At 35.9% G+C, this 64,439-nt stretch overlaps 2 protein-coding genes across 10 annotated transcripts; one reads left to right on the plus strand and one right to left on the minus strand.

The window, feature by feature from the left end:
- The first annotated feature begins 2,823 nt into the window (after positions 1-2,823).
- LOC136025039 (alpha-(1,3)-fucosyltransferase C-like) lies at positions 2,824-23,699 on the plus strand. 2 transcript variants are annotated; one of them, XM_065700700.1, is made up of 2 exons: positions 2,824-3,278; positions 22,509-23,699. In XM_065700700.1, the coding sequence occupies exons 1-2, from the start codon at positions 3,264-3,266 to the stop codon at positions 23,598-23,600; spliced, it is 1,107 nt and encodes a 368-aa protein (XP_065556772.1). In that variant the 5' UTR covers positions 2,824-3,263; the 3' UTR covers positions 23,601-23,699. The 2 variants fall into 2 exon arrangements, with proteins under 2 accessions (XP_065556772.1, XP_065556773.1); XM_065700701.1 differs by lacking the exon at positions 2,824-3,278 and adding an exon at positions 17,066-17,163.
- Positions 23,700-31,783: 8,084 nt separating this feature from the next.
- LOC136025040 (GPI mannosyltransferase 1-like) lies at positions 31,784-54,203 on the minus strand. 8 transcript variants are annotated; one of them, XM_065700706.1, is made up of 3 exons: positions 54,165-54,203; positions 35,449-35,519; positions 31,784-33,677 (listed from the first exon to the last, which is right to left on the minus strand). In XM_065700706.1, exon 3 carries the CDS (start codon positions 33,076-33,078, stop codon positions 31,903-31,905), a length of 1,176 nt encoding a protein of 391 aa, XP_065556778.1. In that variant the 5' UTR covers positions 33,079-33,677; positions 35,449-35,519; positions 54,165-54,203; the 3' UTR covers positions 31,784-31,902. The 8 variants fall into 8 exon arrangements, with proteins under 8 accessions (XP_065556778.1, XP_065556774.1, XP_065556776.1 ...); XM_065700702.1 differs by having other exon boundaries at positions 54,064-54,167; XM_065700704.1 differs by having other exon boundaries at positions 54,042-54,166.
- Positions 54,204-64,439: the final 10,236 nt, after the last annotated feature.

A 64,439-nucleotide genomic window follows, 5' to 3' on the forward strand; every position in this document is an offset into this window, starting at 1 on the left:
TTAAAAAAACTAAAAAAGAAAAAAAATAAAAAAAGGAAAAAAAATGAAAAATAAAGGAGAAAAACAAAACTAAAAAAAATAAAAGAAAAAAAAATAAAAAGAAAAAGAAAAAAAACTAAAAAAACTAAAAAAAAGTAAAAACCAAAAAAAAAAAAAAGAATAAAAGGGGAAAAATACAAAAATTTAATAAAAAAGCCGAAAAACTAAAAAAACTAAAGAAACTAAAAAAGGAAAAAAACTTAAAAAACTAAAAACTAAAAAAAAAAGAAAAAAAGGAAAAAACTGAAAAATAGAAGAGAAAAAGAAAACTAATAAAATTAAGAATAAAAATAAAAAAAAATAAAAAAGATAAAAACTAAAAAAAAGTAAAAAGAAAAAACGAAAAAAAACTAAAAAAGCTAAAAAAAAAAGGTAAAAACCAATAAAAAACTAAAAAGAAAAAAAGGTAAAAAACTAAAAAAAATTTTCATCTAAAAAACTAAAAAAAACTAAAAAAGGTAAAAACTAAAAGAACTAAAAAAGAGAAAAAAACTGAAAAAAGGAAAAAAACTGAAAAATAAAGGAGAAAAAGAAAACTAAAAAATATAAATAAAAATAAAAAAACTAAAAAGATAAAAACTTCAAAAAAAAACTAAAAAGAAAAAAGAAAAAAACTAAAAAACCTAAAAAAAGGTCAAAACCAATAAAAAAAAACTAAAAGGAAAAAAAGGGAAAAAATTAAAAATTTATTTCATCATATACCAATTCAAAAACGAATGTATACCGGGATGACGACCGGGACACAGGGAATATAAATGACACAACTACAACGGGGACGCCGGGGGCACAGGGGGATATAAATGACGACCGGACACCGGGACACAAGGAATATAAATGACGCCCGGGACGCTCAAAGAGAAATCACACACTGGGACACCGGGACACAAATGACGACCGGGACACAGGGAATATAAATGACGACCGGGACACAGGGACATAACTACAAAGGGGACGCCGGGGTGCACAGGGGGATATATAAATGACGATGGCGACTCAGGGAATGGTCGATTAGCAATCACCATCAACAAAGCTCAAGGGCAATCATTAGAATCATGAGGTATAGATCTGAATACGGATTGTTTTCCCATGGACCATTATATGTTGCATGTTCAAGAGTCGGTAAACCTGACAATCTATTTATATGCACAGACAATGGGACAGCAAAGAATGTTGTATATTCGCAAGTTTTACGTAGTTAAAAACATATATATATATATATATATATATATATATATATATATATATATATATATATATATATATATATATATATATATATATATATATATATATATATATATATATATATATATATATATATATATATCTATATTCACAAGTGGGACATAGGGACACAACTACAATGGCGCGTAACTAATATGGCGCGTAACGACTTACGCGCGCGGGGGGGCTTGGGGGGGGCACGAAGCGCCCCCACCAACTAGGTGTTGGGGTGGCGCGAAGCGCCACCCCAACAGCTAGTATATATATATATATATATATATATATATAATATATATATATATATATATATATATATATATATATATATATATATATATATATATATATATATATATATATATATATATATATATATATATATTCACAGGTGGGACACAGGGAGACAACTACAATGGCGCGTAACTATTATGGCCCGTAACGACTTACGCCCGCGGGGGGCATAGGGGGAAGCGAAGCGCCCCACCAACTAGGTGTTGGGGTGGCACGAAGCGCCACCCCAACAGCTAGTATAATTTTTAAAAATAATATATATATATATATATATATATAATATATATATATATATATATATAATATATATATATATATATATATATATATATATATATATATATATATATATATTTATTTATATATATATATATATATATATATATATATATATATATATATATATATATATATATATATATATATATATATATATATATATATATATATATATATATATATATATTGCATATAAATACAGGTCTGTAATTTCTATTCGAACAATTTCTGTGTCCCGGTCGTCATTCATATGTCCCGCCTGTGCCCCTGCGTCCCCGTTGTAGTTGTGTCCCTGTGTCCCGGTCGTCATTTATATTCCCTGAGTCCCGGTCGTGATTTGTGTCCGGGTGTCCCAGTCTGTAATTTCTCTGTGAGGTTCCCGGTCGTCATTTATATTCTCTGTGTCCCGGTCGTCATTTGTGTCCCGGTGTCCCGGTTTGTAATTTCATTAGTTGACAAACATGACGTCAGTCGACAAACAACTTCATGACGCATACAGCTCAATCCTTATAATGACGTCAGTCGACAAACATGACGTCAGTCGACACACAAACATGACGTCACTCGACACACACACACACACACAGACAACTAATTTTTATATATATAGATAGACTTGCTAATCCCATCTTAAGATTCTGTCCTCATATCAAGTATGCAAAATAAAAGTGTCTTTTTTTGAATTTACACGCTTTTAAGGCCCTTACCCAAAATATTTTCTGTGGGGCAGATAGAGTATTGTCAACACAGATAAAGAGAGACTATAAAAAACAATATTCGGTCACCAGGAAAACGTAGAAAGAAATCATAAAATACAATGAGGTTTTGTGGAAAATTGTATCCTAATGTATGAACCGAACCTTCTTTGGGAGTGATAATATATTGACGCAAGGTATTCATAGTCAATAGATTCATATGCACTAAATAAAAAAATATATTAATTAACGATGAAACTACTAATTTCACAAGAAATCCTAATTTTTACGCATATCTCAAGAGGTAGTACGTACGAAATTTTCTTGATTCAAGCATTTATGGATATCTGAATTTGAACAAGGCGCTTTTTATACATAAGCATAAGTGTAAAACTGAAATTATGGAATTGTCTACCTACATAATAGGTGAAGTCCCGATTCCAGTTACAAGAAAGAAAAGAATTTGAGGATCTTCTCCCCCTAAAGTGGTCGGATTACTTTCACACCGTTCGGTTAATTCCGCAATAATTCAAGTTTTGCAGGTTAAAGAAACCTAATTATAATGGTTCACAGACCAGTCTTCGGTACTTTTCGTGTAGTATAAAATTTGTTGAAAACCAGTTTCTATATATATAATCCAAAAAATAAAGTGTGTTAAGATATAAAAAGACGTAAGGTGTTTTAAGAAAACATCAGTTGAAGCTGAAAAATTTGAGTTTTTTTAAAAAATAGATCATGCGTTGTATTCTGGTAAGAATATTATTGTTATATTTCCTTCCGTTTTAGTTGAGCTTTCATTATTTTATATGACGACGAAATAATAACAAAAATAATGAGAGACATTCGGATCAAGATCGTACGTATCCAGTCCATGCCAACCCTCCTATCCTAAATATTTTTTATTTGTGCATAGCTTCTTTAAAACATGTGTTCTTGTGGTTTTGACGATCTTGCCCTCTCAGAATATTAAGACTTTGGATTGAGTTTAATTCTTTTTTGTATACCCATGACAATACGTACGTCTAGTTAGGAAAAAACCATAACTCCGCACTAAAGGAGTGCCGCTTACCTAAGAATCATTTGATCCATTAGGACCTCTTTCAACACAGAAAATAATTTGAAAAAAAATATGTCTCATCAAAAAATTTATTATGAATAATTTTAACAAACCGAGGGGAATTGGTAAATTCGTCTTAAAGCTATATTTAAAAAAAAAAATAGCTACGTTCTCCCTTCTCCAATAATATAAACACCTTGTAACAACTTGGTTGAATTGACAACTTGTATATCCTTAAAATAACTTAGTCCCCTTATAGCAGCTTGACAAGAGCATTGTTGTTAGACAATAATAAAACAAGATTTTTTTTTGTAACTGTTGTTTTTTTAAACTCACGGACATATACCATCTGTAAGCACAATTAGTCTGAGAGCATTGACCTGTCTTATGTGTTGGGGTTGAGGGAGAGGGGGGTCACTATGGCGATTAAGCACCCACTCTGCATTTTACTAGTGAAAACCTTGAATGAATGGTGACTAAATTTTCTGTATAGGGCGAAAAAATTGGTCTGCCTCTAGTTGCCTCTTCACTTATTAAAAATTTGTTTTTAAAAATCCTTGGCATTCTAACTCTCACGTATGCAATATATTTTGTTCACAACTTATCTTGTCAAGCCCTGTGGTTGCATAGTGGATTGATGCTCTATTTGGCAATAACGGGGCCTGGAATTATATTTGCGCTGCCGCAAGGCTGGGAGACAGGCTTGCTGCCTTTGTAACTGAGATGCTTGCCTGTTGCTGCCAGATTTTCCTTGCTGCCAGGCTTACTTATTTGCAACTGAAACAACTAGCAACTGAGAAGACGATTAGACGTTATATGTACCATCAAGACCTCTAGAGGATAAATAAGATATATATATATATATATATATATATATATATATATATATATATATATATATATATATATATATATATATATATATATATATATATATATATATACTAGCTGTTGGGGTGGCGCTTTGCGCCACCCCAACACCTAGTTAGTGGGGGCGATTCGCAACCCCCAAAAACCCTCGCGCGCGTAAGTCGTTACGCGCCATGTTAGTTACGCGCCATTGTATTTGTGTCCCTGTGTCCCACCTGTGAATAGAGATAGATATAAATATATGTTTTTAACTACGTAAAACATGCGAATATACAACATTCTTCGCTGTCCCATTGTCTGTGCATATAAATAGATTGTCACGTTTACTGACTCTTGAACATGCAACATATAATTGTCCATGGGAAAAACAATCCGTATTCAGATCTATACCTCATTATTCTAATGATGTGTCCCTGTGTCCCGGTCGTCATTTATATTCCCTGTGTCCCGGTCGTCATTTGTGTCCCCGGTGTCCCAGTTTGTAATTTCTCTTTGAGTGTCCCGGTCGTCATTTATATTCCCTGTTTCCCGGTGTCCCGGTCGTCATTTGTGTCCCGGTGTCCCGGTCTGTAATTTCTATTCGAACAATCCCTGTGTCCCCGCTCGTCATTTATATATCCCGCCTGTGCCCCCGGCGTCCCCGTTGTAGTTGTGTCCCTGTGTCCCGGTCGTCATTTATATTCCCTGTGTCCCGGTCTTGATTTGTGTCCGGGTGTCCCAGTCTGTAATTTCTCTTTGAGGTTCCCGGTCGTCACTTATATTCCCTCTGTCTCGGTCGTCATTTGTGTCCCGGTCTGTAATTTCTCTTTGAGTGTTTTTTCTTTTTAGTTTTTTTTTAGTTTTTTACCTTTTTTTCTTTTTTCAGTTTTCTTTTTCTTCTTTATTTTTCAGCGTCACTATGAAGTACATATCGACGAACCTTTGTTTTTTTAACTTAAATCTGGTAGGCATTGATGACCTTATCCAAGTCACAATCCCAAACCCAATCATCATCGCTATCATTTTCAGTTTTGATATGTTTTGACTCTCGCTGTCCAGGTGGATTTTCATCTAACTGCGCGGTTTTGCGTTCAAATACCGTTAATGACGTCACCGTCAAAGCAAAAATGACGACAACTAATTTCATGACGTCAGTCAACACAGAAACATGACGTCACCTGATCCACAGACAGACAGACAGACAACTTATTTTTATATATATAGAAGATATATATATACTAGCTGTTGGGGTGGCGCTTCGCGCCACCCCAACACCTAGTTGGTGGGGCGCTTCGCGCCCCCCCAAGCTCCCCCGCGCGCGTAAGTCGTTACGCGCCATATTAGTTACGCGCCATTGTAGTTGTGTCCCTGTGTCCCACCTGTGAATAGAGATAGATATAAATATATGTTTTTAACTACATAAAACATGCGAATATACAACATTTTTCGCTGTCCCATTGTCTGTGCATATAAATAGATTGTCAGGTTTACTGACTCTTTAACATGCAACATATAATTGTCCATGGGAAAAAACAATCCGTATTCAGATCTATACCTCATTATTCTAATGATGTGTCCCTGTGTCCCGGTCGTCATTTATATTCCCTGTGTCCGGTCGTCATTTGTGTCCCGGTGTCCCAGTTTGTAATTTCTCTTTGAGTGTCCCGGTCGTCATTTATATTCCCTGTGTCCCGGTGTCCCGGTCGTCATTTGTGTCCCGGTGTCCCGGTCTGTAATTTCTATTCGAACAATCCCTGTGTCCCGGTCGTCATTTATATATCCCGCCTGTGCCCCCGGCGTCCCCGTTGTAGTTGTGTCCCTGTGTCCCGGTCGTCATTTATATTCCCTGTGTCCCGGTCGTGATTTGTGTCCGGTGTCCCAGTCTGTAATTTCTCTTTGAGGTTCACGGTCGTCACTTATATTCCCTCTGTCTCGGTCGTCATTTGTGTCCCGGTCTGTAATTTCTCTTTGAGTGTTTTTTCTTTTTAGTTTTTTTTTTAGTTTTTTACCTTTTTTCTTTTTTCAGTTTTCTTTTTCTTCTTTATTTTTCAGCGTCACTATGAAGTAAATATCGACGAACCTTTGTTTTTTTAACTTAAATCTGGTAGGCATTGATGACCTTATCCAAGCCACAATCCCAAACCCAATCATCATCGCTATCATTTTCAGTTTTGATATGTTTTGACTCTCGCTGTCCAGGTGGATTTTCATCTAACTGCGCGGTTTTGCGTTCAAATACCGTTAATGACGTCACCGTCAAAGCAAAAATGACGACAACTAATTTCATGACGTCAGTCAACACAGAAACATGACGTCACCTGATCCACAGACAGACAGACAGACAACTTATTTTTATATATATAGAAGATATATATATATACTAGCTGTTGGGGTGGCGCTTCGCGCCACCCCAACACCTAGTTGGTGGGGCGCTTCGCGCCCCCCCAAGCCCCCCCGCGCGCGTAAGTCGTTACGCGCCATTGTAGTTGTGTCCCTGTGTCCCACCTGTGAATAGAGATAGATATAAATATATGTTTTTAACTACGTAAAACATGCGAATATACAACATTCTTCGCTGTCCCATTGTCTGTGCATATAAATAGATTGTCAGGTTTACTGACTCTTGAACATGCAACATATAATTGTCCATGGGAAAAACAATCCGTATTCAGATCTATACCTCATTATTCTAATGATGTGTCCCTGTGTCCCGGTCGTCATTTATATTCCCTGTGTCCCGGTCGTCATTTGTGTCCCGGTGTCCCAGTTTGTAATTTCTCTTTGAGTGTCCCGGTCGTCATTTATATTCCCTGTGTCCCGGTGTCCCGGTCGTCATTTGTGTCCCGGTGTCCCGGTCTGTAATTTCTATTCGAACAATCCCTGTGTCCCGGTCGTCATTTATATATCCCGCCTGTGCCCCCGGTGTCCCCGTTGTAGTTGTGTTCCTGTGTCCCGGTCGTCATTTATATTCCCTGTGTCCCGATCGTGATTTGTGTCCGGGTGTCTCAGTCTGTAATTTCTCTTTGAGGTTCCCGGTCGTCACATTTTTCCGTGAACAAATGTCTTAAATACCGTTAATGACGTCACCGTCAAAGCAAAAATGACGACAACTAATTTCATGACGTCAGCCGACACAGAAACATGACGTCACCTGATCCACAGACAGACAGACAGACAGACAACTTATTTTTATATATATAGATATATATATATATATATATATATATATATATATATATATATATATATATATATATATATATATATATATATATATATATATATATATATATATATATATATATATATATATATATATATATATATATATATATATCAAGGGTGTCATCTTGTGTAAGCTTGATCCCGACCATTGTCATTACATTTTGGTTAAGTTACCTTTTATAGTTGCAGTTAATCTGAACATTTCTAATTGTGTTATTAATAGAGCTAACATTAGAGCTAAGAGCTCATATGGCACTTTTGACGAGGTCAGAAAAGCCAAGAGCTCATATGGTATGAGCTCTGGCAAAATTCTAAGAATCAATAGATTGCTTTAAAAGGAAAATCAGAAGCTTAATGCCGGTCGGGATTTAAAATAAGAGCTCTGAGTCACGAGGTCCTTCTAAATATCAAAATTCATGAAGAACCGATCACCCACTCGTAAGTTAAAATACTTCAATTTTTCTAATTTTTCCTCTCCCTTCAGCTCCCCCCCCCCAGATGGTCAAATCGGGGAAAACGACTTTATCAAGTCAATTTGTGCAGCTCCTTAACACCCCTACCAATTTTCATCGTCCTAGCACGTCCAGAAGCACCAAACTCGCCAAAGCACTGAACCCCAGCCCCTAACTCCCAAAAAGAAAGTGGAGCCTGTCCGATTACGTCATTCACATATCTACGAGATTTATAAGCGTTTTCCAAAATTTCTTGTTTCCCCCTCCAACTCCCTCCAACGTCAACAGATCTGGCCGGGATTTGAAATAAAAGCTCTGAGACATGAATTCCTTCTAAATATCAAATTTCATTAAGATCCAGTCACCCGTTCTTAAGTTAAAATATCCCAGTTTTTGTAGTTTTTCCAAATTAACAGCCTCCAGCTCTCCTAAAGAAAATGGATCCGTTCCAGTTATGTCAATCACATATCTATAACATGTGCTTAGTCTTCCCATCAAGTTTCATCCGGATCTCTCCACGCTAAGCGTTTTCCAAGATTTCTAGTTTCCAAGATCTCCGGTTTCTCCCTCCAGCTCCCCCCAATATCACCAGATCTGGTCTAGAATTAAAATGAAAGTTCTAAAGCACAAGATCCTTCTAAAGGTCAAATTTCATTATGACCTGATGACCCGTTCTTAAGTTACAAATTCCTCATTTTTCTAATTTTTCGAATTACTCCCCCCTTTCAACTCCACCAAAGAGTGTGGATCTGGTCCGGTTATTTCCGTCACATATCTTGGACTTGTGCTTATTTTTCCCACCAAGTTTCATCTTGATCTGTCCACTTTAAGCGTTTTCCGAGATTTCCACCCCCCCCCCCCCCCTGCCCCCAAATGACACTGGATCCAGTCGGGATTTAAAATAAGAGATCTGACTCACGAGGTCCTTCTAAATACGAAATTTCATTCAGATCCGATCGCTTCTTCGTAAGTTAACCTTCCCCCCAACTCCCCCAAATAGAGCGGATCCGTTCTGTTTATGTCAATCACGTACCTAGGACTTGCACTTTTTCGAGATTTAAAATAAGAGCTCTGAGACATGGTATCCTTCCAAACATTAAATTTAATTAAGATCCGATCACTCCTTCGTAAGTTAAAAATGCCTCATTTTTCTAATTTTTCGGAATTAACACCCCCCCCCAGCTCCTCCAAAGAGATCGGATCCGTTCCAGTTATGTCAATCACGTACCCAGGACTTCTGCTTATTTTTTCCACCAATTTTCATCCCGATCCCTCCACTCTAAGCGTTTTCCAAGATTTTATGTTCCCCCTTCAATTCCCTACAAAGTCACTGGATCCAGTAGGAATTTAAAATAAGAGCTCTGAGTCCCCCCTCCAGCTCCCCCCCAATATCACCGAATCTGGTCGGGATCTAAAATAAGAGCTCTGAGACACGATATCCTTCCAAACATCAAATTTTATTAAGATCCCATCACCCGTTCATAAGTTAAAAATACTTCATTTTTTCCATTTTTCCCCAATTAAACTGCCTCCCACTCCTTTCAGATGGTCAAATCGGGAAAATGACTATTTTTAATTTAATCTGGTCCGGTCCATGATACGCCTGCAAAATTTCATCGTCCTAGCTTACCTGGAAGCGCCTAAAGTAACAAAACCGGGACAGACCGACAGACAGACAGACATTCAGACCGACAGAATTTGCGATCGCTATATGACACTTGGTTAATACCAAGTGCCATAAAAACGAGTTTTGAGAACAACGGGTAACAAGAGACTGTTGATTATAAGTGCTTCATGAATAGCAATGACCATTTAGATTAATCTTAAAAGTACAATTTTACTGCGAGAAACAGATTTCTGGAAATTTCAAAAAAGAGCCTGAAACCCCTCAAAAATGGCCGTAACAACGCTATTTAAATGAGCTAAAAATGAATTTATCCAAACATATTTGACAGATGCAACAAAATAAGACATGAATAAAAATACCCTCCACCCAAATCTTCAAAAAAAGCTTTTTCAAAAATTGTTGTAAAAACGGACTGATACGACATTTTTACTGAATATTCACATTTGCCAAAAATTTAACCAGCAAGGCAGCACTTTTTCGCAAAAAAAACTTAAGAAATTTAACAAATATACGCATAACAAGCCCATATCAATACTTTAAGTTGATAAAAAAAGAACAACAGTTAACTTTGAAAGGCGTTTTCCCTTAACGTTTTCCCTTTAACTTAAAATTAAAGAAAAAACAAGTTTAGTTTAAAAGGAACAGAAATGACCAGAAATGAGTTTAACAAATAAACTTTGTCAAAGTTTTTTTTTCGGCATCTAGTTCCTATTCTTTGGATTGAAATAGAATCAAATGGAAAATCAACGACAAAAAAGTATCCTATTTAAATAACAAAACTGAATTATAAGTCACGAATGTGCTTTACTTTTTGTTAGTCACATTGTGTGTGACTTGTTTAGCAAATGTGTTTGCTAAACACATTTATATATATACTAGCTGTTGGGGTGGCGCTTCGCGCCACCCCAACACCTAGTTGGTGGGGGCGCTTCGCACCCCCCCAAGCCCCCCCGCGCGCGTAAGTCGTTACGCGCCATATTAGTTACGCGCCATTGTAGTTGTGTCCCTATGTCCCACCTGTGAATATAGATAGATATATATATATATATATATATATATATATATATATATATATATATATATATATATATATATATATATATATATATATATATATATATATATATATGTTTTTAACTACGTAAAACTTGCGAATATACAACATTCTTTGCTGTCCCATTGTCTGTGCATATAAATAGATTGTCAGGTTTACCGACTCTTGAACATGCAACATATAATGGTCCATGGGAAAACAATCCGTATTCAGATCTATACCTCATGATTCTAATGATTGCCCTTGAGCTTTGTCGATGGTGATTGCTAATCGACCATTCCCTGAGTCGCCATCGTCATTTATATATCCCCCTGTGCACCCCCGGCGTCCCCTTTGTAGTTATGTCCCTGTGTCCCGGTCGTCATTTATATTCCCTGTGTCCCGGTCGTCATTTGTGTCCCGGTGTTCCAGTCTGTGATTTCTCTTTGAGTGTCCTGGGCGTCATTTATATTCCTTGTGTCCCGGTGTCCCGGTCGTCATTTATATCCCCCTGTGCCCCCGGCGTCCCCATTGATTGCTAATTTGTATTATATTTATATTTATATTTTTTATATTTATTAATATTTTTTTAGTTTTCTTTTTCTCTTATTTTTCAGTTTTTTCCTTTTTTTTAGTTTTTTCTTTTTTAGTTTTTAGTTTTTTTTGTTTTTTACCTTTTTTTAGTTTTTTTAGTTTTTTAGCTTTTTTAGTTTTTTTATTAGTTTTTAGTTTTTTTTTAGTTTTTGCCTTTTTTTAGTTTTTTCAGTTTTTTTTAGTTTTTCGTTTTTTACCTTTTTTTAGTTTTTTTTAGTTTTTTTTCTTTTTAGTTTTTTTTGTAGTTTTTACCTTTTTTAGTTTTTTTTCTTCTTTTGTATTAGTGTGAAATAATTCAGACGTCATATGCGGACAAACACGACGTCACTCGACAGACAGACAGACAGACATAACCCACAAACAACTTATTTTTATATATATTTATTCATATTTTTTTAGTTTTCTTTTTCTCTTTTATTTTTCAGTTTTTTCCTTTTTTTTAGTTTTTTTCTTTTTTAGTTTTTAGTTTTTTTTAGTTTTTTACCTTTTTTTAGTTTTTTTTAGTTTTTTTAGTTTTTTAGCTTTTTTAGTTTTTTTATTAGTTTTTATTTTTTTGTAGTTTTGCCTTTTTTTCTTTTTTTCAGTTTTTTTTTAGTTATTAGATTTTTACCTTTTTTTAGTTTTTTTTAGTTTTTTAGCTTTTTTAGTTTTTTTTTCTTTGTAGTTTTTTTTGTAGTTTTTACCTTTTTTAGTTTTTTTCTTCTTTTGTATTAGTGTGAAATAATTCAGACGTCATATGCGAACAAACATGACGTCACCTGATCCACAGATCCACACACAGACAACTTATTTTTATATATATAGATAGATATATATATATATTTATATATATAAATATATATATATATATATATATATATATATATATATATATATATATATATATATATATATATATATATATATATATTATATATATATATATATATATATATATATATATATATATATATATATATATATATATATATATATATATATATATATATATATATATATATATATATATATATATATATACTAGCTGTTGGGGTGGCGCTTCGCGCCACCCCAACACCTAGTTGGTGGGGCGCTTCGCGCCCCCCAAGCCCCCCCGCGCGCGTAAGTCGTTACGCGCCATATTAGTTACGCGCCATTGTAGTTGTGTCCCTGTGTCCCACCTGTGAATATAGATAGATTTATATATGTGTTTCAAACTACGTAAAAATTGCGAATATACAATATTTTTGGCTTTCCCACTACTGGGAGCTTTCCGTTTCCAATTGCCAGCAATTGATCTGAAAATGTTTGACCAGAGTCATCGTTTTGCAATCGGACACGCATATTTGTAGTTAATTTTAATATTTTTACGTGTGCCCATAAATTAGAATTTTTCAGGCAAGCATTCATTTCGTCTGCGGGAGTTAAACTACGAAAAAATTGCGAATATACAACATTTGTGGCTTTCCCATTGTCTGTGCATATACAAAGCCGTATGTACTAATAATGACGTCATATGCAAACGCTCTTTTTACAAACAAACAAACATGCATACACACAACTCATTTTTATATAGATAGATAGATAGATAGATACAATACAAATTAACTGCGTAAAACTTGCGAATATACAACATTCTTCGCTGTCCAATTGTCGCTGCATATAAATAGATTGTCAGGTTTACCGATCCTCGAACATGCAACGTACAATTGTCCATGGGAAAAACAATCAGTATTAAGATCTATACCACATTTTTCTAATGATTGACCTTGAGCTTTGTTAATGGTGATTGCAAATGCTAATCGAATTGGGAATTGCAATCTTTTAAATTGAAAAGGCAGATCCGTTGGAATCATGGGAATGCGAGGAATAAGAACAGCCTCACCCTCAAAAGGCCCTGTCAAGATTGTGGCCTCTATTAGGTTTTCTATTGTTTTTTTTTACGGCAAGTCGCGTGCCATTGCAAAGCTTTGGTGGGTTGATATTTCTTAAAAGTATTATTGGTACGCCTATTTTTAGTTGTAGCACGTGTGGTGGAAAGCCTGAAAGATCTATGGAATGTAAAAATTCAGATGGATAATTAACCGCTTCATTTGGTTCCAAAACTGTGTCGACTGACTTGTAAAGGACTGCCTGGTCTCAAATCTTGGTCAAAACAATATTGTTGATTTCGTGGACGTCTATATTTTTGGGTGCGAGAATCGCTCTTTCACTTAGCCATTTATTATTTTTATAATTTTTTAGAATATTCGGAAATACTTTTTCAATCAATTCATTTTTGGACGTCACTAAATTACAGAAATCAGCAGGTAGTTGTATACGTCCTGAAATTGAGTCTATCGTATCATAAATGTTTTTTTGTTCCGACGTTAACTTGGAAATGTTATTTTGTACATACGACAATAGATCACTCGTACTGTAACTTTGTTCACGATCCAATTCTACACATGTCGAAACAGCAGCGATACGGTTAGGTGAAGGCATTCCCAAATCCTGAAGAGGTTTGTTTGCCATACGTACGCACAAATCTTCTATAATAACTAAAGTGTAGTTATAAATTTCTGATGTAAAATCAAAAGTCATATCTGACGTCTCTAACTGTTTTCGATGGAGTATATCTTCGGACATTTTTGACTTATATTTTTCCCATAACTCTGTAGGAGCTGATGGAGAGCAAGTTGTTAAAATGATGCCAAACAATGCACGAATTTGACTTGGGGTTGACGTTTCGCACGCGTCATTGATGCAGTTATCCCAGTGTTGGTCATTCTCCAATAAATTCAGAGCTTGGCATGCACTACGGTAAGTGTCATGTATAGTACCGTTCACAGTTCTCATATACTCAAAGGATGTCGGACCGGGTACATTCACCAAAAGCAGGCGTAGAAAGAAGCATTCATGTTGATTGGGGTGAACGGTGTAGAGTCTTCCTATCGTGGTATCTTTGAAGATGGTAGGTTGGCCGTCGACTGACTTACCCTGTTTTCGACGTTCAAATACTTTATTTTTAGTATTCCACGTATAATACGAAGAAACTTCAGTATACAGCAGATTTTTTGCAAAAGAATCATTTTTGCAAAGCGAAAAAAAGCTGTTAATTTTGTATCCGGTGGATTCAGGGCTCTTTGTTGCACGTTGGTTTCCGAGAAATAACACGTTGACCATTCTGTAAATGTACCGCTAGTGAACAACAGCTGGACTACGTTCACGTATCGGAAATGAAAGAATTCGCCAAACAGCTTCATTACTGCTTATGTATCTTCCAGCCTGATATTGTACGATTTCGTCGAAATCTTTGATTTCGGGCTGCAAGCCAAAAACTGCCATGTCACTGCCTTTATTGATGTATTTACATATGTATTTGATTGCCTTTACGGAGTTACAGTATTCAACGTTTATGTGTGCATTAAATGTTTTTGATAATAATGGGGAATATGGAACAACCCACTGGTTATCTACTTCGATGGTGGTACCGTTGCCAATGTAGGGTTCTTCAGTCATTTTACAATTAGAAATTTCTCTTTCAACGGTCTTCTTACAATTAAAAATTTGTCTTTGAACGATATTCTTAAATACCTGTGTCCTGGTCGTCATTTATATTCCCTGTGTCCCGGTCGTCATTTGTGTCCCCGGTATCCCAGTCTGTAATTTCTCTTTGAGTGTCCCGGTCGTTATTTATATTCCCTCTGTCCCGGTCGTCATTTGTGTCCCGGTCTGTAATTTCTCTTTGAGTGTTTTTTCTTTTTAGTATTTTTTAGTTTTTTACATTTTTTCTTTTTTCAGTTTTCTTTTTCTTCTTCATTTTTCAGCTTCACTATGAAATACATATCGCCGAACCTTTGTTTTTTTAACTAAAATCTGGTAGGCATTGATGACCTTATCCAAGTCAAAATCCCAAACCCAATCATCATCGCTATCATTTTCAGTTTTGATATGTTTTGACTCTCGCTGTCCAGGTGGATCTTCATCTAACTGCGCGGTTTTGCGTTCTTTAGCCTCAAGCCTGTTTCCTTGCTGTTCTTTTGATTCCTCGGCACGCTTTCTTTTCTGACTTTCTCATTCAGCAGCAAGTTTTTTGGCATAGACTCTTTGAGCATCTTCATCGGCTTTTGCCATTGTAAGTTCATCAGTCATTTTAAACTTAAATATTAATAGATTTCTACGTGAACATATATGTCTTAAATATCTTTAATGACGTCACCGTCATAGCAAAAATGACGACAACTAACTTCATGACGTCAGTCGACACAGAAACATGACGTCACCTGACAGACAGACACACAGACAGACAATTTATTTTTATATATATAGATATATATATATATATATATATTATAGTGTGTTTTATGGGGGTAAGGGTGCTTAGACCTAGAAAATTGAATATATAGAGTTGAATTAGCAGTCTTTTGGAAATGTTCCAGCCTTTCATTTTGAAATAATATACAAACCTAAACCTAGCATATAATATGGATGTTACGGGGAGAATGGGTCCCCTATTATTGCAGAATTGATTTTAGTGTGAAATAAAAATTTCCTTTATATGATGCTTAAGTGGCTGGAGAAACTCCTCGGGATACGTTCTGAACAGATTGAAAACTATAGGGCATCGTAGGCTAGTTTCTATGCGGATCTATTTACACTGACAATATGTTCATTTATTAATTACCTTTATTATTTTGTTTGTTGCATTGGTCTAATCGCTTATGTGGTCATAAATATTATACTATATGATTACCTTCATTACGTTAGTAGACTGGGAGGGGGCATTACCCAGGAGCGTAATTTCTCAACGATTTTTCCTCTAAAAAAAGCAAAAACAAAATCATTTCCTGCAAAATTATTTGGTATTTCAGACCCCTCTTAAAATTATAAGCAAGGGGCATATTTTCCGGGGTAATATCACCTCTAAAGCACTAAATATGAGGTAGAAAAAGAATAAAAATTTGCAGCAATTTCCCGGGGTAATATCACTTCTAAAGCACTAAATATGAGGTAAAAAAAGAATAAAAATTAAATAAAAAGACAAGCATTTTCAAGTGAAAGTAAAAAAAAATACATTAAAATTTACAACAAACATTAATTATTCCGCATAAGAGGGGGACTGTGACCTCCATCTTAACCCTGATCTCTTTGCGCTAAAGTTTTATAGTATTTCACCGAAAGCCCTTATGAGTGCAACAAGTATATTTAAAGAGTAACTGCCAGTCTTTTATTACTGATTGCCTTTTAAAACACACGAATTTAATTTTTTTTGTGGAAGAAAAAGCGCACCAATAAGCTCTTCTATTCTCGAGACATTGTGAAAAATACTTTTTACCACATCCAATTGCCCTTGTTTGGGAATTCGTTCTTAAAGCATTTGGACAAAGACAAAATTTATTGGAAAGTAAGGACTTATGGAAGAAGGAGACAGTGTCCTTCATACGCGGAACAAGTTCTGTTCAGCTAAGTACTAATTAAACTTTACGACAAGAAAATAGGAAGTTGAGGGAGTGGTAGCCCACTTTACGCATGAAATCTCTTATATGAATTAGTAATTCACACTCTTATGTGGTTCGGTAATTTTGAAACAATTTATTAGCTGAAATAAGCTTTAGAATTTTCGAATGAATATAATGTGCACCAATTGATTTTCTGTACATCAATTCGCACATCGAAACAAAAGATGTTCTGGAAATTCCTAAAAGTGTTTGATTTTTAATACTATAATGAAGAAAGATAAGTCTAATCAGAATAAATCTTGTCTTCGGTACTGAAGCGAACGAAACTAGTTTCTTTGTTCGGTTTGAGGGAGAGAGGAGCATTCCAACTCTTGACTGGTAATTTGTATACGTTTTAAGTCTGATTTGATTATTTATCTGAATTTCGCTTCGTTTAGGTTTCATTTATACATTCATAGATAGATATTGATTTTTGACTTGATAATTTATTTTAGTTTATGTTTGTATTAGGTTTAATACATTCGTTAATAGTAACTTTGTCGTTTTAACTTTGACTTACTGTCTACTCGTTTGAACTTGTTACATCGCTCTTTAATTTTCGTAGGATTTTTTTTTTTTTTTTAAGTCATCTGTAAACAGAGGCACCACTCACAGGGTAAGACAAAAGAAGTGCTCTAGCTCTCTCTCCTATCTGATTAAAATATAGATCAATCAAAATGTTTTATAAATATTAAAACGAATTCGCAAAGCGATCTTTCTGTTAAAACGCTCATTCAAACAGCTATTTCTGTTTTTATTAATTTTTTCAAGAACAACGGATATTTGAACTAAATGACTATCTTAAATTTCGATCGTTTGGATTTGGGAAAAGAGGGCAGGGGGGCGGAGTGGTTGCCCTCCAGTGAATTCTGACTCTTAAAATGGGATTTAGAACTTTCAATTTTGAATTGAATGAGGCCCCTTCAAAGTTTCTACGACCACCCCATAAAACCTTATTTGCCCCGGGACATGATTTACAACACTTGGCCCCGGGTTCTTGGGGGTTGTGAAAACCCTGAGGTTTTTATTACATGATCTCTGGTCTATTTTGAACAAAAGGACCTTCTCAAAGTTTTATCAGATACACTTGCAGAAAAGAGGGCGTGAGGGGGGGGAGGGGCGAGGAGGCTCTAGTTGTCATCCGATCACTCTTGACTTAAAAAGGGAACTAGAACTTTCAATTGTTAATCATTTGAATCCCCTCCGAAGCTTATATGACCACCTCTTCCATAAAGCCTTATATACCCCTGGGGCATAAGTTACAACCCCTCCCCGAGGCTCTGGGGTTATTTTGACCCCGAAGTTTCTGTTAACTGATTGTTGTACTATTTTGAACAAAATGACTGTCTAAAACAATAAACAACTTATTAACGATACATTATTCAAAAACTTATGGGAGCTAACCCCTGGCCCTTCATAGCCCAATCACCCTTCCTTCGAAAAACTTACCAATGATAAATCATGAGAGCTAACCAATGGTCCTCCTTTGACCCACCCACCCCACAAAAAAAAACTTATTAATGATATTTTATCCTAAAAATCATGGGATCTGACCCCTGGTGTTCCCACCATGAACTTCCTCCCCCCGCTCCAAAAAAATACAAGCAAACGTTGACCCCGACCTCCCCCGCAAAAACAACTTATTAATGATATTTTATTCCAAAAATCATGAGAATTGACCCCCGGCCCTCCCTCCATGGCCTAATCCCCCCTCCTCCACAGAAAACTTATTAACGATTTTTTATTCTAAAATTCATGAGAACTGACCCCATGCCCTCCCCTCATGTACTGAACCCCCCTCCTAAAAACAACAACTTATTAATAATATTTTGTTCCAAAAATCATGGGAGCTGACCGCTGGCCCTCTCTTCATATCCCAACCCCTCCCTCCAAGAAACAACTTACTAACGATATTTTATTCCAATAATCATGCGATCTGATGTCTTCCCCTCCCTCCATGGCCTGACCCTCCTTCCTCTAGAAAAAAGAAACTATTAACGATATTTTATCCCAAAAATCATGGGAATTGACTCCTGGCCAGATCCCCCCCCCCCCCACACACAAAAAAAAAACTTGTTAACGTCATTTTATTACAAATATGATGGAAGCTGACATCTGGCCCTCCCTCCCTGCCCCTTTCCCAAAAATTACAACAAAAAACAAACAACTAATTAACGATATTTTATTCCGAAAATCATGGGAGCTCACCCCTGGCCCTCCTTCCATTGCCCAACTCCCCCTCCCTTCCTACACGCATAAAAATAACCTATACACGATATTCTGTTCCAAATTCATGGAAATTCAGTCTAATTTTATCAGCTCTTTCCAAGTTCGAGACACCGATAGTTTTCACTACAAACAAGAGTTTGGTTACTGCCCGTTTCCCTAACAGTAAAAACATAAAGTCTACTGCGTACTTGGTGCTTTGTGAAAACAGGTTATATTGCAAATATTTTCTTTTGTATCTGTTACAACATTGAACATAAAATGACAATTGTGAAAATGAAATTAAAATTGTTTACTAAGGCTGTCAGCAATGAGTAAACGACAGTAGTGTACTTACTTTAAACACTTTGGGTGGGTAATGGTGAGTTTAATTTGCCAGCTTTGCCGTTAACATTAAAGTGCATACCCCTCTTCCGCTTCCTTCCAACTCCCGCGTCCATCATAGCCCATGGGAGACAAAATCTCGCAGTTGAACTACACACTAATCGAGCAGCCCCGTGCATTGCGTCATCCAGAACAACAAGAAAACATTACTTCTTTTACATGGGCAGCAGTGATGTGTCCTCTTATTTTTCTTCGTCGCTATTGAGGCATTGGAACATCATAGAGAGTTGTTTAAGGACTCATAAAAGACAAATCTTCCATCATATAGTTTTTTTATATACATAGACTCGATGAGGCTGTCATAAAGTGCCGCATGGTGCCCTAAAAGCACAATTTGGATGATATTTTAGGAATTGAGAGGCTGGGGCGGACATATAGACATTAAAGAAAGCTAATCATGGACTCATTTATGAACTAATTTTTTTAGTTAAGTGCTTTTTATAAATCTGACTTTACGAGGCAATCATGAAGTGACACATGGCACCCTAAGAGTGCCTTGGGCTGCTTTTCCTTTTTTAAATATAGAAAATAACAAAAAGGGTGTTATCCAATGAAAAAATTCGGCGGATAGATTTTCCGCCATCCCTGCGGAAATTCTCCTCTATTGAAAATCCTCCTGGAAATTTTCCTTACCTTTGAAATAACAACAAGATTTTTAATTTAAAGTATTAGAACATAATAAGTGAATTATTAACTTATTTGTTGAGCATTGTTTGATTAAGAATAACAGTAAAAATACGTTTCGCAAGATGCATAGGACCAATATCTTTGGCGGATTTTACATATAAATGGTCTAAGAATAGGTTTCATAAGATGTATCAACCGATATTTTCTATGAATTTTACTTTAAATTATTTAGAAATACATTTCATGTTCATGCTTTTCGTAATGAATTCAGCTCATCTAACATTTTTCCCTTAATCTTCTGGGGATTCTCTGTATCCACTCCAGTCGCAGAGATAATATTTTTTTTCCATCCTCAGCGGTTAAACTAAGTGATAATAGTATTTTTTTTTTTCCAAACTCAGAAACATGCGAACAGAATTTTTTCAAGTCAGAGGCACGTGAACAACTGGGTCTGAGACAGATGAATGAGCATTCACAATTCAGAAGGACATATGAAGTAGTGGCAGATCCAGAAGGGCACGGGGGCGTGCCCCTCCCAACGTAGTGGTGGATTTGTGGTTGGGACCGCTTGATCTGGTTTGGGCTGAGACGAAAGTCTTTTCCTGGGTTATGCTAATGATGTGTCTTTTTATAGTATGGTCATGTAAGCAGGTCAATGACCCAAACTGGATTGTCCAATCTTTAGCGCCCAAAGAAGAGTGTAAGATAATGAGTATTTAGCACACTACTTGCAGATATTATTTGTTATTAGGAAAGACACGGCCATTTTTAGTGGGGAAGTTTTCTGCAGGGGGGGGGGTCGAGGATTTTCTGGGGGAATTTTCAGTGGGATAAAATTTCTGGGAACAGTTTCCTTTCAGAGGGGATATATTTTCTACGGGGGTGTGGTCGGGGGTGGTATTTCCACTGGGGGCTGGGTATTTTCGAGGGGGTGTTTTCCACAGGGGGTATTTTCCATAGGAGAAGGGGTATTTTCCGCGGGGGGATATCTTTCAAGGGAGAGGTATTTTTCGAGGGGTGTCACGTCTAGAACCTGGCCGGTGCTTACCTTTCCGGAAAATTACTCCCGCAGGAATTTTTAGTGAAATAAAGTTTCTGAGAACAATTACCTTTCAGAGGGGATGTATTTTCTACGGGGGTGGGGTCGGGAGAGGTATTTCCATTAGGGGCTGGGTATTTTCGGGGAGAGGTGTTTTCCACAGGGAGTATTTCCCACAGTGGAAGGGGCATTTTCTGTGGAGGGTATGTTTCAAGGAAGGGGTATTTTCCGAGGGGTGTCACGCCCAGAACCTGGCCGGTGCTTACCTCTTCAGAAAATACCTCCCCAAGAAAATGCCTCCACTCCCAAGGAAAATCCCACTCGAAAAATAGCCTCCCAGAAAATACCATGTCCATGCGGTTTGTTGGTCTCAAATCACTTTGGACTCAATAAAGGACTAGAACTCTCAATTTCTGGTCTAATGAGCACACTTCGAAGTATCTACGACCACGAGCTGGAGGTGTGGATGAGGAAGTTTCAGTTCCCCTTCTATGCGGAATGAATTCGGTTCATTTTGGCGTTTAATCAGAGATCATACTTCCAGAGATCATAAGGGAGTAGATATAATTTCACAATTTTGATGTTTGTTTCTTTTGTGCCCCTCCCTCCGAAAAAATACTCCCCCGAAAAAATCCTGGCTACGGCCATGGAGATTATATACCCTCCCCTCGTCTCTCTCTCTCAGAGCGAATTGTGTATTTTTCTTATGGCTCAATGAGAGCTGGGACGTTGTGGCATTAAAATGCACGTTTGAGGTACCTCCCTTCTCTCTAACTACAAAACATTCTTCTAACGCCGTTTTAGAAATTCAAGTGCCTTTTTAAAACGAATTACTTAGATTTCAAAGAGTTAATACCAGCATATGCATATTAAACTGACAATTTACGGTTACTTTTTTTTCTTTTTTAGTAAAGTGCAAATCATGTTCTAATCTTGAGAAGGCACAGAGTTGTCAGCCCTATTCCTGTTGTTTTTTTTGCTCGTATTTTTGCTCTCCTTAGCAGGTCTCAACTAAACTAAAAAAAAACACACACAATTCAAATAAAATTCTCGAAACTGGAAAATCCTATTTTCCATGGGGGACAGCATATTTTTATGGGGGGAAGGAGTATTTTCTAGGGCGGGGGCAAACACCTACAATAATTTTTCATTATTATAAGATTTCCCTAAAGGATGACCGAAAAAAATATACTAAGTTAATGTCCTTTTAAGCTTTCTTCAGTTGATTATTCATAAGATTTTGAATAACAAAATTTAAATATTAAGAGGTGGCATTAGGATTTTAGAAATGCCCTGGCGGATCATGGTTAAAATGCGGCTGGGAACCACTGGTTTACAGGTAGAAAAATGGTTTTCTTTTTACTCGAAATCTTAAATTATGCATTGAAAATCTCGAACCATATTTTAGATCCAAGAGAGAAGAATGTATGCTAAACTGGTATTTCTTTGTACATTCATATTTGCAATACTGACGATTTTTTGTACTGTATATTTGGCTTCAGTTGAAGATGAAAAACTCAAGCAGAATGTTCTAAAAATTCAGCAATCAAATTCTACAAAAGTTATACTTCTGTGGAACTCTCTTTTCGATTCAGCGGATTATTACTTCGGCTTTGGGGATGCTCCTTTTAAAGAAAGCCATTGTGACTACACTGACTGTTATGTTACGAACGATAAATCACACCTATTGGAGGCCAGTGCTATTGTTTTTCATGCACCTACTTACCAACCATCTCAAGCCACAATAGCGCGACTACCCCACCAAAGATACGTGTTCTTTTCATTGGAATCTCCAGAAAAATTCAAAACTAGCAACAGCTTTGACAATTTCTTTAATTGGACAATTACATATAGAACTGATTCTGATATTTATTCCCCATATGGAGAAATAAAGAAGAGAAAAAAAAGGATCGAGAAAGAATTCAAAAAGCATACTAAAGACAAGTGGGTGGCATGGATGGTTAGCAATTGCTTAACATCTAGTGGCAGAGAAAAGTATGTTGAAGAACTGCGTAAACACGTACCAGTTGAAATATATGGGAAATGTGGATCCAATTCATGTCCAAAAACCCAGAGGAAACAATGTTATGAAATGATCGAAAAAGACTATAAATTCTATTTATCTTTCGAAAACTCTCTTTGCAAAGATTACGTTACTGAAAAGCTATTTAATTTGCTTCAGTATGATGTCATACCAATTGTATACGGTGCAGCAGATTTTGAAAGAATTTTGCCAGCTAATTCATATATCAACACTATGAACCATAGTCTTGAGGAACTGGTAAGTATTTTAAAAGAAATTGGCAATGATCCTATTAAATATCAACAATATCTGATGTGGAAGGAGGAATACAACGTGATTTTTCGAGGAGGAAGAAGACATCCTTTCTGTGAGTTATGTAAAAAATTACACACAGATAGTGAAACTCAAGTATATACAGATTTTAAAAAGTGGTGGATAGATGGCAGTAAGTGCCAAAAAGGACCAATTTATAGTTAAAGTTTTTTTACCTCTTAAGTGTAGTTTTTCCACTCTTAACCATTTTTTTTACTATTGAAATATTACTGTTTATGAAAATTATAACCCTTATTTACTTTCCTTGTTCATGGATATAATTATAGTCAAAGCAATAGCGATGAAATAGTAAAGAACAATGTGCATCTCATTTAGTATCAATCATTATCTTTTATCACAATTCATGCTGTAGGGGCATATTCGATCACAAATTTTGAATTTTATTGCATACTTAAGGGCTAAAACTTGGGAGAGTAACATACCGCACCTTCAACGGACCAAAAGCTCCTGTAGTTCATTATATCACTAGATCAATATTCAAAAGTCATTTCAATTAAGATGATAGAAAAAATACAGAAAATATGTCTCTAGGGGCGAGTTGATAACAGGGGCACTAGTGACACAATTATCCCCCTAGATTTTTTGCCTCCCACCCAAGATTTTGAAAAATGCCTGTTTCGGTATTTTCACTAAAAAATTGAAAAAACTACAAATCCCTTCCCCTTACTACAAAAACACATATTTTTTTCTAAGCCATTTTTTAGACCCAGGATCAAACCTTTACCTTTGCCTACATTTTGAGAACTGTTCCCGTCGATGATAAGAACAGCACCAGGTGCTACAGTTCAAATTTACATCATTTTTTAATGCTAATCAGATAATTCTTTTATACTAATTGCAGTAGAAGGATGAACATATAAGGATGAAGAAGGATGTCACGTAGGATTTTAGACTGTATGATTAGAGGGTACAACTTGGGCCCATGAGAACCGTTGAGGTCAAATTGTGAATGTTTAAAATTAAAACATTAGCTACAAATTTCACAGGTATCGTTTGTCACCAAAGATGTTGTTGAACGGTTTCTGTGCTTGCTGCTTTCAAATCTTACCTTAATATGACAGAATAGATATCCAATGTATTTAATTTTCACCAGTAATGACAGATAAGTTTTCAAACAGCTCGTGGTAACGAACGATAAGTAAGGAGTGACGCGGCTCTATAACCGAAAACATAAAATGGGGAATTTTTATATCAATAAATCTATAAAAAAAATATATTTGGTTATCCTGCTGGTTCCAAATATATAAGATTCATTAAGCTTAGTATTACCCATCAAAGGCTACGAGTCCCAGAAAAAAATTGTCAAATTTTGAAAAAAGGGGGGCTGAAAGGTCAAATAATGTTAATGAAAATCACTTCATCAGATACAGCGTACCAAAGAACCCTATTACAGAGGTTTCAAGCTCCTATCTGCAAATATGTGGAATTTTGTATCTTTGTGCCAGAAGAAAGGTCATGGAGGCATTTTTATTTGTTTTTTGTTGGTTTTTTTTACAGGGACGATCATATCGAACTAATGGTCCTAGAATATTGAGAGAGGACAGCTAGTTCCCCTCCCATGCCCCTTTTTCCCCAAAAATTGTCCAATCAAAATTTTGAGACAGCCATTTTGTTCAGCATAGTTAAAAGGTCCAAAAGCTTGTCTTTTGGGATAACATGACCCCCCTCCCCCTCTGCCCCCAGGGACAGGTCCTTAAGTTGTGCAATGCACCCATTGTTTACGTACAGTATTTATTATTGGGAAGTTTATATTCATTTTTCGGGTGGGAGAGTGGTGGTGAATTTTTCTGCTGGGGAGATTTTCCGCAAGGAAAATTATCCATGGAGAGGGAATTTTTCAGGGATGGAACTTTTCTTAGAAAATTTTACACGGGGGGGGGGGATCTACCGTAATTCCTTTTATTTGTCTCTCTTTCTCTTTGCCAAGTCAATTTTACGTGTGTACGGGCGCCCCAACTGGAAGTTTTAAAACATATTTTGAAAATAATCGTTTAGTACAAACAAACATTTTCATTCAAGCTAATTCTGCAATGCAAACGACTTTCGACCGAAAGGTTGCCAACTTTCAAAAATCACCTACACCAGCTGAAACGTTCCAAGCATGGCAAAAGTGTGCCCGTTAAGAGGACTGTACCACTCGTGGCATAACTGTGCGGCACATGTAGCGCTCCGAAACGTACACTAGGTAACGGAAGGTGAGGTGGTAAGAGCCTGAAGCCCCTTGAAGATGGAATTGGATTACATCATTTAAAATGAAAAATGCACCATTGAAATCACCATGGTCAAAGATCTTTTAGAGAATGATGACAGTCACCCACCTTGAATAACAATGAAAATTTTTCATGGGAAGTAATGAAGTTTCTTATTTTTTCTGCTTCATCTTTTTCATTCGCCGTTAGTAGGGCACCAGAAAATTATAGAGAGCAGGGCTAGCTTATAAGTAAATTTTTATGTCTTCACATTTTTTGTAAGTTGGAGTTGACATCACTATTATAAATTACCATATGGCAGCAAAAATGACACTTTTTGGTCAAAGAAAGTGTCAAAAGACTGGAAAGCATGAAGGCGGTACCGTCATAATAACTAGGGTAAAAACCCCTTAAATCGAGGTTTATAATCCCTCCTTCCAGAACCCATAATGAATTTCATAAATGGTCTGTCTAACTAGTAGAGCTAACAGACTACTGCAACATCGTAGAGATAATGTTTAATGGTTCAATTCAAGGTCTTGACCACATCTACGTGCTTTCTGCAGATTTGTCTTTACAGCGTTGTCATAAAGTGTAATATGGCACGAAAAATAACACTTCTGGAATTAAAAGGTACCAGTATAATCTCCATGGTTGAAAATCTCCCTTAGTTAATGAAAACTAGGACACATTTTGGAAATAACTGCTAAGTGTAACAGTAATTTATTAAAATTGGTTTTGAAATAAAAACTGTAATTTTTTTTATTTTAACTGTAAAAGCTAATTACGAAATCAGTTTTACGAAATTTCGAAAAAAAGCTTGAAACGTCCCAGTCTCTTTTCTGTTCTTTTGTTATTTCTTCAGCAATAGTAAACCCCCATGAAAAAAGCAAGCTTTGTAAGAGCTCACATGACAGCTAATGCATGCATGTTTATGCTTAGCATAAATATTTCTTTGATAGTACCAGCATAAGGTGGAATATGACGCCAAAAATAGGACTCTTTGTGTCGTGCACCGCTGAAATCTCTATGACCAAAAATCCTTGGCCGTATGCGTAAAATATCCCTCTTGAAAGCTCCCCCTAGTCTCCTTATTAATTGAAAACTTAAAAAAAATTAAACCACAGCTTCTCAGTTAAAAAAAAATTGTCACTCAAATTCAAAGCTTATAAAGGAATAATGATGAATACTATTTATGTTTACCCAAACAGTAAAGTATTAAACCATATTTTTGGAATTTCAAAAAGTGCTTAAAACCCTGATGTACCTTTTTTTTTTCTTTTCTCCAGCACCACTAGGAAACTAGGGCATCATAGGGGTGTTGAAATGTGTAATCGTCCAAAACTTGCTCAATTAGGCTTTTACTTTCCCCATCTCGTTAAGTTGTACATGAATTGGTCACTGGTTTTGACGTCACGCGTAGGCCTGTCATTTCAGAGCAGGAGAAGGGTACTGCCTCCCTAATTCCGAGAATTATCTTATTCGAACCTTCTATTTTTCATAATAATACGATTTTAATAATCCGTTCTCTTATAATGTTCAAGTCCGTACGTGAATATATTGAAAGCATGCTTTCTTATGAGAAGTTCGAAATTTTTTATATATAGGCTATTTCTACTAGGGCTGCATTTTATGTTGAGAACTTTACAAATTCACCAATTTGCCTTAAAACTTTGATCTTAATTTCAATACAAAAATTTAGTAGTTATGTTGAGCCTCCCCACGAATGGTGCAACAAGTCATAAGACCATCTATATATTAAGAAGCTGATACAAAAAATACATAGAACAGATCCCACCTTGTCCTAACTCAATGCATAATATGTTTTGAACGGTCCATAGTCATACCCGCCTCTTCTTAGCATTATTATTGTCTCTTTTTTCCTTATTAACCTTCTGCCTATTGTCTTTCCTTTACATGCAAGGCAATCATTATCCGTCAATTAAGAGCAGTCACAGTGCCAATTACGGCGGGCTTTTAAACGTTATTAAATAAAAAAAACTAGTTTTTTTTAACTAAAAGTAAGGAGCGACATTAAAACTTAAAACGAACAGAAATTAGTCCGTATATGAAATGGGTTGTCCCCTCCGCAGTCCCTCGCTCTTTACGCTAAAGTTTGACTCTTTGCCACAATTCTACTTTTTAAAACAATTAAAAACTTTAGCGTAAAGAGCGTGGGACTGCGGAGGGGACAACCCATTTCATATACGGAGTAATTTCTGTTCGTTTTAAGTTTTAATGTCGCTCCTTACTTTTAGTTAAAAAAACTAGTTTTTTTTATTTAATTTCTGAACGTTTTTGAATTAATGCATGTTTGATTTGGGCTCTCCGCACATAAATTATTGAAATGAAATTAGTATATTAATTTTTTTTTGGCTAAATGGCTTTCTCTTAGTTTTGATCAGACGATTTTGAGAAATAAGGGGTGGGGAAGGAGGCCTAGCTGCCCTCGAATTTTTCGGTTACTTAAAAAGGCTACTAGAACTTTTAATATTCAACGAACGTTTTTATTAGTAAAAAATATACGTAACTTAAGAATTAACTTACGTAACAAACTTTTATATTCTTATATTTTTGTTATGTGTACGAGGGGGTTTGTACCCTCGTTAATACCTCGCTCTTTACACTAAATCGTAAGTTTTGTCCCAATTCTTTAAGAATGACCCCTGAATCAAAAAGGCCGTAGAATAAATAGTTGAAATCACTAAAAATATTTTAGCATAAAGAGCGAGGCATTTATCTCCTCCTAAATACCTCGCTCTTTATGCTAAAGTATTTTTAGAGCCCCTCATATGCGTAATAATCTCTGTTCGTTTTAAATTCCAATGCTATTCCTTACTTTCATTTGAAAAAAACGTTTTCATGTTTATTTTTTCATTGTTTTTTTATAGTAATGCTAGAAAATCCTGCGCCCTTTTCATTGAATTTTTCTTCCCCCATGACATATTCCTTAAAGGAAAGATCCTCCCACAAAGCCCTCTCCCATCAACCCCACCCCCCCAAACCAAAAAATCCCCATGAAAACGTCTGTACACTTCCCAATAACCATTACTATATGTAAACACTGGTCAAAGTTTGTAGCTTGCAGCCCCTCCCTCAGGGATTGTGGGGGAGTAAGTCATTCCCAAAGACATAGTTATTATGGTTTTCGACTATGCTGAACAAAATGGCTATCTTAAAATTTTAATCTGTTGACTTTTGTAAAAAATTAGCATGGGAGGGGGCCTATTTGCCCTCCAAATTTTTTGGTCACTTAAAAAGGGCACTATAACTTTTCATTTCCGTTAGAATGAGCCCTCTCGCGACATTCTAGGACCACTTGGTCGATAAGATGACCCCTGGGAAAAAAACACAAAAAAAAACAAACAAACAAATAAACACGCAACCGTGATTTGTCTTCTGGCAAAAAATACAAAATTCCACATTTTTTAGATAGGAGCTTGAAATTTTTGCTATAGAGCTCTCTGATATACCGAATGCGATAGTGTGATTTTCGTTAAGATTCTATGACTTTTAGGGGATGTTTCCCCCTTATTTCCAAAATAGGGCAAATTTTCTCAGGATCGTAACTTTTGATGACAAAGACTAAATTAATTGAAACTTATATATTTAGAATCAGCGTAAAAATTCGATTCTTTTGATGTATCTTTTAGCATCAAAATTCTGTTTTTTAGAGTTTCGTTTACTATTGAGCCGGGTCGCCCCTTACTACAGTTCCTTACCACGAACTGTTTGAAAAGAAAATAATTCGGTATTTCGGGGCTTCTGACATTATTACTCCTTTGCGGAAGTTAGGCTCAAAATTGAAAAAGGATTATATTTTTTCTCTGGGCCCCTTCCACCTCTTAGTTCGTTTATTATCCCGTTAGTTTTCACCTGTTTTCGCTTTATAGTTGTGTTATCTCTTAGCAGTTCTTTCGTTAGTTGAGTTATGGTTGTGGTATATATGTTTTATCGCTCGTATAGTTGTGTTATTTTCAAATTATACTCCATAATAGAGAGGCTCCGAACACCCAGCATTGTATATTAAGCTCTTAATTTGATGTTTTTTTCTAACGTGACCAGATTCGTCCTGCGCCCTTTTCATTGAATTTTTTCCCCCATGGCATATTTCTCCAAGGAAAGATCCTCCCACATAGCCCCCTCCCTCAACCCTACCCCCAAAACCAAAAAAAATCCCCCTGAAAACGTCTGTACACTTCCCAATAACCATTATTATATGTAAACACTGGTTGAAGTTTGTAACTTGCAACCCCTCCCCCAGGGACTGTGGGGGAGTAAGTCATCCCCAAAAACATAGTTATTATAATTTTCGACTATGCTAAACAAAATGGCTATCTCAAAATTTTGATCCGTTGACTTTGGGAAAAAAATGAGCGTGGGAGGGGGCCTAGATGCCCTCCAATTTTTTTGGTCACTTAAAAAGGGAACTAGAACTTTTCATTTCCGTTAGAATGAGCCCTCTTGCGACATTCTAGGACCACTTGGTCGATACGATGACCCCTGGGAAAAAAAAACAAAAAAACAAATAAACACGCACCCGTGATTTTGTCTTCTGGCAAAAAATGCAAAATTCCACATTTTTGTAGATAGGAGCTTTAAACTTCTACAGTAGGATTCTCTGATACGCTGAATCTGATGGTGTAATTTTCGTTAAGATCCTACGACATTTAGGGGGTGTTTCCCCCTATTTTCCTAAATAAGGCAAATTTTCTCAGGCTCGTAACTTTTGATGGCTAAGACTAAACTTGATGAAAATTATATATTTAAAATCAGCATTAAAATGCGATTCTTTTGATGTAGCTATTGATATCAAAATTCAATTTTTTAGAGTTTTGGTTACTATTGAGCCGGATCGCTCCTTACTACAGTTCGTTACCACGAACTGTTTGAGAAAGACTTTTTTATTTGCCTCGTTCACTTGTACTGAGTCACTTAAGCGTTAAATATAAACTAAAAAAGAAAAGAGAAAAACGTGGGCAACGTTATGATTATGCTAAGTTTCTTGGGGAACAATTATTATTAGTTTCTGTAGCTTAAAGCTTACCACTTTTATTTCAGAATTGTTTTAACATGGAGTAATTACAGAAGTCTGACTTTTACTGCAACTGATTGAACGAATAAAAGTGTCATTGTGTCATTAGAGACATATGCTGGAATTTATCCCACGGATTTCGGATACAGATTTTTGTTTTGTTTGCCTTCATTAAAAAACAGTAAAATTGTTGTCTCCCTTTATTTTCGTGAACTAATGCCCCTGGAAAATCTTGAAATTACTAACAGGGAGGGCATAACAAGTATACCAACCTAGCTGGGTAATAGACGAACGTTGAAGCTTCATCCGTGCCCATTACATCGCTATATAATCTCAATGCACAAACGAGCCCTTAAAGTTAAACAGGAGGGAACGGCCAGAGGCTACTAAAAACGTGAAAAGATGATTGACAAAACACTTGGACATTGTAATTTAGATAATTTCAAACATTGAATAAGGTCTTGTTACGGGAAATTTGTCTTTATAATTTACTCTAGCTTGTTTTACCGGCCCGGGTCTGCCGCCTGGGGTACTTGCCCCCTTTAGCCCCCCATGAATCCATCCCTGATAGAGATACGAGGTAAAACCTACATTTAATACTCTATTTTTGTAAAACACATATTTACTTCTACAGTTTCTTCGCCTAAATATGAAAAAGATGCTTTTGTAAGGTTTATTCAATATATTTTTTAAACCTAAAAACGGTGGCCAGCGTTTACCCCCCCCCCCCTTCCCCCGCAGAAAATATTCAATTGACCATGTAATGTTCATGCAGGTAAAAAAAAGAAAGATCCTTCGTCGAATGTTTTCGTCATTTGAAGATAGAACTAGCAGTGGGCTAAAAGTTCGTAAAGAGTAATGGAGTTTGATCGTCAGCATTACTTTTTTGGCCAATTCATACAAATTGGACTAGTGAAGTGGAGAATCTCAGGCAAATAGATCATGCAAGACAGACACGAAACGTAAAATCCAGCACACCTTTGATAGCCTCTTGTACCTGTACCTATGCAATGACAGAAAGTCTTTTCGAGGAATCATTCGAAAGACAAATACAAAAGTCTTTTCAAAAAAATTCTCATTGTAAATTGAATAAAGTCGAGAGATTTAAAGCTAAAACCACGTTTATTAATTAAATCATTAAACAGACCTCACGTCCCTGAGGGGTCCCTCGAGTGTGATAATCTTTTAATATAGTCAAAGCTTTGGGAGAATAGATTGATGCTTATTTAATTTTCAAACTGCTTCTATCACGGGGGATATATGATTTCACCATTACGTTAAGAATGTAGCAATTACATACGAAAAAAGAAAGACATCCTAAAAATACAAAAAAATGAACATTTAAATGTTGAAATTCTAGTAAATAGGCAGGAAAAAGAAATGACGTTATTCCTAGAGCCCAAAAACTGAACATAACAATCCATGACTGAACAGGAATTTCAATATCATACCAAATCAATGGTACAAAACTAAAGTACCAAAGGAAATACTGCGCAGTAACAACCTTATTCAAAGTGACAAAAGAATAAACAATGACAAACATGCCAAATTCCAAACTTACCATGGTTGAATATCTGTACGTAAAAAATATCATGCAAAAGCTCTGGGTAATGAATGGTACGTATCCCAGGACTGAAATATTTTCAAAATGATAGAAAATATACCAAAAAACTGAAAAATTGTGTTTCGGATCTTGCCGATATACGTGATAAAAATAAGTTTCCTCTAAAAACTCCCAGCCATAAAAATTATAATAGGAAGCAGTGAATGAAAGAAAAGTAATAATTGTCATCAGTAAAAACTTTGATTGCTTTCTATTTGCTGTTAAAATATTATTTCCCAGCGCAAAATATATTAGAGGAGAATAAGTGAGAGGATAAATTTTAAAGTGGATAGCCAGCCCATGGAAAAAGCCAGCTAACAAATACAACTCTCGCTTCAAGAAGTACACACTACACAGCACTAAAAAAACGATAACAGATTCAGAGCTTCCTCTGGTAGATATAGCCATAACCATAGGATTGTAGAGCCACATCAATGCACTGATCAGCCGATATTCTGGGTACCTCACGGATTTATAAATAAGCCAGGAAATTCCTATATCAAATATAACAAATATAATTTTTCCACATGCATTATTTATATACACGTTCGCTGTTAGGATTTGTGCAAGCAAAGGGGTATATCGGTAAGTCTCCTGATTGTATGGTGACTCTCCCATTGTAATGTACTTGGCTGCACCTGTGTAAATAACATAGTCAATATCCGTATACTTTGGTTCAATATAAATGTCATGGATACAGCTCCATAATATGAGGAGTATGCGCACTAAAAACCCATAAAATAAATGGATGAGTAACTTATCCTGCTTAAGTAAGTTCTCCACTATTTTTGACATCTTCTTTTCTCCAGAAAAAAAGAAGATTCACCAGCTTACAAAAATCAATAGTTCACAATCTTCTTTCTTGCTTCACCCTTTCATTAAAAATCCCCAATAAGTACACACCAGTAAACCACTACAATTTTATTAAGGGAAACTATAACAACAATATTACTACTTTATCGAGTCACTTTAAATCTTAGTGCCAATCTTTTTTGCTGCTTCATTTAAACATTTCTTAAAAGCTACGAATTCGTCTTTACATAGATTTTTCTTCACATTTTCATGTTGCTGAGCAACACAACGAGCATAAACTGCAGCACTATCAGCACAAAGAGTCAGCAAGGTTGGATAGTTACGCAGACGGGCAGCTGCCTTCTTCACCGAGTCCATCGATATTACTTATGTTGCTTACCAATGGCTCTCTCTTGTTGAATATAGTCCCTTGGATCCTTTGCTGTGACAATTTGGTAAATAAAACCACTATAAAAAAAGCTCAGAGTCAATACCGCTCCAATCCCGACAAAAGGTCCTGGATACTTATAGACAAGACGACGAAACCAGCTATTACTTCCAGTTGGTCGTTTTGACTTTGCCCATTTAGGGGAAGCACCACTCTATAAATAATAATTGATTATTTAAATGAATTGTATCTAATTAATTAATTCTACATAATCATTTATAATAATAAATTATAGAACTTTAATTACCATAAGGGTAACGAAACTGTTTTCGACCGTACAAAGGCAAAAAAAATTAATCGAAAAAGGTTACAGAAAGAAAATGTATCTTAGTTTCTAAATGTTAATTTCTTTAAGTAGCTTAAGTAACAATATTTCCAGAATTATGTGAAAAACTTACGCTTCTGTGATCTAAATTGAAGAAGCTATTTTTCAAATATAATTTAACCATTCTAGAAACAGAATACAAGTTGCTTTTCCATAATTGATCCACTTGATACAATTCTGTGGATAGCAAATGCATTTTCTGAGTCACACATAAAATAAAAATAGTCAATGAATGTTGTCATGTTTTTTTCTTTTGGCAAGAGGAAGTTTGCTTTCAGGTAAAAATGGATAATCTGAAAAATACATAAATTCAAAACGAAAATTATTAGAAATTCAGCAGCCTGAGTGGGCGACTGAGTAATATCAGCTCATTGTGAGCTGATATTACATTAGATCTACCTACTGATCTAATGTAGGTCGATCAGTCTACTTACATTAGATTTCCAAAAATAGTGATTCCAATGTTGTACTTCCTATTTTGATCTTTTGATCCAACTCCATTTTCGACAGGTTTCAGGATTTTTTCTGAAATTCCCACAAACTGTTTTCAAGATAACATGTTACTATTACAATTCAATGTTCTGTTCAATGTTCTGTTTCGTTAGCAATGAAAGAACTACACAAGTTTGGGAGGGACATATGACACAATTCCTTAGCCTTTGAAGCAGAAAAATGAATAGCATACTCAACCAAAATCACAAACAGAAATGACCACTAAAAGTAAATGACAATAGTTTGACCTACAGAAAAAATACTGCTCTTTATCTGTAAATTTACTATTCATGTTCACCGAAAATATTTTGATGACTGCAATAGGAAACAAAAGCAGATTTTAAGCGCTGTTAGATTTCAAGCTGACTTCATTTCAAAACCAATCCCTGCTTGAAAGCATAAAAATAGCTTGAAGAAATGAAACATTGGCTAAACAGCTTCAGGAATTCCTTTTTTGAGATGGACCATAAAATTCCACCACAGCTCACAAACTGTAGGCATCAGTTCAAAGACAATCAAAACCATCCTTTTTGGCCACAAGCAAGAATTACCTACAGTTTTCTAAAATGCAATGTATTCTATCAACATGGCCAGTGGTGCACACTGTCCATGAAAACTGCAGGCGTAAAACCCTTAAAACTCTGTTATGAAAAAAATAAAAACTGAAATCAGCAGCATAAAAAAAAACATGACAAGTGTAAAGTGTTGCTTCCAAAACACAATTAAAAAAAATAGTAATACATAATACTATCCATTTGCTCCATTTAGAAAAAAAAAAGGTTGTTTTGAATATTAAGAGTTGCAGTCTCTGTTAGCGCAATTTCACAAAAAAAGTTGAAATATATTCCATTCTTCCCTAATATTTAGACTTAACCATCTTCGTATATTTAAGCTTGAGAAGATGAAGCACAGAGGTCAGTTATAAAAACACAATAATTTGAACATTCTGATGTTGAAGATTAGAACATTGGCATACAATAAATAAACTTGCCCCTTATTTACTTTAATATTTAGCCTGGTTTCAACTTTATAAGAGAATAAAAAATTAAATCTCAGCTTTCAAAGGTCAAACAAGGAGAAATTACAAACAAAAATAAAATCTACTAACCATCACTTGGTGTCTACTATCAAAGAGATCCTGACAATTTCAGTTTTTTCAGCTGACAGTTTCCAAAAAATCTAGAACAAAAAGAAAGGTTCAATGATATATATAGTCTTAACTCGACACAAAAAGTCCATCATCCTCCATTTAAAATACATTTGAAATCCCAATTCATGGGAATATGCAAAACAATTTACTGGAATTTGCTCTCAGTTTATTTTCAATATTTCTGATTATTGCTGTATTTAGTAGGCCTATAGATATACTGGATTCCTTAGCATTAGAGACATTCGAAAGTTTTGCTCATAGGATTTGAGGATTTGTATCTGTTCTTGGTATCTATTGTGGCTGTCATCTGGAACTGATCACTTTTATATTGGAATGGAGCATCTGATACTCTGTTTATATTATGGCTGGGAGTTTCCAGTAGAACTAAACAATTTTTGGAGAACTTTCTTCTCACTTCTTGGTTTATATTGAAGAGTTTCGAAGCAAGTTCAATCTTCTAATATTAGGAAAAAAATATCTTTGAAGATAAAAAGCAACGCTAAAAATCGAATAAGAGAAAATTATCCTGCATTTGAGGGATCAGCTGCCTTCTTATCACCTCACTCTTCGTGCTAATTTTTGCTCATACTTCATAGAGTATGATCAATATCTATAATACATTGAAACTTATGTGTAAACAGCAGGAGGATTAACTGGCAATATGTTCCTTTATAGGATAGGTTCTGTTCGTCAAAAAAAGAAGAAATTTCTGTTTGTACATGGCAGTTACTTCTCTTTACAATGATTTGCAGAATATATTTTTAAATTTTCATGTGTATGTATTGTTATTCACAGCATTATCCTAATTATGACAGGAGTAGCTCTTAAACAGCACAACCCCTCAAAAAAATTCATGAGAAGGAGGGTGGGGGATGAAAGACCAGGAACGGTTTTACCTATAATACTATTTAAAATATTCATGAGACAGAGGGATATCACTGGACTAATCTTGTTCATAGGGGGTCACACCACCCCCTGGCACTTTGTGCAGGTAAGCATGCAGAAAAAAAATCATAAGTGTCAGGCCCTCAACATTTATACTGAACATTCTGTATAAATACATCCATATGAGGAATGAAGGCTCCCATGAAAAGTTGACGAATTTGGGCCTCAACATGCACTTCCAGAAATTTAGGCACCCCTGTCTCGTAATAGCTGGAATGCAGCTATGCAATAGCAAAATGTTTAGCCATGAATATTACTACATAAGTAGTTAATAATAATTATTATTGAACATGACAAATTTTTTGTATTAATTAAAAAAAACTTTCTGAAAAAGAAATTTTTCACAGAAAAGTAAAGCCCATATTAAACTCAAGATAAGCAGAAACAAATTCCTATGATACTTCATACTACAAACAAACATAAATTAAATATACAATCATAGCAAACACTATAACAGGTACTAATATAAATGAATATGTATAGATACTCATTAAAATAAGTAAAACTTAAATTGAATACGCAAATAAAGCTTAAAACGAGCAAAAATTACTACAAACAAGAGTTTGGCTACTGTCCCCTTCCCTAACTGTTAAAAGTCTAAAGCCTACTGCATCATTTGTATTTAAGTGAAAACGAATTATTTACAAATATTTTCTTTTGTACTTGGAACACTGAAAGCAAAAACGGAAAAATAACGTGTTGAATTGATGAGCTTTCAGCAATTAACATAATTATATATCACATATTCAGTTCAATTTTATTAGTTCTTGCCAAGACTGGTCAAGACACATACAGTTTCAAACAATTCGTGATAACGAACTGTAGTAAGGAGTGACCCGGCTCAATAGTAACCAAAAACCTAAAAAATGGAATTTTGATACCAATAGTTACATCATCAAAAGAGCCTAATTTTAATGCTGATTTTAAATATATAAGTTTCATCAAGTTTAATCTTGCCCGTCAACAGTTACGAGCCTGAGAAAATTTGCCATATTTTAGAAAATAGGAGGAAAAATCCCCCTAAAAGTCATAGAATCTTAACGAAAATCACAACATCAGATTCAGCGTATCAGAGAACCCTACTGTGGAAGTTTCAAGCTCCTATCTACAAAAATGTGGAATTTTACATTTTTTGCCAGAAGACGGATCACGGATGCGTGTTTATTTGTTTGTTTTGTTGTTTTTTTCCAGGAGTGACCGTATCGACCCAGTGGTCCTAGAATCCTCATTCTAACAAAAATTTAAAATTTCTAGTGCCCTTTTTAAGCGACCAAAAAATTGGAGCGCACCTAAGCCCCATCCCACGCACATTTTTCACACCAAGTCAGCAGATCAAAATTTTGAGATAGCCATTCTGTTCAGCTTATTCGGAAACCTTAAAACCATGTATTTGGGGACGACTTAATCCCCCACAGTCCCCGGGGGAGGGGCTGCAAGTTCAAATTTTGACCATTGTTTAGATATGGTAATTGTGTTGTGAGAGCAACCCTTCGGTTTTGTCCCGTTTTTTTTTTTCCCTCTGCAGTCGATCTCAGCTTATTCCTGGAAACTGGTAAGGGTCTAACCTGTGCAGTCTTTACGGAAAGTGTGGACCTCAGGCCCGATTGATGATTACGACATTACATTTTGGAAAGCTCTGCAGGATTCTTGCCTGGGGCCAAAAAAGATGGTTTTTGCTTGTCCACGAGCCAGAGCCTATGGTGTGCGAAGTGAAGTGGAGTTATAAAGCCTATATCAGAGAGGAGTATCTGAAGTTATGCAGCCAAGCTTTCGTTTCATCAAACCATGTTTCTGCTTTCGAGTAGAAAGCTCCGTTCTAGCAGGCAAGCAGGCAGGCACCACTTTCAAATTGAGGATGGACTAAAATCTATACGTGTTGAATATATGCGGCAGTTACCCGGCCCCACACCAAATGTATCTTCTTTGAGTGATAAATAGAAAAATTTACAGAAACAAAAATGTGGCATTTTTCCATGGGTTTGAAAGTGCTGCCATCTATTGTTTCTACCCATTTCTGTTCGTGATTTCAGCTGAGTTTATCATTCGATTTTTCGGACTTGGGATTGCGGTAGAGAAATGGTATCAGATGTGCCTAATAAACTTTAAAAGTTCTCTCATTGCTAAAGAAATTGGAGCTTATCCTTTGCTCCTTTCTCAGTGGTGACGTTAGAAAGTTGGCCTGCGGCAAAAAAAAATCAACTTTTGAACTAAGACAGATAGAATTTTTTTTCGACGGCAATCGATAGCTCTTGATGAGCTGATCAAAGTGTATGTCATCCATTTTTTGGTACAAAAATTCCTTCATGATTTATACCAGTTTGAGAGTTTCAAGGGGTTGACAACTTCAGTAGTAAGGTACACACTGAAACGAAATTTAGGCCGATACAAATTGTGAGAGGACTTGTAAGAAACAGTCGGCTGTTAGGTAATAATGACCTTCGGCAATGAGGGGTTACCAACTTTTGCTAGCTGGTGTATCTATTATTTGTTTCCAGTGTATTTCATGGTAAAACCAATTTGGTTCCAGTGGTAAGACATATAGAAGACTTGTAAGTAATAATCTGCTGTTAGGCTACAGTCAACTTCAGCGATGAGGGGTTTGCAACTATGCTAGTTGGTGTACCCATTTATTTGTTTCCGGTGAACTTGATGCCCATCACAGGATAGGGACTTATAAGTAAGAATCGGTTCATTTTGAGCGATAAATTTATGCAAATTGGTGCACATTGTGTTCGACCTCCTTAAATCTGACAGAATTAAATGTTTACGCAGCGGGTACAAACGATAACGTAAAAAAATGAGGTAGTTTCGTAATAGTTAGTAACATTTATGGTATTTTAATCCTGAAAAGTTACGGATGGTTTTATAATACCAACTAGATTATATAAGATATTGTTCCAAGTTTTTATCCGTCACAATGTCTACGATTGAAAAGGACAAAGTTCAACTGGCTGCAAAGTCAATTTAGTCCCTTCTTTCGATATTATTTTGCAGGTGTTGTTTTTTCAACGCTGAGGAATAGCCTTTGGTCATGTGATAACTGATTGTGTTCTTGTTTGAACATACCGTTTTAAAAACTTCGATAGGTTGACAACTTCATCATTTAACCGATAATGAAGAAACAAGCACAAACGAGAATGTAAGACAATGAGATAGTTTCGTAATAATTAATAGAAAGTCATCTATGGTGTTTTGATCCTGAAAAGTTAGGGATAGCTTTATAATACCAACTAGATTATATAAGATATTGTTCCGAGTTTTCATCCGTCACGATGTCTACGATATAAAAGGATAAAGTTCAACTGGCTGCAAAGTCAATTTAGTCCCTTCTTTTGATACTATTTTGTTGTTGTTTTTTCAACGCTGAGGAATAGCCTTTGATCATGTGATTACTGATCGATAGCGAAGAAACAAAACCAAAGTGTTGCTCTCGCAACACTTTAGTCGGAAAAGCTGGACAAAGGTATCTGCAACACTTCACGTTGCCCGGGCAACGTAGGTCTAGTTGTTATTATGAAGTGTTCCGACGTTTTTAGGGGAACTTCTTCGCGTTGGAATGGGGGTGGGGGTGGGTCGGAGGGATGGAGTTACGTGGGAGAATCTTTCCATGGAGGAATTTATCATGAGGAAAGAGAATTTCCATGAAGGGGGCACAGAATTTTCTAGCATTATTAAAAAAAAAACAGCGAGAAAATAAATACATTTTTTTCACCTGGAAGTAATGAGTACCATTAAAACTTAAAACGAACATAAAATGTTATGGACATAAAGGTGTTCGTCTTCTCCATAATACCTTGCTCTTTACGCTAGAGTATTTTTAGTAATTTCAACTATTTATTCTATGGCCTTTGCGATTCAGGGGTTATTCTTAAAGATTTGGGATAAAATTCACGCTTTAGTGTAAAGAGCGAGGTATTCACGAGGGGGCGAACCCCCTCATATACATAATAAAATACACAAATATAGAAGTTCCCTGTGCAGGTTAATTCGTAAGGTACGTTTGTTTATTACGAACAAAAACGTTCATACAAAAAATAAAAAAAATCTAGTTGCATTTTTAAGTAAACAAAATTGGAAGGCAACTAGGCCTCCTCCCCCACCTTTTTTTTTATAAAAATCGTCTAATAAAACTATAAGAAAGCCATTTAGCAAAAAGAAAATTATATGCAAATTTCGTTTTAATTATTCATGTGCGGTGAGCCAAAATCAAAACATCCATCAATTCAAAAACGTTCAGAAATTAAATAAAAAAAAAACAAGAATAAAATTATTCCGTATGGGAAAAGGTTTCTCCCCTCCACAACACCTCGCTCTTTACGCTAAATTTATTGTTCTAAAAAGAAGAGTTGTGACAAAGAGTCTAACTTTAGCGTAAAGAGCGAGGCATTGCGGAGGGGAGAACCCCTTTCACACACGGAATAATTTCTTTTCGTTTCAAGTTTTAATGTCGCTCCTTACTTACAGTTTAAAAAAAAAACGTTTTTTTATTGAATTCAGTAAAGTGCCAATGATACAGTAGGCTTTCGAATTTTACAGTAAGGGAAGGTTTCTGTTAGAATGTTTGTAGCTAGTTTGATTTCAAGTCAAATGAGCCTCCTCCGAAGTTTATTTGACCACCCCTTCCATAAAAAAACATATATAAAGGCATAATTTACAACCCTTGCTTTGGGGGGTTTGGTCAACCCCTGAGGCACTGTTATATGATATTTGGACTATTTTGAATAAAATGACTATCTCAAAATTTTAATTGGATGCATTTAGGGAAAATAGGGCATGGAAGGAGGGGGGCTGGTTGCCCTCTGATCACTTTTGACCCTTGAAAGCAAAGTATAACTTTCAATTTCTAATCAAAGGAGCGTTCTTCAAAGCTTATATGACCACCCCTTCCGTAAAACCTTATATGCCCTCAGCCATAACTTATGATCCTTACCCCTGGGTTCAGGGACTGTGTAGTTCATACAACCAACCCTTTCATAGAAACCTTATATGCCCCTGAAGCATAGCTTATAACCCTTGCCTACAGGCTCTGGGAAGTAGTGCCAACCCTAGCAGAATTGTTATATTATCTTTGTATTATATTGAACAAATCCACTATCTCAAAATTTTGGTCAGATACATTTCGGGAAAACAGGGTGTGAAGGGGCTAGTTGCCCTCTCATCAATTTTTACTCCTAAAAAGGAAACTGGAACTTATGATTTCCAATCAAATGAGCCTCTTCCAAAGTTTACACAGCCATTCCTTCCATAAGAACATTACAAGCTTCCTCCAGGGCATAAATTAGAACCCTTCCCCCTGGGCCCTGATGGTTGTGTCAACCCTGAAGGCAGTGTTATATGATCTTTAGACTATTTTAAACAAAAATGCCTATCTCAAAATTTTTATTCGACGCATTTGGTGAAAAGAGGGCGTGAGGGGGGGGGGTTGCACTCTTTCACTTTTGATTATTAAAAAGGAACTACAACTTTCAATTTCCAATCATTTGAGCCTCCTCCCAAGTTTATAAAACCACTGTTCCCACAAAAATCTTATATACACCCACAGCATAACTTACAACCCTTGCCCCCAAACTCTGGAAAGTTGTGTTGACTCTTGAGGTATTGTTATATGATCTTTGGGGTATTCTGAGCAAAATGGTTGCCTAAAAATTTTGATTGGATGTATAAGGGAATGAGGGCATGGGGGACTAATTACCCTCCAACCACTTTTGACTCAAAAATAGAACTTGAACTTTCAATTTCCAATCAAACAACCGCCTTCCAAAGTTTATATGACCACCCCTTCCATAAGAACCTTATATACTCCAAGGCCATAACTTAAAACACTTGCCCCCAGGCTCTGGGGGAAATGTGTTGACCCCAGAGTTTTGTTAACTGATCTTTGGACTATTTTGAAAAAAATGGCTATTTCAAAATTTTAATTGGATGCATTTGAGGGAAAAGGGCATGGGAGGGGGCTAGTTGCCCTCAAATAACTATTTACTCTTAGAAGGGATCTGGAATTTCTAACTGAATAAGCCCCATCCAAAGTTTAAATGACAATCCCTTTTACATGAAGTGCCTCTGGGAAAGAGTAAAACATTGATGCCTTATGCCCTTTTCAATAGGCTATTGGCAGGTATGAAAAAAAGTTCCAAAGCTGCCAGTAGTAGAATTCCAAAAGCTACCGACATTTTAGCAGCAGAGCTTGTATTTTGACAGCTTTGCTTTGAGCCAAAAGTATTTTTATAAGTAAAACTTACAGACAAGTAACAAATGTAACTCGCAGTTAGAAACATCAATAGTTTTCCGAGTCACAATTAACAACGTAATCTAATTCAGTGACAAGCCATGAACTAGCCATAAATATACTCCATAATTTTATATGTACCATTCTATCAAAAGTACTCTATCATATTTACTCTAATACTGCTAGTGGAGTATAGTATCCAAAGTCTAAAGTATACTGTATATAGCTTACTGCTGTTACTTTATGGATGGAGTTTTACACTCTAATAATATTGGTCTTATAAAATATTGCATACCGAACTGCATGCTTGATACTCAATGATCACTATACTACAACTAAAAAAAGCATCATTGGATTTTCTGGGAGAAAAATGTTGATTGGCAGCCTGGCGGTCACATGCATTATAAAGCTGTAATGTTAGTTTTGCCTAATCTAATCCCCAAAATAAACAGAGAATTGCTGCTACATTGTAGTGTGGCTGTTTTAGGCTACTAATCTTCCATGTTCAAGCTTTCCCATTACCCGCCTTAACTGTATGTACACCTTGATAGCTACCAGCCCTTTTAAGATTCTTTCAACTGACGAATAAACAGTTTCAGGAGAATTTGGCTATTTGTGCGAGATTTGGACAAATATTCACTTTCATTTGAAGAGAAGTGGAGTAAGTAAAAACTTGTCCAAAAGGACGAAGGATAACAACGACTTAAAAGTAAATTTTCACATAATGACATTGAAACTCAATGAGCTTTCAGTTTGAACAAACTTTAAAAAGCAGCAGCGTGAGAATAAAAACATCTCTTCTTGCAGATGAGAAGAGATACATACAGCTCGTGAGAAGAGGTACATCACCTGGTAAAAAAAAAAACAATATCAAAACCTAAAACAGCTCTTTTTGTTTTGTAATTGCTCTCTTTTAGAGTTTTAGTCCCTGTTGGGTAGAGTTACTTACAGGTCATTACCCTGGAAATCAATCTTCAAACATTATTGTTTGATCAATCTTCAAACAAAGATATCAGGTAGCAGAGTCAGAAATAAATACCAGTTTGAAAATAATATACAACTTTACATGAAAAGAATCTGGAAATAATAACCAAATTTATACTTTCGGCTGTAATATACAATTTTTTATGAATCAAGTTTTGGGGTTTCTTCCGTTTTCACCAACTATTCCCATAATTTGAATATAATCTGTGGCTTAATTTTATCTCACTAAGAGGGGAAGAGAAAAGGGGCTGCAATTTTTATGGTAAGAAGATTATATTTAGGAAAAATTTTTAATGGCAATTCAATTCTACCACAATTTTTTTTTAATTCTATTGTTTTTATCTCAGGATTACCCTTCATACAGGGTTAATAATTACTCACGCATTAGAAGTTTATAGGTAGACCTACTACTACTACTGCTACTAAAAACCCACTGCAGCACCAAGCCGCCTGAGGCCAGCACAGCTACTCACACTCCTCCTCCAGCCCAATCTATTCAAAGTCTTCCTCTTTACACCCTCTCAGGAAGTTGCCATTTCCTTTAAGTCTTTCTTTATTACATCCTCCGACCCCAATTGCGGACGATCTGCTTTTCGTTTAGTCCTAGACGGTTTGCCAAAAAGGAGAATCTTTGGCAGTATGTCACCCTTCATCTAAAGAACGTGTCCTGGCCATCTTAAGCTTTCTCTCATTATAGCCCTAGAAAGAGAGATTGAACCACGCTTTTTGTATAGCCTACTGTTTGAAACATGGTCAATAAGCCGGGTACCTTGAACAAACCGCAGGCAATTTCTCTAAAAAACATAAAGCAAATCTTCATCCACTTTTCAGAGCACCCATGCTTCAGAGCCACATTTGACCACTGTCATCACTGTAGCTTCCAATATTCTAAACTTGGTTTGCAGACTTATCTTCCAATTCTTCCAAACTTTTTTCAAATGTGAAAAACACCTTGAGCCTCAGCTATTCTAGTTTTGACATTTTCACTGCTCTCGCCATCTTCACTAATAACACCATCAAGGTAAGGGAAGCTGTCCACCTGATCAGTCTTTTCATTACCCAATGTAACCTTTTCATCTTTCATCTTTGATTTAGTCTTCCTAACATTTATTTTCAAACCTATTTTAGCACCCTGAACTCGCAAAACCACAAAAGTTTATTCATTTTTCTCCTACTTTTATTTTGCCATGCTTAGCAAACTAGCCTCCACATCCAATGATAGAAGGTTAGTCTGGCCACCCCTCCCAAACAGAAATGAATCAGAAGCATTACCAGGAATTAATCCCCTAATTAACGATAAGCTGGATGAAAGTCCAAACAATATAACACCTAATAAATGCCTCTTTATATTAAACTATCATGTAGTTCAGTCTATGAACCTACAACAGCCACAGAAAGCAAAAATCAAAAATGAATTGGCAAATATGTACCTACCCAATAACATGTTTATCCAAGCAAAAAAGGATCTTGCTTTACCCTTGGCAAAGTTAAACGTTGACACACAGTCATATGAAAACTAAAGCAACAAAGCAGCACATCTCAATACTTCAGTGGAATACAAGATCACTTTCAGATAATAAGTTAAATGAACTAATATATTTTATGAATAAAAATTCCATTGATATTACTTGCCTTCGGGAAACCAATTAGACCAAAAAACAAAGTCTCCAGGATATACTATCCTGAGAAAAGGTAGGTATTTAGAGAAAAAAGGAGGTGTAGCTTTAATAATAAATAACAACAACAAATTTTTCAGCATTAACTTTCCAGAATTTTTAAAGGATGTTGATGCAATTTGAATCAATGTTTGGCTGAATAATACCAAAACTTACATAATAAGCTTTTATAACCCTAATGGCCAAACTATAAATGCCATGGATTTTTTAATGGAGATTTTAATGCCCACACCCTTCTGTGGGGGGATAAGCTAGCAAAAAAGGTGGTAAGTTTATTGAAAGTTTGGTATCAAATAATATGGAATTAACAGTTGCTACCTCCCCAAATCTAAACAAATATTTTAACTCCAAAAGAGGCAAATTTTCCACGATAGACCTACAAATTGTGTCAATAAATATTTTGAATAAAATTTATATAAAGAAAATTGATTACTTTTGCACATACCACTTTGCCATAGTTCCCTCATTGGATGAACCAGCTAAAATTCTGCTACATACCCCCAAATATACTAACACTAAAGCAAATTGGACTATCTTCAAAAACGAGCTTAATCATGAAACTATTAGTCTCACCCAGGAATCATATACTAACAAATATAGCAGATCATGCTATCCCCAAGACAACATCCAGAAAAACATTCCTCAAACACACCCCTAAAGCATAGTGGACAAAAGAGTGCCAAATTAACTGGAGAACAAAAAAGCCAGCTAAGAGAACATACCTATAAAAACCATCTCCTGCTACATATATAAGTAAATTACAAGCAGAGGTTAATCTTAAGAGGACTATGACAAACACTAAATACAGTTACTGGAATAATTTTGTAAATAGTCTTTCCAGAGAAACATGTTCGCCAATTATACATGAACTCATAAGACACATCTGTGGGAAAAAAAATCCCCCAACCCACTCCAGTATGAGCTACTATCCAATAATACCCATTATGATAATGGTAACAAAAATGCAAAATTATTTGCAACTCTTTTCTAAAAAAAGCTAACATCAAATAATAACAGCATCATCATCCCAATCTTGATAAATCTGATATACAAGCCTTGCCCATAATCAGAGTATATAACCTGTCCATTTTCAACTCATGAACTGAATAATACAATACAAGATATTAGGGCTAAGGCTACTAGTACCTACAATAACATACACCCTACATGGATAAAGAATCTCACCCCCTCTTATAAACAGGAACTCCTAAATTCCTATAACCATGCATGGGTTACATCCACATTCTCTAATATTTGGAGATGTTCATCCCTCCTATCAATACTAAAGAAAAATAAACACAAATATGAACCTGAATCTTACAGGCCTATAATGATTACTCATGTGCCTGGAAAAATAATGGAGAAAATGATTTACCATTGACTGCTATGGTTTGTTGAGAAGAATAATATGACACTTCAAACTGGTTTCAGGAAACACCATTCCTCAACAGATGCTTTTATATTATTAACAAATACAATAAATGAATCCCTATCTAAAAACAATGTCCTAGTTGCTGTATTCCTAGACTTTGAAGGACTAACCACCAGATGCTCTTGGCTAAACTTGAAAGTCCTTGATTACCCCCCAAGCTAGTGTCCTTTATAAAATCTTTCATATAAAATCGAAGTTTCATTGTTTGTGCAAGTTCAGCCTACTCATCCAAAACTACATTAACCATAGGTCTTCCATAGGGTGCAGTCCTGATCTGCCTCCTCTTCTCCCTGTTTCTCTGGGACAAAAACCACCCACATACCAATTTACAATATGCTGATGATCTGGTATTATGGGCAACTGGCAACACATTTGAGATTGCACATTCAAAGTTACAAAAGTCACTTTTCCAATTTGAAAAGTTTTCTCAAAATTCTGATTTACCCATTGCACCCACCAAGTCAAAAATCATCCAATTTCACCATAAGCAAAATAATGTTAATGCAAGACTAACTCTAAATGGAATAAATATTCCACAGGACAATCAAATTAATTACCTAGGTCTCATACTTGACCAAAAACTTAATTTCCACCTTTGCATCACAAACAAAATGAAAAAAAAAATGCTATAGAAAAATAAGAATAATAAAAAGACTGCTATCCACACATTGGGGTTGTAATGAGAAAACATTACTCCAATTTTATAAATCACATATAAGGCCCCATATTGATTATGGGCTCATTGTTTATGGTGCTAGTGCAAAGACCCTGATGCAAAAATTGAAACAACACAAAATGATATAATCCATCTCATATTTGGTCTTAGGAAACCAACATGTACTAATTTTCTGCTTACTGAGAGTGGATTATCAACAATAAATGAAAGAAGATTTCTTTTGATAAATTATGTGACATAAATCGAAACCAATAGCTCTTATACTCTGCATAACTGGTTAAGAAATCCATCCATGTGTACAGGCATTGCAAATTAATATGACTATACCCAGAAGAAATTCCCAGTGCCAGTAAAGTCTATTGCACCTACTCCCCCCCCCCCCCCGTGGAGTTGGTCAATACCCATAATAAATACTAACTTCTTTAAGTGGACTATAGAACTTACCCCCATTGCTCTCATCCAGAACAATTTTGCTGAACTTAATACAATTAAATATAAAAACTATTTCCAAGTTTTTGTTGATGGGTCCAAAATAAATGATAATGTGGCAAGTGGAGCTTTTCTCCCATCCCTTAATATTGCAACTGGTGAGAGAATGTATGATAATGTGTCTACAATGTCTGCATAGTTAAATGCCATAATATTGGCATTAGAGTAACTCATAAACAATCAGCCTTTGATTGCTAATTTAAAATACATTATAGTTTTAATCTGACTTTTTGTCAAGCCTAGAGGTGCTGTCTTCAGCTTCTCAGTATGAGATGGATATAGATACATTTCATTATCTTAGCATTATTGATATTCTTGCTTCAAGAGGCATAAGAACTTACCATATAACTGGTAACCATCAGGTGGATGAAATTGTAAAAAATGCTTTAAATATTGACCAGCCAAGTGGGACACCAATCCCCATTAGATATACACCACTGGAAATTATCAGAGGTATTGTTAAATAAGAATAATTTAATTTTATCACCCTACCCCAATAAGCACCTTTCTAAAATTTATCATAGAATTCTTGCTGGCTCAAATGGGCTAAATTTTCAGGCGTTTTCATATCAGTTCCCTAAAACAAGTGGCTCAGTTCCCTCTTTGCCGGTATTGTAATTTAAAAAATGAAACAATTGACCATTGCCTATTTGAATATAATAGGCTGACATCTGCACAGTATATCCTGCAGTGTAAACTGTTAAAATGCTTCAAAGACGCCAAAATCTCACTATCAGCTAAGAGTCTATCTGACTATACCTGCACACACAGCTCAGAAATCAGTGTTTATCTTCTTATATTTCAACTCCTAGAATCAAAAGATTTACTGAAAGAAATCTGAGCAGATTCAAAATAAATAAGAAGCAACCAAATCAAGTAGCTCTGTTCATCTCACAGAGTGAATCAAAAGGAAAAGGGCTCAATAGTCTTGATTGGAAAGCCCTCATTTGCTGAAACAAAAGAAGAAGAAGAGTCTATTAGGTGTGAACACTCAGTTTTGGCATCATGTGCAAACTGCTACTTGGTCACCCTCTAACACATGGCACAGTCATCCAAAATTGCTCTTGTGCAGTGGCCTCAACTTTAGACTGTCCTGGATATGGCTGGCGCAGGCCAGTCATACATCTGGAGGGTGGCTGCTACTGAGTGAGTTTAAATTGCAGAGCTTAGATTGCCTAAGCCACCCACATCCTGTGGTGGTGCAGTGGGTTTGACCTTAGCTTGGTAATGCAGGACCCAGAGATCAAATCATACTGCAACGATGCACTGCAGGGCCAATGCAGGGACCTTAGTAGTCAAGAAGCATCGTTAAGGTGATAGAATACGATAAGCCACATACCCTTTTAGCCCTCAAACATGCTCAGTTGGCAATACATCTAGTGGCAACCAACAATGAAGCCAAACTGACCTATTTATATGTAAACAGTGATGATCCACTCATGAACTGTGACATGAACATAGAGTCAATGTTACTTGGCAAAATCTACAGGTTTTTCAACCTTAAAAGCATTTTACATGCCTTTTTAGGGGTTTATGTCAGAACTCTAATTATCCTCAATCTGACCATGGGCTGATATCCATTAAAGACATATGTTTGTTCAAACATATCAACCTCTCTGTTCATTTGTATAATGTTACTGCCATTAAAAATTTGGTTCCCTGATAAAAAAAAAGACATGTCTCCTTGTAGCTTACAACGTTTTATATTATTCCCTTCTTACAAGTCTGTGCAGTTTTTTGCAAAACGAAACTTCTTTTTTAAATCTTTCTAGCCAAGGCTCAAGGTCTTTTTTTCACAGTTAAAAAAGTTTGGAAGAATAGGAAGACAAGTCTATAAACCAAGATTAGAATATTGGAAGGTACAGTGATGACAGTGGTCAAACACGGCTCTGAAGCATGGGTACTGTGGAAAGTAGATGAAGATTAACTAGATGTTTTCCACAGGAATTGTCTATGAATTGTTCCAGGTACCCAACTGACTGACCATATTTCAAACAGCAGGCTGTAGAGAAAGTGTGGTTCAATCCAGCTTTCTAGGGCCATAATGATGGAATGGTTGATATGGCTAGGGCATGCTCTGCAGATGAAGGATGACACATTGCTGAAAATTGTCTGTTTCAGCCAACTGTCTAGGGGTAAAGAAAACCAGGTTGTCATTGTTTAGGTGGAAGGATGTTGTAAAGAAATATCTCAAGGAAATATGAACTTCCTAGGAGGGTGTAATGAGGGAGGCTTTGAATAGATTGGAATGGAGGAGGAGCATGCAAAGCTGTGTTGGCCTCAGGCAGGTTGGTACTGTAGTGAGTCGTTATTAGTAGTAGTGTAGTATGGTACAATATCTTGTGAGACTTTCCCATTATCAGTGGTGTTGTGATTTATTAAGTGGATTTAAAACTGTTACTTGTTTTGTTAAATTTGCTATTTACTTTGAGCAGATTTTTTTTGGATTAATCCATGATTGTTTTCAACATAAGGAAAACAAGAAAAATAGGGGTCCATTAAACTTAACAATATGTTTAACATTGATATTTTTTCACATATACTGCCTTAAAAATCATATCGTCAAGTAAAAATGTGAGCCTAGTTAATAGCAAAACTGAAAATTGTCCAATACTTCCTGTTTTACCACATTTGCTCTGATCAATTTTTTCCCTGATATTTTGGCTGCTTTTACTTCCTAAATCTGTCAGTTCAAGATTAGATTCCCTTGTTGTAAAACTTTCAAAAGTGAAAATGAATACACCTTGTGCATCTGCAAACAGTACAGAAATAGTATCATTGAGGAATAAGAGGGCAGATTTACAGTGAATATAATTTCCTGAATGAAAGAGAGACCACTGAAAAAGAAAATAAGACTTAGTGCTTTTTATAATGATATTCTGTAATATAACTAGATAGTTAAAATTGGTTGTAGTTTGGTCATGGAATTTCGTAGAGGGGATCTGCTCCAGGAATCATTTAATTGTTCTAATTTTTGATTCCAGTATTTAATTGAAACTCCAATTCTCTTATTTGTTATTCAAATGCCTAAGAAGTTATGATAATGTTCTATTCTCTTACATTGCAGACTCACATACTAACCCATAAATGTTGAAATGCCCATGTATAATACCATGCTGATTTTTTGCTATCTCCACTTTTCTAAATATATTTCTTTTAATTAGCTCCAAAAAAGAATTGACATATATATGCTAAGATTATGACAGAAATTAGTCACATTATACAGAACACCAGCTCTACTTGTCTCTAAACATTTCTCTGCATCAGCATGCTGTACAAAATGTCTGCTGAGAATAGAATAAAGTGAATTTAAGCAAAATATGTATATTTCTCTAACACTTTAGAAATTTCGTGTACACACATAAGCTGTATTAACCCATTCTCCTTTTCTGTTGTTATTAGTTTTAACATGCAGCCCTAGGAGGCCAAGTTTTGCTTGCAAAGGGAATTATAGACATAAAAACAATATTCAGGATAACCACCCTCCAGAAATGTATACCCTCATTACCCAATTTACCCAAGAAAAAATTTTGTGTAATATCTAATTTTTTTAAACGAAGATACAAAGGGAAAGGTAATTTTCATACACTTGGAGTAAATTTTCCCTTCCAATTGGCATCCCTGGCAATTTTTAATTTATTTAAAGTTTCTGTCTTAATAATGCCAAGAGTTGTTCATATTTTCTGGATATTCTCTGTCAAACATGCCCAAAAGATAAGTTAATAGTTCTGAAATTTATTTTTTGAACACTTTTGAATTTGAAATATGGTCATTATTTAGATGTGGGAAATATGTCACAATATAATGTTAAATAATCTATGGAAATAATTTGACTTACCCTGTCTTTTCTTAGACAGCACTATTGTGGTACCAATTATTTTTGTTTTGGCCTGCTGATATCAATGCTATTTACTTCTAATCCTTTTTACTTTTAAATCAATTAAATAAAAACTCATAAATAATATTTCAATAAATCATACATATTAAAAGTTTAGTGCAACAAATTAAGTCTTTGAAATATATGCAAAATTATAAGCAAATGAATAGCAAGATGGCCATTACTGTATAGCTTGGTTGAATTATGAGATTGAACATCCTGTGCTGGGCAGAGGGGTGGGAGAAGTGGAGAGGGGATATATACTGCAGTATTAGTGGTGAATAGAGCTGAAAAAAGTTGAGCATATATGATATTTACCTTCTTTTACCCAAAAGCCTGTTTATGTTATAATAGTTTCATCTGTAGCAGCTCTTACTGACAATTTTAATAAAAGAAAAGCACCTGATCTTATAGGCTATGTATGATTGTTTAATGTTCTGAATGAAATATATACTGGTCAACATTATCTTACTCAACCAAGCCAAAGCCTTTGACAAAGTTGAAAACTCATACCTGATGCTGAAGCTCAAAGCTTACCAGGTGCATGAAGATGTGATTGATTGGAGCATTCCTAACTAGAAGATCTCAACATGTCATGATCTAAACTGATAATGGCAATCCAGTTTTCTCCTCCAGTTCCCCAGTCATAAGTGGCATCCCGCAGGGAACAATCCTTGGGCCAACATTGTTCAGCACATATATTAACAACTGTACAACCTATCTATGCAACCTTTTAACATTATATGCTGATGACTGTAAGCTCATCAGGCCTGCTGAAACTGAAGAAGAAAGAGCCTGCATTCAGCTGGACCTTAACAGGCTATCCTCCTGGTCATCAACTTGGGCCCTACAATTCAATGCAACTAAATGCAAGGTACTGCACTTAGGGCACAACAACCCCCACCATCCCTACCATATAGGGTGTTTTTGGCTGGAAGCAGTTGCTGAGGAGAAAGACTAAGGCATCATTGTGGACAAGGATTTAATATTCCACAACCACAGCCACACTCAGGCTCAGGTTGCAAAGGCTAATTGAGCTCTTGGACTCATTAAGTGCTCTTTTGTAACCAGAAAGTCATGTGTGGTTACAAAACTTTATAAATCCCTTGTCTGTCCCCTCTCTTGAGTTTGGCATTTCCTCCCCAAAATAAAATGGACACAAGAGCCCTTGAAAGTGTCCAAAGGAGAGCAATCAAAGTGGTCTGGGGCTTAAATAATGCCCCTTACCAGGATTGCCTAAGGTCTATGAGACTTCCAACCCTCATGCATTAAAGAGAGGAGATGTGATCATGACACACAAAATTTTCATTTCTGGTCACCTGAACCAGATCTTCACCCCCTCCCTGGCTAACAACACAAAAGGTCACAGTCTGAAGCTTCACCTGCCTGGATGTTGGAGAAGGGAACAATGTGGCTTCTTTTCTATTCAGGTGGTCCCCCTCTGGAATAGTCTATTGGAGTCTACCATCCAGACTCCCCACTCCTTCAAAGCCAGAGTCAACAGGAACTGGGAGAGGGCTGAGTGGAGGCTGGACTGGGAAGCTAAGCCAATATAATTATATCACTCACCACCAGCAAGAACCTACAGGAGGATCTACCACCTTATCTTGCTGGCAAATGCAATTTAAGGTAATTTTAAGGTAATTTGTGTTTATGGTTTATAAAGTATTGAATAATGTGTTTAAATTCACCAAGTGGCATGTTTGTTAAATAGTTACTTTTCTTCATTACTGCTCGAATAGCACCTACCTCAGTAGTATCCCCTCTTGCCCCCAAATAAAATACCCTAGCTATGCCCCTGCCCTTGATGATCAAAACTGGAGAGTACATCCAAGGTACTTTTTGAATCTGTTTCTTTGGTCACAAAGATTTTCTTTAGCAAATTTACTTGCTTCCTTTAAAGCTATTACATCAGCTTAGATGATTGCTGCCCTTAGACAGAGCTGCTCCTTGAGTTGATGATGCCCAGAGGAAAATTAGGCTAATTACAGCATCTTCCAACTCAAAAAATAAGAAAAAAGCAAAACCAGTGAAATATTTGATGAAAGTATGTATACCCCCAGCTGTGGCACCCACAGCAGCTGACTCAGTTGCCCCCTCTAGAAGTGGATCTACTTCTGGAAGAGCTACAGCTTATATGACTTTGACATTTGTATCTCGGAAATGACAAAAGCGGATCCTAGCCTACTACAGAATTTGGGTTAATTTTCCAACATCTCTCTAAACACACATTAAGGAATATATACCAATTATAATTCCAAAATTTACATGATACAGATGACGAGATGAATTTCAGAACTGTCTTGACTATATGGTCACTCAGGTTTTCTCTCTAGGCTATTTGTATGATACATTTGAAAGCAATTTACCTTTTCGAAAAATTACTGATCAGGTCAGGGCTTCCACTCTCGGGGTGCGTTTGTTTACTTGTCCGATTACTAATCTGATTAATCCAAGCGTTTTTTGAGACACATATGACGTCAGAGGTTAGTCGGATTATCCCCACAAACGCTCAGGATTACTTGTCCGTGGGCTGGCACTTTATAACCCCCAAATAAAAAGATTATTTGAGGATTGTGACGTCAATGCTATATATTTTTTTAAATGGATAAACATGTGAAATCGTTAAGTCTAGAGAAAAGACAAGGAAACTGTAAATAATAGAAATAATCTTAGCTTTTCAGTGACCTGTAAGTAATATTATGCATATTCCTTAGTATCTAAAGGGTTTTTGGTGTTCTAGGCCTGTCTTGCATAGGCTAAGCTTCATAAGGAGTCAGAAGAAAAGTTTTTTTGTTATTAAAAAGGTTGATTCTTAGGGAGGCAGCTATCACATTGGTGAGTTAGTCAAATGTTATTATATCAAACAGGCCTAGTTTCTAAACCATCCTATAATTATTAGTTGGAAAAAATTTAGAATGATTAGGCCAATACCTATAGCCTTTTATATAGTCTTTATTTGTTGAGACTGCTATTTAAACTGGATTTTTAAGATACAGTAGGGGTAAAATTTTACTTTAGCTACTTTTGGCTATCTTTGAAAGAGGTTAGGCTAGGAAAATGAAACTTTCAGGGATGTGTCTACAGGCTAAAGTATTTCCCAGGAAGGTATTTTGAAGTACCTACTTCTACTTCTTTTCCCTCTAAAGGGTCCTGAAATTTTTGGGTGCCTTATTTTTTTGGTTATCAGTTTCTTTTTCTCTGGCCTTAGTTCTTAATTATTCTGGCCTTAGACAACTCCTGTTGATTCAGCAGAACTTTAAGCCATAACACTGTTTTTTTCTAATTCTAAAAATAATCTTTTATGCCACCTCATTATAGGTTAAATATATGGCTTATATTATTTATTCTCCATGAATTTTTGTTTTATTTGATTTCATTGATGTCAGTTGCTTTCTGTTAAAAATATATTTATTTTTTTACATCAAGCTTCTTCTTTTGTGAAAAAATTTGAACTGTTTTTCTTTTTATATATTGTATAAAATGTAAAGGAATACCTGGCCCTTCATTTCACAGATTCAACTGAAAGTATTAGAGGCATCTTACATCAAAATTCATTTGACACATTTTAATGTTTTTTTTTTTTTTTAGATGACATAGGACACCATTAAAGTTTTGCATTTGCTTTGCTAAAAATTGTCTTAAAAAGTGCCAAGTTTAGAGAGTTATGTTAATATTTTTCTTGCTGATGAGTATAATTTTTTTTTAAATTCCTTCTGTTTAAAGAATTTTAGAGAGATTCTGAGCCAACCATGGGTATATTGTTGTTACAAATGATTTTTCTCAAATGGGGTTGTGGAAAACAAGTAGAACATATAATTTCTCTTTTTTTATTATTTCAAAACCAGAATATCACAAAACTAAGCATTAATATTGCTGATTGTACCTTAAGTAAATACAATCCCTGATGGAGTTTTGTTGATACCTGTTTAAAAATTTATTTGTCTTAATGAAATACATATTGTTTGTGGGACAGCAATGAGCAACTATGACTTGAGTTATTTTTTTTTTTTTTTTCAATATTTTCTTTTTTCCAAATAATTTTTGTTCTCTGGTGACATTTGTATTCCTTCCTAAGTGGCTGGCACTCTAGGTTGAGAATCCTTTATCCAAAGGGCACAGGTTTAATTTCTGGCATTAGCAGTTTATTTGGTTTGGGACAAAGGTCAGTGATGTAACTCTGTAAGTTCAACCAGAATTGGCCCAAACTTAACAGGTTACCTAGAGAAATCTGGGGTCAGTAAGCAGGAAGGACATGCAAAAGCATAGGATGACTGGCCCCTAGCTTCCTATTGCACTTCCTGTCTAAAGGATTACCTGGTCCTTTACTAGGCTTCTGACTTAGCCATAGGAGCTTTCTTTTAAACCCATTAAATATAAGTACAAAGGAAGAAATGTCAGTAAGGTGGTCCTTCCTTTTCCATGAATTTTTGATGTACAGACAACAGTGTAGGTCATAAGAATTGGCTGGTGAATGTTTTGCAAGGTTTAAAAATTTAGGGCAATTGCTCAGGTTGGCAACTGAGCACAAAAGTAAAATTTTGTGAATGGTTTTTCTTTGTGAATGTCATATTTATGTCATGTCCAGAATTTTAAAGTTAATCTTCATTGTTTTTTTTTTTTTTTATTTCCATGGCCCTAGGACTTTAGTGTATTAAAACCTACCTATGTCCATCCATTTTCTTTTAAACAGAGAGGAGTTCTATGTTTCCTAGCTCCAATAAATTTATATGCAATTTTGAGACCAGGGTTACAAAGTAGGTCAAAACTTGCAAGTGGAACTATGATATGACTAATTAATTTGTAAGAAATGTATATCAATTTAAAGATTAAAAAATTATGTAGAAAACAAACAAGACAAATAAATAAAAGTATCCCTTTACAACCATTTAATTAAGTGTAACAAATGTAGATTATCCCTAAGATTGAAATGAACAAAGCTTCAATTATGAATCTGTTTTCTTTAAACAGACTGAAGGGACAAACCTCCAAGCTATGACAAATTCAATCTCACTTTTGATCTCTTTCCTTTTCAATAGGAACTTTCTTTGGATTTTTTTTCAACCAAGTAAAAACATTAGGGACATGATCAGGTATAAGTGACCTTCCACTAAGCCTACATACCCAGGGGGAAATTGTGCAGCTATACTAATAATTGGTAAATTTTTTGTTGTTCATATGTTTGATTTACAAATAAAGTGAACATACTCCTTGATGCCCTTTTTTATTTTTTACAAACATAATAAGTGCTTCAAGTACAAGTTTTTGAGCTCTTGAAAATGACCAAAGTATACTCAAATAGTTTTTGGGTATAAGAAAGCTTAAAACATTGGTCTCAAACTTACTGTTTCATTATTAATCCATTTTTTACATGTTGTATAATCTATGAGCACTGATTTTCCACAATTAAGTTGGATTAATAAATTTTACAATATTATGCTGTATTTCTTCTTCTTTGATGCCAAATTTTCAATTAAGGTATGTGTTTTTGGTCATTTTTGACAAAATAATGTATGTTTTTCACTGCCAAAATTTGTTAGGTTAAGTAAGGTCAAAAAGTGCTTAAACTTGAACTAGCAAAATAAGCAATTATTATATTTGTAAAGAACATACAAAAAGGCATCAAGTGGTATATTCATTTTATTTTTAAATCAAAATATGAACAACAAGAAATTCACCTCTATCATGCCTAATTTGCAAACATATAGCCCAAATTATATATTTCCAATGTTTTCTGCCACCTGTTATTTGTTTTTCCAGTTCTTGTTTTGCCAGAGTTGCCTCAATTAACAGGTACAAGGGATGAGGGATAGATTGGCAGAATCAATAGAAAATATGTAATTTCAGCTATAGATTTCCATATTAGCAGGGTTGGGGCTAAAGTAGAGCAGGGCTGCATGTAGAAAGCTATAATTATTATGTAAATTACAAAGAATCATCTTTTTTTAACAGGTTTTCTTCTATAGGTCTACAGGTCCTTCTCTTGGCTTATACCACATCAAGCATTATATAACCAAAGAAGAATAAGTAGCAAAAAGCTATATATACATAAGCACATGTTATTTAACAATGACTTCTCTAGTGCTTAACTATGACCCCTTAGTAATATTAACAAGAAACAAGGGTAAAACTGGTGCAAACAGTATTACTGGCTTTCATATAAAGTGAATATACCACTTGATGCCTTCTTATATGCTCTTTACAAATATAATAATTTCTTCTACTGCAAATTCAGATTTAAGCACTTTTTCACCTCTTGACCTCTTAAAAATGACCTATTAATGGAGTCATTACAAATCTGTAATAGTTTAGAAACAAATTTGGGCTATATATTTGCACATCAGGGGGGTGGGGGTAAAGCATAGCATATATTATATACGTAGACTAACCATTGCTGTTTTTTTTTTAATGTGTTTGTGCACATCAAATTTTAATGAAAAGAGAAATCACCAGTGCAACAGCACAGACAAAAAAATTCAAGCAATGGTTAGTTTACATATTTAATATATGCTACACTTTACCCCCACCCCCTGATGTGCAAATATATAGCCCAAATTTGTTTCTAAACTATTACAGATTTGTAATGACCCCATATATAGGTCATTTTTAAGAGGTCAAAAAGTGCTTAAATATGAACTTGCGGTAGAAGCAATTATTATATTTGTAAACAGCATTACAAAAGGCATCAAGTGGTATATTCAAATTATATGAAAGCCAGTAATACTGTTTGTACCAGTTTTACCCAATGGTAAAACTGGTGCAAACATAAATAGGTAACAGAAAAAGTGAAATTTAGTGTAAATGACAATCAGGAACTGGATCAAGGGGGCCAAAAACAGGGCTATATAATTGGAGTTCAAAGAACGTGGTGATTTTTTAGTGAAAAAAAAAAGCACTTCCCTGGCTAATTTAGGACTTTGAATTAATTAGCCTACCAAAATTTTCCTATCCTATGCAATTGAAATAATTTTCCCTTTTCAGAGCATTAAGACAATTTATCACAATAAAAAATATCCAAAGCATCTTGAATGGAATGACTGAAAAAGGCAAATGACAACCACAATTTGAAATCTTACAGTTAAACTTCTGGCCACACAAATTGTATTAGGCTACCCAGCTCTGAAATAATTGCTGAAGCTGTATTTGCCTGTAAAATTTGAAACAGGCCCAAAGTCTTAGCCTCTTCCTTGTCAAAACTTCACATAGCATTAAAATAATAATTACACGTGACCAATGTTGTTATTATTCGCAATTAATCTTGCCGTTTTCAGTAACACGTGGCCAGACAAGTATTTGTTGCTATCTTTTAGGGGTTAAACCTCGATTAGTAAAAATCCCATTGGACAAGTAAACAAACGCACTCTCGAATTTCAAAATTCGGGGACAAGTTTAAGAAATTCGGGGAGAATTCGGGGACAAGTCTTCAAGATTCGGGGAATTTTCGAGGGCATGTTCAAAATAGAATTTTGTTACAAAATTTGGGAGCCAAAATTGGTTATAGCTTCGTTTTCAGTCTCAAGTAGGGCTTGGATCCGCGTACTAAATCAAGTTCTTTACAGAATAGGTTCTAGAGCTAGGGTACAGGATTGGAACCCATAGCCAAAAACGATTTTTGCTGGTATTGCAGACAAAACCTCAGAACTATTTTTAAATAAATTAAAAAAAATAGGCTGAATGACACTGCAATTTTGTTGCTTTAGGTTCTATATTATCTTTGCTGCTTTATTCCCATAGCCTGAAAACGAGATTTTCATGTCATTTATTTTCAGAAAGACGACGAAAATAAAGTAGCCTATAGGAAGGCAATAATCTCGTACAAAGCAATAACATGTGCAATGATTTCTCGAAATTAATGAATATTCTTCGGCAAGCAAACACGAACTTACACCAGAAATTTAATTTTAAAAAATCACCTGAAAGCAAGGAACAGAATCAAAAATTAAAACGAATAGAAACGATAACATAATGAGAGGACTGTCCCCTTCTAAACGCCCAACTATTCATGCTGAAGTTTTTTAGTACTTAAGCTTCTCATTTTTCAATCGTTTTGGAAGTTGTTCTTACAGAATCGGGACTAAATCTGAACTTAAGCGTAAAGAAAAAGGGGGCTATCCCCTTCATATATATAATATTTTTTTGTTCATTTTAATGTTGCTACTTGGGCGTACTTTCAGACGGAAAAAATCTTTTATTTTATTTCAAACAGTCTTTTAAAAATGCCAGGAAATCCAGCTCCATCTCCACAGAAAAATTATTCCTCTCCCAGGAAAAATCGTCTAGACAATTCAATACCGTTAAAGATTTATCCCAGACAAATACCATAAAGGTCCCCACGCGTAAGATTCGGTTTAAAAAGATAAACTTAAAATAAATAAAAAGAATTTTTGTTTAGAATACCTGGCCAATCCGTTTTTTCTCTGATTGGTTGAAATATATACAGGTTTTATTTTCTTGACTGGTGTTTCAAAAGCCTTTTCGGTCCGTCGGTTCTACCTAGCTTCAAACACTTAGGCCTGCTTAAATCCTAGAGTGGAAATCAGCTTTTTCAATTTCTTCTGGACCAAAAAGGGAGTATTTTGGGATGGGGGAGCCAAAAGAATTTTTCGAATGATCAAATATGTATTAGCAACAAACTTTGTTCGTACTATTCTGTACAGGAAAAAATAAAGCCTTCAAGTTCCAATTATATTCAATTATACAAAAAAAATATGTCATTGAAAATTGCCACGAAGAGGCTCAATATCAGCTAAACTATGCACACTACCTACGACCTAGGGAGCCACAAAACCAGAAATAAGCATGGCTGCTTCTTCAGCAGTTGCAGAAGCCTTAACATTTGACAGAAGCTTCGTCATTTCAGGGTCAAGGACAAGAGAAGAGGAATTGAGAAGAGGAATTGAGAGAGTCCCTACATTCCCACTTTGGTCTGAAGACTACACGCAACCGATATTGTCGCCAAACAGTTTCGTTTATCTGTTTTCAAATCTTTGAGGGCACTGAACAAGCGTTCTGCTGTAACGTTAGAAAATGGCAGTGCACACATGTAATTATTATTATTATTAATATATTACCCGTCAAAAACGGGAAAGACGGAGTATATAAAAGAAAAAGAAAGAAAAGCACAAAAATTTAAATACACTTCCACTACAAATATTATAAAATAACACTAGTCCAGGGGTGGTTGGCTCTTAAAACATTGGTACTGAATTTGGAGATTCTTCTCTCTATGGCCATGGAAGGGTTGGTGACCTTATATTTCCTGGAGATGTCGCCATTGCTTTGCCACAAAGGGAGACGCAGGAGAAACTTATCATATCTGTAAAATGCGCTGCAAATGGCTTTCTTTTCGGTAGCTTTGAATATTTTCCAGAAGGGAACCAGAGCAAGCAGATGGGGGGTAGTAAAAGCATTGTATAGCCGGGCAAGGAGAGGACGATTGAAACTATACTTATTGGCAACAAGTAATCCGTAAGACGTTCATAGACGGGAACAGAGGTGGTTTGTCAGTGCTGAGCGTGTGTCCTTCAATGTAGAAGAAATAGGAAGGCCAAGATACGTAAGGGACTCACAAGGCTTAATCAGTGTGTCGCCAATTTTAACGGAGAAGTTGATTGAAAGTTCATTTTTTGAGCCATTGAAGAACAGAAGTTCTGTTTTAGATTCATTGAAGGAAAGTCCGATCTACATGTTTGCCGCTGCAAGTGAGTCGTAATTTTGTTGAAATAAAGATATCTAACGAGAAACATGAAGAATAACATCAGCAGAGTTCAGCAGCGAAAGATTATTCCCACGGAAAAAGCACGACGGCTTTATTTCTTGCTGTGCTTCGATAATAGCGTTATTAAACAGTGATGGAAAAGTTTTGCCACCTCGACGTACGCCTTTGTTGACACTCAGCATTTCTTTAGAAGGAAAACTGCCAGACGGAGAGGAGATCAGGATAACAGCCGAGAGCTTATTGTACATACTGTAAACAGGGGAAAGGATGCAAGAGGAAACACCTCACTGAAGGGCTTTGAGCAGGATATGGCCATGGATGCCAGAATCAAAGGCTTTACTAACATCAGGTGCTCCAAAGACGAGAAGATCACCATTTTAATCTGCATCAATAAGAAGATTTGCAAGAACGCTGTGAACGTGTTCCCGTCCTGAGTGCTTTTTAAAACCGAAGTGGTTGTCCGGAGTAGTGCATCGAAGTGCAATTTCATCAAAAATAAGGGATTCAAATAGCTTACAAAAAGTAGTTGAAACAAAGATCGGACGACATGAAGCGCACTGGTCAGCTGGTTTACCTTTTTTGAGAATAGGATGGACCAATCCAACACGAAAGCTGTCTGGAACGATGCCAGTAACGAAAATCATTTGAAATTGCAGAGAAAGGTGCCCTAGGAGAAGATTGCTGGCAAAGCTTAAATGAGTACCAGATATACCATCGATGCCCTTAGATTTCTTTTTTTTTACCTTATCAATTTTGGAACGCATCAAGGACGGAGTGACCAGGACACCAATATCCTTAACTGCAAACTGAAGCTCCTTATCGAGGGCTTGGCAAAAGGTGTTATCTAGGTAGAATTTAGGGGCTGAAAATTGGTCTCTGAAGTAGTCGCACCAGTCTATTTCTGGCATGCAGGGCTGGCCATTGGAAGATTTGTTCTTAGATCGAAGATGCCATAAAGCAAGTGGCAAATTATCGACAATCTCGCTGGTACGGGCAATTTCGTTAGCCTTATGCTGTGCGATGGCTTTGGCAAATTTACGTTTCGTGTAAATACGAACAGCGCTGACTACTCGAGAGCGCGGCTTCCCACAGCCTGCCCATAAATGTAGCCAGAATTTTGCTGAATCACTTGCGGCCAGGAGATTAGGATTATTCTGACAGTTAAGCACTTCCGTGCCGTGGCGAATTTTGTGGACCGGAACTGCAGTTTTCTCAGCTGTATGGATAGCATGCGTTATCTCAGAACAGTAGATGTTTAGTAGGACGGTTTTTTCTGAGTCTACTGTCATATTCGGACAACAGAGAAGTGCGAAAGGAATTCAGAACTTCGACAGTATGTAGTCACATGAACTCTGGTAGGAATCGATGTTAGCTGCTTCCCAGTTGAGGCTGAACAACCATTTAGGTGGGGAATTTGTGGGTGAAGTTTGCGGCAAGGGCTTTATTTGAAAAGAATTACAGATCGGCATGTGGTCGGATATGGAGTAATCAAGAAGAACCGTAGTATTAGAGGTGGGTTTAATCATAGAAGAACAATAGAAATAGTCCAACTGAGACACGGAGCCAGATTGATGGATGTACGTAAAATCACGATCATTTCCAACATAGGTGAGACTTGGACAAGCATGGAGCAAGATCTGAGATCTATTGTTTTCAAGGTCAGACAGTTCACAGTTAAAGTCACCAAACAGGAGACAACCTAGGCATTCATCTTCATATTTTGATACTAGCTTGGCAATAGATGTACATGTGAGAGAGAACTTTCTCTCAGACATATCATTACGGTAATTAGTAGGAAAATAAACAACGAATATGACCAAATTCGAAACTTCAACCGCAAGGAAACTATCAGACTTAGCAACTAGATTACCAAGTAGCTCTTTCCGTATCATCAGGGCCAAACCACCTGAAGGCCTACGGCGAGTGGTCTTAGCATGGTGGGAAAACAGATTATGAGAAGACGTGAACTCCAACAGTTGACGACTATCGCTTGACAAGAAGTGTTCCTGAAGACCCACCACGTCAAACCGCAAGCGAAGTTCAGAGAGTAGGTGATGTTTTGGTAGAACTTCCCATTGATGTTCCACGATACAATTTATAAGGTTTCTTCAAGCATTGGAATTATTTACAAGAGACTGAGCGACAGGATATTTAAAAGTGTAACATGGGTGGTCGGAGAAATTGCGAAGAGCACACTTAAGTGCTTTGGTACAAGGATTATCTTTGGTTGTGGAGTGGTCAGCCTCAAAACGCCTGGGAGATTTTTGGGTACCTGAGCACGCAGACGTAAAATGACCATATGACAGGCAAGAAAAGCATTGGGGTGGCAAGCGTTGAAATATACTAATGGGGAGTCTTTCGTACCCTATGATGGGCGGAAAGCGAATAGAAGACTCGAGGTCCTCTTTAGACTCAAAAAGAAGCTTAAACGAACGGGTGTTTTGGATCTTAGTTGCTTTCAAACAGTTGGCAATCAGATCATATAGGCTATTTTCATTCAGATCTTCAGGAACATAATGGATAATACCGAAAAAGGAGGGGCATCGGAGTTTAGGCTCGACTTCAGGGTTATTCCCGGTTATGTGTGATATATTAGATTCGGCACCACTTATCCTTTGTGACTACTTTCTAGGCGTCTCTACTGGGACGAAGCTCGATTATATTCCCACTAGCTTCTCCACAAACATGCTCCAGATAAGCTTTACGGGAGTCAGGCTTTTTGAGGTCTAAGGGGGGCTTCTTGAGAATAACTGCATAGGAAGGCTTGGCCGGTGGAGTGACTAATTGATTCATGGATGTAGTAAGTTTCTCAGCTGCACGGGCTTTTTTCTCACTTTCAATAAAGTCCTTTAAATTATTGGAGATTTTTGTCACTTTTTGAGTAACAATAGCACTCAATTCATCAGGCGTAGTTGGGACCTCCGTA

Source organism: Artemia franciscana, chromosome 3 (assembly GCF_032884065.1).
Source record: "Artemia franciscana chromosome 3, ASM3288406v1, whole genome shotgun sequence".
Classification (NCBI taxonomy): domain Eukaryota; kingdom Metazoa; phylum Arthropoda; class Branchiopoda; order Anostraca; family Artemiidae; genus Artemia; species Artemia franciscana.

Bases quoted from the DNA above. Each gene is read 5' to 3' on its own strand.
- LOC136025040 (XM_065700706.1), bottom strand. From the start codon at position 33,078: ATGTCAAAAATAGTGGAGAACTTACTTAAGCAGGATAAGTTACTCATC.